The 71448-nt window shown below is 37.3% G+C and overlaps 6 protein-coding genes and 1 long non-coding RNA gene across 11 annotated transcripts; 3 read left to right on the forward strand and 4 right to left on the reverse strand.

Annotated features, from left to right (window-relative positions):
* Positions 1–6742: 6742 nt before the first annotated feature.
* LOC112193692 (NADPH-dependent thioredoxin reductase 3) lies at positions 6743–13160 on the forward strand. The gene is made up of 10 exons (XM_024333920.2): positions 6743–7036; positions 7118–7319; positions 7420–7525; positions 8267–8532; positions 10324–10603; positions 10766–10873; positions 11378–11464; positions 11632–11736; positions 12495–12625; positions 12898–13160. Exons 1-10 carry the CDS (start codon positions 6814–6816, stop codon positions 12956–12958), a joined length of 1569 nt encoding a protein of 522 aa, XP_024189688.1. The 5' UTR covers positions 6743–6813; the 3' UTR covers positions 12959–13160.
* A 794-nt stretch (positions 13161–13954) lies between these two features.
* LOC112194402 (ABC transporter G family member 15) lies at positions 13955–19097 on the reverse strand. The gene is made up of 8 exons (XM_040517027.1): positions 18896–19097; positions 16682–16761; positions 16121–16582; positions 15860–15985; positions 15624–15758; positions 15105–15389; positions 14728–15000; positions 13955–14317 (listed from the first exon to the last, which is right to left on the reverse strand). Exons 1-8 carry the CDS (start codon positions 19095–19097, stop codon positions 13955–13957), a joined length of 1926 nt encoding a protein of 641 aa, XP_040372961.1.
* A 9356-nt stretch (positions 19098–28453) lies between these two features.
* Positions 28454–32880, forward strand: LOC112195290 (NAC domain-containing protein JA2L). Of its 4 annotated transcripts, XM_040516372.1 has the most exons (5): positions 28454–28591; positions 29434–29591; positions 30963–31264; positions 31398–31666; positions 31757–32880. In XM_040516372.1, exons 3-5 carry the CDS (start codon positions 30965–30967, stop codon positions 32163–32165), a joined length of 978 nt encoding a protein of 325 aa, XP_040372306.1. In that variant the 5' UTR covers positions 28454–28591; positions 29434–29591; positions 30963–30964; the 3' UTR covers positions 32166–32880. The 4 variants fall into 4 exon arrangements, with proteins under 4 accessions (XP_040372306.1, XP_024191469.1, XP_040372305.1 ...); XM_024335701.2 differs by having other exon boundaries at positions 30963–31280; positions 31398–32880; XM_040516371.1 differs by having other exon boundaries at positions 29413–29591; positions 31398–32879.
* On the reverse strand, positions 32870–38309 carry LOC112195289 (short integuments 2, mitochondrial). The gene is made up of 7 exons (XM_024335699.2): positions 37871–38309; positions 37693–37770; positions 37474–37615; positions 37290–37360; positions 37103–37199; positions 34917–35131; positions 32870–33171 (listed from the first exon to the last, which is right to left on the reverse strand). Exons 1-7 carry the CDS (start codon positions 38141–38143, stop codon positions 32923–32925), a joined length of 1125 nt encoding a protein of 374 aa, XP_024191467.1. The 5' UTR covers positions 38144–38309; the 3' UTR covers positions 32870–32922.
* A 917-nt stretch (positions 38310–39226) lies between these two features.
* LOC121052365 lies at positions 39227–41205 on the forward strand. 2 transcript variants are annotated; one of them, XR_005808821.1, is made up of 2 exons: positions 39227–39996; positions 40777–41205. It is a non-coding gene; the product is annotated as an uncharacterized LOC121052365 (long non-coding RNA). The 2 variants fall into 2 exon arrangements; XR_005808822.1 differs by having other exon boundaries at positions 39228–39939.
* Positions 41206–41685: 480 nt separating this feature from the next.
* On the reverse strand, positions 41686–42949 carry LOC112194834 (flowering time control protein FY). Its single transcript, XM_024335074.2, has one exon. The coding sequence runs from the start codon at positions 42823–42825 to the stop codon at positions 41686–41688; it is 1140 nt and encodes a 379-aa protein (XP_024190842.1). The 5' UTR covers positions 42826–42949.
* A 4670-nt stretch (positions 42950–47619) lies between these two features.
* On the reverse strand, positions 47620–48048 carry LOC112194404. The gene has a single exon (XM_024334646.1). It carries the CDS (start codon positions 48046–48048, stop codon positions 47620–47622), a length of 429 nt encoding a protein of 142 aa, XP_024190414.1.
* Positions 48049–71448: the final 23400 nt, after the last annotated feature.

A 71448-nucleotide genomic window follows, 5' to 3' on the forward strand; every position in this document is an offset into this window, starting at 1 on the left:
TGCCGGAAGGAGGTCAGGGGTCGGACGGACCAGTCTGCAGTTGGTGGAGTAGCCGGCGACGTGGTTGCAGGGCTGCCCAGGAACCTGCAATTGCAGGTGAGGTCGTTGCCCAGAAACCTGCAACCTCGACCTCCTCCGACCTCTATCACTAACCAAAAGTTGTCTGGGATGCCTCCAGCCTCCGTTCGGCAAGCCCCGCCACCTCGTCACAGCCTGAAAGCTGCTGCAGCAGTACCGTCCATACTTTAGCGAAAGTGCAAACATCCTCTTTGGAACCCGCCTGTATATATATATATATATATATATATATATATATTTTTATCCTCGTCAAAACCACAAGGAGAGTCTGTTCTTAATTCTTGGACTTCAGATTCGAGGAGATTGAGTGCCTCCTCTCTCCTCCACGGTCGATGATGAGCTCTCCTAGTAAGACCCTCTCTCTAACATTCAAAAATTGGATCTGTCATCTCTCTTATATTCGATCTGGATGTAATTATTTATGGTTGAGATTTGAGATTGGAATTATTGATTGAGATGGTGGCGTGGTACGATGGTTTTGTGGGGAGTTTTTTTGGGTGGAGCTTGTGGAGGAAATATTGATTAAGTACTGGGTTGTGCTTCTTGCGAAGTGTAATGACAGCAGCAAACTAAAACCCAGTTGATGATATGACGATAAAGTAAAAAAAAAAAAAGATTTTGTTGTGTTCTTTGTTTTGATGAGCCAGTTTTGCACATGGTTTAGTTTTTCAAATGATCTTGGAAATGCACAAATAATTGTCTTCCAAATTTGGTACACAACGTAGTTAACTGATACTTGAATTGTATATGGAATTAGTGGAATTTTTTAAGAAATCTATGAAATTTAAAAATCTGGGTGTATTCAATATAGACTTTCAGCAGTCCATGAAAGTCTTGGGGTATTCGATTATGATTTTTAAAAACTTTATGAATTCCACCAAAATCTAGGGGTATTCAATTAAGACTTTTAAAAATGAATAAAAGTTTAGAGGTATTCAAAATTTCATTCATACTTATGGAATTAGAAAATCGAGGATAATCATGGACTTTATAGTGTAAACTATACATACCAAATTCCAATAATTTTCTAGCCACAAGACCAAAGATTTGAAAAAGTCTATCAAATGATTTTTTTGTTTTTTTTTAAAAATCTATCAAAGTTTTCTGTCTGCGCACAAAAAGACCTTTCATCTCTCTTTCTTGTTTCTTCTTATGTTTTCTCTAATCTTTCATGATATCAATATTTTTTGATACCCAACATGTTCATTGTAGTTGTTGAATGTGATTTTTTTTTTTCAATTGTTGTACTTGGAACCCTAATAGCAATAAGAAATGATTTATGAAAATCTATTGTAATAATCATTCATTTGAGTCAAGTTCGACTAGAAGATACTTGACCATTAAATAGGCAATGAGTAATTATCTTGTTTTGCATTTGGACTGCATTGGTTGTGTTTTTTATTTTTATTTACTAGAAAATCTATAGAAGTCATTCATAATAAAGTATATAGATATTTAAGAATCAATAAAAAGTCTGTTGCTAAAATCAATGGTTTTAAGAAAACAATAATAGTCTATTAACTTTTTAAAGAGCCTGTGGACTTTTCAAAAAGTCTGTTATTTAAAAAAAGTCTGCACAAATCCAAATACAATTAGTTACCATTTACCATGCTGCATACATAATGGATATGCAATTGGGGAATGGAATTAGTGTTGTTAGTTTGTTACTGACCTGCATATGAAATTATTGGTATTTATATAAGCATATGTTATAAAAATAAAAATAAAAAATAAAAAAATCGACTAGTCCCCGCCTAGGCCTCTGGGCTCTGGGCTCCGAGCCACGGCACGAATGACTCCTAGCGTTTTTTAGAACCTTGGTCACAATACTTTGCTTGTTTTTCTTATAGATCTAGATTTATCTTTATATTAACAGTTATTTACTCTACCAATAACTGCAGTGCTATCATAATGGATTAAAACAGAAGGTATATGTTTTTGCCAGAAATGAAATTTATGCAATTAATCTCAACCAATTTGATTCTTCACTTGGTAAAGTTAACGCAATAAGTTCAACTTTTATGTTTAAATTAAATATATTAATTTCTGTTGTAAATAATATATATATATATATATATATATATATATGTGGCGGTTCATTATAAATACTCATTATTATTTCCTTATGATGTAAACATTGCTTCTACATAAAGGGGTCTAATGAGAATGAAACACACATTTCTACCTCCTCCATATTATGTTTCTCTCTTCTATCTCTCTCTTATTCTCTAATTTATAACAATTTCAACCAAAATACAACCACCTAATGCAAAGAGAAAGAATCATTTGACAATGTATTTCAATCATTATCACAAAAGCCTTCAAGAATATGCCATAATTTTTAATCATCAAAGCCATAAGATTTCTAGGAAACTTTATCTCATAAACATCAAACAATTAACCGAGGCAACCAAGAATCAGGCAACAATAAAATGATATCTTTAAGCAACTATGGGTGTGTTTGGGGGGCTTTTTAGCTCCCCCGCTTATAAGCAATGACAGTTATAGTGCTTGGCAACTTGGCTACCCCCTTTTTTTTCCAGAATCCACCATTTTTTATGTCGAAAAGCAGAAGTCGGCTTATGCTTCCTTTTAGAAGCAGAAAACAGGACGAGCATTGTGGCGCCTTACTGTAGATTAATGAATCTTCCGTTATACCAGTCGGTACCCTCCCTTCCTTGAAGAAATTACGCACATACCATGAAACCTTTCTCTTCAATCTTCACGCAAATGTTGCACCTCTTCACATACACAGTCGAATCTCTCTGTCTCTTGATTGGCATCACCTCTCTTCTTAACTCTCTGGCCTATCTTTCCTCTGTCTTTGTTAATCAACATCACGACTCCTAGTTCAAAATCGAATCCTCAATCAAATAACCCGGCTTGACAATTTGATTCAAGGTTAGTCTTTTAACTATTTTAGTTTCAAATTTCTCTGATTTTGATGAATATTTGGGTTCAATTTTGTTTTGAGTTTTAGGGATATGAGTGGTAGAAATGTTTATGATTTGTAGCATATAGTCGGCAAGCATGTGTGTGAGCTTTCTGGTTGACTACTTGATTGTAATAGTCTCGGAAGGGTTTATACATGAATCCCGTCATAAGGTAAATTTGTGCATTCTGTAATATGTGAGAGACAATTAATTGTTGTGTACTCATTTTCTAGGACTGATAGTTTTATGCCTTGTTTTTCAATGTTTAGTTTGGTATTATCCTGGAGATCAGTGTGAGAGTGTTGAAGATCTAAGTAGAATGCAGCAAAATAGAGTTTGACACTTGTGGCTGTAAGCCAATAAAAATACCATCAATAATTGTTTTGGTCAGTTAAGAGTGCTGAACATGCTGTTTTTCATAGATTTATAATCCAAAAGAATGTTGGGATCACTTGCTAAGACCTTTTTGGAGGTGGCCAAAGCAAGTAGTAATATCATCATCCTCGTCATCATCATCATCATTAATCAAACCAACCTCATAGTCATGGCCATCAATGAGGGAATTAATTATGTTGCCTGACCTTTTAACTTTCCAATTTTTTCATTGATATGTTGGATATGTTGTATGGCTGAGAAAGGAAAGGTATATTATGAGTAATAAGACAAAGCAATATTCAGTATACCATCGACAAATTTTTTTTTTTTTTTTTCAAGCATCAACAAAAGCATCACATCCATATTAAATACTGAGTATAATTAAGAGGCAACATTTTTTTGAAAAATACCAAGCCACCGTCAATTTTTTTTTGAAGGAAATGTGGATTTAATTAACGCATGTCAAGATAACCAGTACATATCATTCTGCTGCCTTCAACTAGACAGATCAAGAAGTTGTAGTAAGAGAACTACTATGATACATAGAAACAGACCATCTATATTTGAACTAATTGCTCACTTATTTAAAGTGAGTCTATAAACTATGGTGAATAGTAAGACATAGTATACAGGCCCCTACCGCACCTATCTATATTTTTTGCTTGCCCTTCAAGCTAGGACTAGGAGGTTTGGATGTGTAACTCAACCTCAGAACATCTTCAACAGCAACTTTCGCCGGTCTAGGAGGCTTGTTTATTTTCACCCCCAATGGTCTTCCCTTGGAGTAGTTGGAAAACTCCACTTCACTAGGATCCAGTTTTTGCTTACTTCTGATCCGGAAGACCCAGAACTAATAGCAAAAATCCACCATGGTGTAAGGCTCCAAACTAACTGCCAAGAGCCTAAATACAAAACCCAAACTCTAATCGGAACATGGGCCCATAAACTAGTCCAGGGAACAATGAACACCCCAAATTCTAAGGGCACCCAAGCCGTTAGAAGTCTAACACAGAAGGCCCGTCTTGCAGCACCGATGGCCCGTCTCGCAACGCTAACACTTTCCATCCTTGCGGGCTGAGCCACGACTGCTCCACCATCTTCTATAACAATTCCTGGATTAAACCGATCAACCCCCAATGACCACAACACGCCAAATAGGTCATCAACCGGTTCGACTGCAGTGCCGCCACCCAGCCCAGCCACACTCTCCTTCAGCCTGACAGCAATACCGGCACCTCCATAGCCCGAGGCACCGCTTTCGCAACGAAATAATGCAAACTCGCCGCCATACACGTTCCCTAAGTAGGGTGCAAAATATTCTTCTTCAAAATCGAGTTCGGGACACCTGAACTGCATCTTCAGTTCAAAGGTCTGAAAATCAGATCTCCACCCAGATTTCGACCGCCACCGCCACCACCTGTAGGCCATCATTGAGCATATTCTCCCTGCCATTGATATTCAGTCGTGATAAACTACTCGAGTCACCATCCCAAGGGGGCGATCCAAACGAACCAGGCACACCATGATTAACGCCATCAAAGGCCGCGGCCCTGGATCAATGTGACGAGGTAGAAGAAGTTGATGAGAATGAGCGATAGGGGGAGACGAAGACTTCTCGAAGCCCAGAGGCCTAGGACACTATGATCGTTGCCGCCAAACCAAGGCGGCGTTAGAAGTAGTGCATCGAAGCACGCTGTTAGAGAGAGAATAGGGTAAACTTTTATTTCCTTTTGGTTCGTGAATCTCCCAAGCCACCATAAATTACTGCATGTATAATTGATGAAACAATTTTGTACAACTTTTTCACCTTGCACTATTTTTATTTATTTATCATAGAAATTTCCTTCATGAAAAAATAACAACGCCAGCCTCTCTTGGTTTCATTTGTGACCTATAAAGTTTTTGAAATTTTTTTTTAGTATACAAGTGAGAAGTTCATGATAATCATAAAATTATATGTGAGATAAGTCAAGAGTAAAATGATAACTTATACTCATATTTCTCAAATTGAAGTGGAATGGCTTTGAGATCTCCTACATTGTTAAATGACTTCTCTAATATAATTATCATATTCATTTCTCCTTAACATTGAGAGTGAATCTGCTTTAAATGATTTGTAAAATTACAAAAAAAATTATAATTTCAATTTGAGAAACTCGATATTAGGCCGAGGGGTAAGTATTTGGCTCTCTTTAAGGAGATTCAAACCCTTTGTAGAATAGTATACTCTTTGACTTGTTCACTTGAAGACACAACAGCTCAACACAAGTTATATGGTTCACACAATCTTCACAAATTGAAAGAACCCAAAACTCTTTTTCATTTGTCACAAAGAGATATAAAACACTTAAGGATATTTTAAAAAGAAAGTTGATAGAATATTTTTGTTGTAGTAGTTGTACGTAATAGTTCATAGTAGTTACACATGCATGCAACAAATGTGGTATATATAGGCTCATAGGACTCTTCCTAGTAGGATAGTAAATCAAAGCCATAGGTTACAAGAAATAAAATCATACAAAACCACCATGAGTTACACAAGCAAAAACCAAAACATTTCACTACTAAAAGCTGATCTAATTGCCGAACTAACTTAACCAAAAATAATTTCATAATAAATAAATATTAAAATGACAATATTTTGTATTTTTCTTACGATAGAGTGTGAAAAATGTGATAATCAAAACTTTGATTTGCAAGAAATGAACTTTTCTTTCAGGGAAGATCACATCACCTTTTGCATGTCAAGTTCAGTCTGCTATGCTTCTACGGTAAGTTGGCAACTTAGTACTTGGAGTTTAAATCCTTACATTATCAATCGAAGAAAGATTAGAAGTGATGGCATTAGATTAATAACATTTTGAGAAAGGGACTCACACAAGCTTTGATCAAAGGTTAAAGTTAGATACATGTGAAAGGAGAAGATTAAAGTTAGTTACAGGGGAAAGGAGATTCAAGACATGGTTAGCTAAGCACTTAACTGATAATAATAATAATAATTTTTTTTTTCGGGAATTATAAGATTATTTATTATTATTTTTTTGGAATTACATTAGCATTGATGAGGTAACTGAGCATTGACCAAGGTGGCATTTTGACGGACACTTCTACGGAATTATCGAGGTCAGTGTCGTTGGACCTACGGATACAAGTATACTGAAGTTTGTTACAGTAAGACATGTGCAGCCATCGTGACTAGTTTTCCTCACTTCCGGATCCCACTCCACTACTCCACTCGCCAGATAAAATACTATATTTTTACTCCCCCGTTGTAAAAAATAACCGGCGCGTGAAATACAGGCCGAGGCGAGCGAGTAAGGATAACCCTCACCCGCCCGTCCACAGCTCCCCAAAAAAACCAAAAATCATCATCGCCATTTGAAGCACCCATTCATTTCGGCAGCGGGTTTTGTATGGTCTGAAACAAATGGCTGCGGGCGTCAAGATAGGAACCGCCATCGGCAACGGCACCGGCACCGTTCCGACTCACCGAGTCACCATGTCCGCAGCTCTCCCTCTCCCTCACACTCTCTTCTTCCTCCGCACACTCCCCTCCCGCCCACGCGCCCTCCGCTCCACTCGCTCCCACTCTCTCCCCCTCAGAGCTTCCTCCTCCGACTCTCCTCCAGCTTCTTCTTCTTCTTCTCCAGGTGCCTCATCTCTCTCAGTCTTTTTTATTTGCTTTCTCCAGTAGAAATCAGAGTTGTGGTGAAATTGTGATGGTTTTGCAGGGCGAGAGGTGGAGAATGTGGTGATTATCGGTTCGGGGCCGGCGGGATTCACAGCGGCAATCTACGCAGCTCGAGCGAATTTGAAGCCTCTGGTGTTTGAGGGATACCAGGCGGGTCCGGGTGGACAGTTGATGACGACTACTGAAGTCGAGAACTTCCCTGGATTCCCTGAAGGAATCACTGGTCCTGATTTGATGGACAGGTCTCTTTCTTTCTTTCAGTTGTTGCGAATTTTGGATTTGTGTATGTAGGAACTAGGAATATGGTGAATAAGGAGCTCAACATTGTGGTTTTTTGTGTAGGATGCGGCGGCAGGCGGAGCGGTGGGGAGCAGAGTTGTACCAGGAAGATGTTGAGTCTATTGACGTCAGAACTAGGCCCTTTACTGTCCAAAGCAGTGACCGTAAGGTGATACATGTCATTTCCACCCGCCTTAGTTTTTTCCAACTCATTTCCTCTTCTTAAGCGTTTGACAGACGAATGTGAAAGTGAAACCAACACTTGCTTTGTAATCAGATTTTTAAGTGAACCTTTCCTGCAATACAAGTTATGAGAGTCGTTTGTATCGAAAAGGGGACGCGAGTGCAAAAATGATGTGTAAATGCTTGCTGCTGTATATTCCGAAAAAGTTTTGATAGATTTAAATAAATAAGATACCTCGTTATAAAACTGACACCATCCTGACCTTTGTATCGGGAGGTATACATCGATTGCAGAGGGCAGGATCCGATTGCACTTGACACGAGATGTCAATCCGCTCAATAGCACGTCAAGTGGCCGTTGTTATTTCTTTGTAACCTTTCCGTTCATTTCTTAAGATTTAGGGATTAATCCAGCCTTCGGACTGCTGCCTTGAACTGAGATACTACACCCTAAACACTTTGCTCTAATTTTTACGCCCTAAAGTAATCGACCCTATTTTGTCTAAAGGGTGTTTCCATTCTTATGCATTTTGGTCCCTGTTTTGTTTGTATAATCAACATATTCTTGTCCATTTTGGTTCTTGTATTCTTTTTTCCTTTTTCTTGCCACTTGTTGGTAATGGATGCATAAGTTCTGCATCCATCAGTGTGTTAATAGCCCACCCGTTACATACTTGTTTCGTTAATAATTCATATCTAGTTCTCATTTTTTGCATTTATATTTCAGGTTAAGTGCAACAGCCTAATTTTTGCCACAGGGGCTACTGCAAGACGTCTCAGGATACCCCGTGAAGATGAATTTTGGAGTAGGGGAATTAGTGCTTGTGCAATATGTGATGGAGCGTCACCACTGTTTAAAGGCCAAGTGCTTGCTGTTGTAGGAGGGGGTGATACAGCCACAGAGGAAGCTTTGTACCTTACCAAATATGCTCGACATGTTCACTTACTTGTACGTAGAGATCAAATGAGGGCTTCTAGAGCCATGCAAGATAGGTAAGTATTGATTAAAAGCTCCTTTATTTTTATCAATCTTCTCATAGTGTAGTGGCAGACCTTTTAGATTATACTTGTATGTTGGTCATCTATAAATTACTTAGATGTCTTTGCTCTATCTGAAACCTCATTACTCTATATATTAAGTGAAACATGAGTTTGATGCATTTGATTACATTACCTAGTCGCATATTTTTCTTGATGTCTCATGAGTCATGTCAGAAGGATACATGTTCTGAAGATTTCCTCTTTTCTTTTTTGTTTACCTGCATTCACCACCATCTGTTGTGTCCTATGTTTTTTTTCCCTTTCCTTATGTTTTCTTATTTGTTGTGGCAGCTATGTTTGTTTCCTTAGTGTATGCTACAATATATTTGTACTTTGATGCTTTTTGCCAAGAAAAATTAGACTTTAAATCAAGGTACTTCTTTTTACCAGCTGAAATCCCAATATGTGATATGAAAATGCCTGTCAGACACCTGATGTTTTGTACTAGTTAAGAGTCATTCTGGTAAAAAAATCTGAAGTTTTAAACTTCTTTAAATTAAATTGGAATTGTGTTTCTTCATTTGTTCTTGGTATCTTGTTTGAAGTTTCACTTTGTTATCTGAAAAAAAGAAAAGAAAAGGAGAAGTTTCTGTCTATTTCCGCAAAGCTTGGTGTAAGTTTTGTTGTCAGAATTGCTTTCTTTCTCCTAGAAATAGATAATTAAAAACAGAGTTTCTTATTAACACGAGTATTGTCTTGAAGAGAGGAAAAAAAAAAAAAATGCAATACCTCTCTCCCTCCACCTCCTCACTCACACTCACTCAAGGACTTCAATATATGCATACACTCAAACACACTGGATTGTAGCATTTGGTTGAAAGTTGTGTTCCCTTTTTTATGGTTAAACATTAAAATTGACTACGAGTGATTACTGTCATACTGTGTTATACAAGAAAATATGCACTGTGAAAATATTTACAGCAATATTGGGAGTACAAAAAGCTGAACTGGGATGGTTACTCTTGGTGTGTGATGAATTACAGTGGGAGGGTTTGGGTATATTGAAAATGAAAACGTGGAAGGAAAATTGTCATCATATCTTCTTTATTGAAGTCATACGTGCAATTTCCTTCCTATTGTAAAGGGAGGCAGGCACAGAAATATGTTTGGATGATTAAAGCTAACATTTAGAACAGAAAGTGTGCAATTTGTTCAATGGTGCATCTGGGGTCACATTCTTCTTGACTGCGGTCTTTTCCAGTATTCCTAGTTTAAGTACCCTTCTCATAAATGTGTTGGAAGTTGTATATTATGTATAGTTTATGAATCATTTGAAACAAACTCTTAGTTATTATTGAATTGTCAGATCAGAGGATGTCAATAAGTGTGGGTATAATCCGAGTTTTTTGTTTCTTCCTATCAAAAAAGCTTTCCTTGGCTTATTAGGTGATCTCAGTGGTCCTTCCATAATGACCCCCCAAAAACATTTGAACTGTTTCAGGTTGAAAGGGTCTATTAGAACTGTAATGTCTACATAAGGCCAATGTTTCATTGCTTGGCAGAAAGAGAATGTGTGGTGACCATCTGATTTGAGATTCAAATTTTTGTTAGACTTTGTCGTTGTTACTCAGTTGCTTAGCTGTAGATACAAGTTTGTCTCAGGAAAATTACTTTATCCTATATAGATTCTGATTGGCTGCCTTGATGGTGATTTATACTAAATTACTAATGAACACCTTGTATGTGTGAGTTTTCAACTCCCTGTATGTTTGTTTAACAGGTTGATTATCGCGAATGTTTCAGAGTGTACAACAACCCAAATATTACCGTGCACTTCAACACAGAGACTGTGGACATTGTTAGCAATACAAAGGGCCAGATGTCTGGAGTATTTATTCGGAACCTTGATACTAAGGAGGAATCTGTGATTGAAGCAAAGGGGTTATTTTATGGTATAGGCCATTCACCAAATAGCCAATTGTTGGAAGGTCAGGTTGAGCTTGACAGTTCTGGCTATGTCTTAGTAGAGGAGGGTACTTCAAAGACTTCAGTTGAAGGTGTATTTGCTGCTGGAGATGTACAGGTAATCCCATGAAAACTTAACATTTATGTATCTTCTTCAGCTTCTAAAATCGTTTAGGAGCTGGTGAGATTATTTTAGTCTTCTTGGTCATGCTTAGCAACATATTAGTCATATTTTTATGCAAATTTTAATCCGCGCACTGATTGGCACTTACCTTGACAGGATCATGAATGGAGGCAAGCTGTAACTGCTGCAGGTTCTGGATGCATTGCTGCATTATCAGTTGAGAGATATCTTGTGGGCAAAAATCTCATTATTGAGTTTCACCAGGTATTGAACTTCTTACTATGTCTTTAACTTTTCCTTTTCTAGATGTCCCTAGAAATGTATTGTATTCCTTCTGTTAGACGGTTCTACCTTGTTTAGAGGTTTATATCTATTAAACCCAGACTGTAGGACCTATCATTGTTCAATGTGGCTCTGGATGTGGAAGAAAATTTGGATATAGATGGTTTTGTTTTTCAAAAGCAAACTATACTTATAAAGACAAGTACTTCATCTTCATTTAATTCAACTTTTTTATACTGCACGATTTTTTGCCAACTCAGTTTTCTCCGCCATTGGTTTAGTAAATATTAACTATGCTGTCACTAAGAAAAAAGACTGAATTGTTCAAGAAAATACTATTTTGGGGTTAAATATTGAGGAATTAATATCTCAAGTTTACAATTTCCTAGTAAAAGAATTTGTGGAATTTCACTTGATCAGTAGTTCCATTAATACTATGCCATTCCATTGTTCTTCAACCTATCTCACTTATTTCTGTTTTGACAGCCCCAAACTGAAGAGGCGAAGAAGGAACTCACAGACAGGGATGTCCAAGAACATTTTGACATTACAATTACAAAGCATAAGGGCCAGGCATGTGTTCTTTTGCATATATGGAAGCATGATCTGATGATTTTTCTGTTTCCATATGTAGCAAGTTAATGATTATTTTGTTTTCTTTTTGGTATATCTAACTTCTGCAAGCTGTATTCTTTGTTCAAATTTTGTAATATTGTTGCGTTTCTGTCTTCTTTTTTCAGTATGCCCTGCGAAAATTGTACCATGAAAGTCCAAGGCTTATTTGTGTACTATATACAGCACCAACATGTGGTCCATGCAGGACATTGAAACCAATCCTTAGTAAGGTATGCAAGTCAACTACTGTAGTACCACATAATACTCACTTTCTGTGCTAGTTTTGCTTGTTATAACAACGTTGATCTTTCTTTCACACACGATGTGATTTTATACACTAGGTATGACTCGTAAGTGATTCTGTTGTGTTCAATTTTGTCATCACATATGGTGTGCATAATTTTCATTGGCGGTGGTATTTTGGTTCATCTGGATATAGAGGAATAAAAGAATCTATTAGAAGGTTAGGGTTGATGAATTTGAAATCCTGTAGGATAGCATATGCTTCATAAACTTTACGGGCATCAAATCTTCGGTGTCTAGGAAGAGCCCCCCTTTTGCAATTCACTTGGATTGCAAAGCAGAAGAAAGGAACAGCTTCTTGGATTTCAGCAGTTGTGAGATGGTTGCAGCTTATCATAACTGGATGCCCAAACCTGATTGTGGGAGATCATAATGTGCTATCATGTTTTGGAGTATAAGTATATATTGCAAACTGTTTAGATGTCTCAGAAATCTACTTGACAGTCTTAATAGGCTTTTAGTACTAGCTGACACTAAAAGATGTTTATTTATCGGTTACAAGGGAAATCGAACCTTGGATGTGCCATTTGTTCCATCATACTCTTGCCAACTGAGCAAAAGGCTGGTGGGCACAGTTAAAATTTTTTAGTGACAGTGCAGCATGCTTTATGGCATCTTGAAGTGAATGTGTCAAACAACTGGTACAGTATGTGGTAATCTTTACCTCGACTTACACTGATGGCAGGTGATAGATGACTTTGACAAAAATGTACATTTTGTTGAAATTGATATTGAGGAAGATCAAGAAATAGCTGAGGCTGCAGGAATTATGGGTACACCATGTGTTCAGTTTTTCAAAAACAAGGAGATGATCAGGTTGGTTATATATATTTTTTTCTTCCTGATTTTTGTCTCTTGTGCATTCAGGGAATTATATGCCTCTATTTCTCACGTTTTCATTGCTCCTTTGGTTTATAAAGTACTCCCACGAAATCTATATACTATATTTCAGTTCTAGAGATTCACCCTGCAACTTTACACAAAGTTTTGGGGAATTTCTAGTTTCTGTGATCCACCACACCACATATAACTTGCGTCTACATGATACTGGATCTTGATCTGGCTAATTGTTACATTCTTGTTTGTAGGACTCTATCGGGGGTCAAGATGAAGAGCGAGTATAGAGATTTCATTGAAGCAAATAAATGAGAAGATTCAAGATACTTGTTTGCCTGATGTCATTTTGTAATTCAATTTTGTTCCTCCCAAAAAGGCTAGTTCAATAACACTTCCATTTTCCACATTATATGTGGTAATTGTATTCTCATTACCTGTTGTAATTGTATTGATCAACCAACAATGTAGATTATTAATATACATGCAGAGTTGCCAGTGCATCGTTATTTGATGACCCCTCTTGTTGTGCCGTCAATTTCTAAAAATAACATATCATAGGTAAAGGTCACTTTTGGTGACCTTATTTTCATAGCCTCCATATATATCTTCTTTTTCTTCGTAAGACCATATTTTTTTTTGTTTTGGGGGGGGGGGGGGGTTCATATTTATGTTGATGCTACAGATAGCTGAAGTACTAGTATGAAGATCATGAGCTTTTGAGGCTTATACTGTTGTCATCGGATGGATGTAAATGAGCACGGAACACACATGCAGCTGTCGCCGTCAAAAAGAGATTTGTTCTGGTCAAGGCAATAGCTTTTCGCTCTGCCAATAGTAGCGTTTTGGTTTGAGGTAGTAATTTTTCTGTGCAGGACAGTAGATTTTTTGGAGAACGAAAGTAACCTAAAATGCAGCGACATTTTTTTATAAATAATGCAACCAAAATGCAGTTGCTTTTAATAAATATTTAAACTTACAATATTTTGCTCGCCTTTATTAAAAAAAGAAATATATACATATGGGTGCCATAAAAAAAAACAAGAATGTTAAAATTGACCTTATATGTAATGGACGTAGCTTTTGGTATAAACTCAACGAGAAACCCATCTTTCAATGTGAACTTGCTTCTTGATTACATATTGATAAACTAGTAAAACCTAGCTTGGAAAGTACGTGACATACATTAGGATACAAACTGATCAAATAGAAACATCAAGGCTAAAGCAAAGTTATGAGATTATTATAACTACATCAATGTATACCAGTGATATTTCCAATCCCTCCTCTCTTTAGGGTTTACTTTTCACACTATGGAAGTGGTGATCCGAGACCCTCTTGAGAAGATAACGGAGTAAGAGTCCGGTGTCTCTTCGAGGAGGAGATAAATTGATCCTTCCTGAATGAAGCTACCTTGACATGGTTTTGGAAGGTGGTTCTCTTGGCATAGAGTTTCTGGAAAAAAAATGATGATCTCTCCTTGTATTTTAGTGCCACATAAAAGATGAGTCTCAGACCAACTAAGAGGCAAGCAAGAGCAGCCAAATTCCACCACTTGGAACTTTCGGGATTTATCCCAAACATTTCTCGGAGGATGATCTCACCCTTCAACTTGGGTTCTCCTTGGACTGGGGAATCAAATTCAATCCCAATCATGTCATTCTTCAACTGACCCTGTGATACATCATCAGCTATTGGTAATTTGCTAGAAAATTGGTGATTAGTGGAGATATTAGTACTCGAATTTACTAAAGATTTAGTTTTTTACCTCTATTGCCCATCCAGCATAACTAAGGTATGACATTGGATATTGCCAAAAGATTTTTGGAAGCTCAAAGACCCTCCGAAAAAGAAGTGAAGGCATCATCATGAATACCTATATGCACAGGTACCAAATTGGATTAGACATCGGCGCGGACATGTTTGAATTCTTAATCACATTAGCTGACCACATTATGCAAGAGCTTAGTTCAATCAATTGTCACATATATAGTTAATAAAACGTATATCACTCTACTACCTAATGTGGTTAGCTAATTTGATTCTTAATAGATTTTTCGATTTAAGATAAACCGGCCACTTACGGTGAGAGCAGCAGCACATCCTATACCCATCAAGAGGTTTGGAACCAGAGCTGCAACAATCAAGGCGGTGCCTTCTGTGACCACAATGCAGCACAAGAGATTCATACAAAAATACAAGTAATGAGAGAACCCGGTATGAAATTTCACCATGTAGTAGAGTATTGTTCCAGCAGAGAAAGCCATGAGAACCACGAAAGGCAGTGCTGAAATGAAGTTGGAGAGCACAAACAAAGCTTCCCCATAGTGGCCACCAAGTCTTTCACGCCTAAACATCTAGGTTTATGGAGTGGGAATAACAAATTAAGGGCATAAACATTCAGCACACATAACGTACAGTTCCATTAGTTTAATATATGAATCTAGTAATGTGTACGTACCTTTATTTCTTCAATAACAAAGGGTATGCCTCCAATGGACAAGCAAATCATGAGGCCGTAAATGAAACCATCACATTTTCCTCTTGAAATAATTGCTTGACTACTTGTCCCAATATGATAGAAGAAGGAACCAGCACTCACTGCTATTAGAATGTAAAACACAGTCCTTAACCAATAGTACCCAATATCTCTAGACATGTTGAGCGAAGTTCGGCAGGTCAATGTCCACAGCTGCTTCCACCAGCTAATACTATTGCCCATGTTTGATTTCGTGGAAAGGTTTTCCTGCAATTTGATGAGTTACAATCAAGGATAAGGAGATGTACTAGTTACATTCAAACATATTCAGTACGTAATTATATGTTGGAAAATGGAAATCGAGAGGTTGTCAATTTAAACCTCACATTTCAACAAGATTAATTTCACCTGATTATTGATCTAACCATCTAGGTTATAATATTGTAACAATTTAAATTAATTAGCATGTTGGTTATTCTCTAATTTGAATTAACTACATACAGTGAGCAAGATTTCTTGAATCCTTTTTTTTGCATCTATTGAAAATGGGGAGGCCTTGTATTTGTTAATTATTTTTCCTTTGATCTCATCTGTTGTCAAGGTCATATGGGTATTTGATGAAGGTGGTGATGATCCCTGCAAGAAAATTCCAAAAGTAAATCAATGCAAGGAACGAACAATTAACAAAGCATGCAAAAACAAACTTATCACATGAAATGTTATGAAGGTAAGCTTACATAATTCATTCTTTGAGATAAGATAAGAGCTGTAATAACTTTATCAAAGTCTGAACTAATACATCGAATGTAGTGCTCGGGAGGATTTTTCCTTGTTGAACAAGGAAATCCGGCATCAGAGAAGAACTGAATTATAAGAATGAAAGAACAACATGAGCTAGCACACGTAGACGATCAAATTTATCTTTACTATTAATTTCAATGCAATTTCCCTGAATAGTTTTTTATGTAAAAGTTGGTATATATGAAAAGTAGTTTTACCTTTACAGCCTTAAGTGCCTCTCCAAAATAAACAGTTTCACCCCCTGCTATGAGGATCAAATCATTGAAGAGATTAAAGACATCACTACTTGGTTGGTGAATAGAGCAAATGACTATCCTTCCATGCTGAGCAATGTTTCTCAATGCCCATATCACAAAGAAAGATGAAGCACTATCTAGACCGCTAGTGGGTTCATCAAGCAACAACACATGAGGCTGTGTTAATATTTCAATACAAATGCTAAGTCTCCTCTTTTCTCCATTACTTATACCTCTCAAATGCCAGTTCCCAATATGAGTCTCAGCGCAATCTTGAAGACCCATTTTGGTGAGGTTCTCTTCCACGACCACATTTTTCTCTTGTTTTGTCATTTTGGAAGGAAGCCTCAAATGAGCTGAATATGTAAGAGTTTCTCTTACAGTGAGTGATCCCAGAAATATGTCTTCTTGAGTCACATAAGACTGAAATACATAGGGAAAAGAAAGAACTTAATATTTGTAACTGTGCAAATCATTAATTTCATAACAAATATTTTTGCAAATAATGTCTATTGCACTTACAATATCAGTGCTGTTTATGCTTCTTTTGTTCCCATTGAGTATAACATCCCCACACATTGTAACATTTGCAGGCAGCCTCCCTGTTGCAATTGATATATAAGGATAGAACTCTAAACACATATGGACATATCACAGAGAGAAATTAAAGCCATTAGTAAGATAAAAATGGCGGGAAGGATAACTAAACAGACATCTAAGATCGATAACATTGTCTTAGATATAATAAACACGTACTATATATTCGATCCTATTAATACAGAATAGATCCGCTGAAAAGCATATACTGGGATGGGTAATGAGTGAGGAGATTGGATCATAACTGCAATATATCTAGGGCAGGGTATGGTACCTTCATAAATCAAACCATTTACTAGTTACATTAATAACTAATTACTAGATGGCAGTCGGAATAAATATAGCATTAAATTTAAAGTTCCCCAACTGTCTCTGCTCTCTTTTCCTATCCAGCATGGCAGCATTGACTTAAACTCCAAAAATATATTACTAGCAGTAAACTTCAGAATAAAACATAAGAAAGAAAAAAAAATTCAGAAAGACTTGTTATTACCCGTGTTCACCTGGTTAGTATTGACAATTTTTTTTTCTTTATTAAACACCATTTGATAACCTACTGATCTAGATATAAGGTTAAAAATAAAAATAAAAACTCTTAACTTTTCTTTTCTAGATGAAATTTTACTTAATACACTACCCGCTTATCAAATTTGGCAATGACTCTTTCAACAATTATTATTATTATTATTATTTTCAAATAATGAAATCTTTTATTTATTTATTTATTTTTATTCTGGACGATAATGTAACTCCTCACCCCACCCTTGATGTCGGTGAGATTTGAACCCGTGACCTCTAAGATATTAGTTAGGCATAGGTCATGGCTCACCGACAAATGATGAAATCTTAATTGAAATGATAACTATTAACTCTAAAAGGGAGGATAATTCTTACTATCACCATGTTGTGATTAATGTACGTATTCACTTTTCTTATATATATATATATATAAAAGGTACGTATTCACTTTACAATTCAAACCGTTTGCGTTTTAAAACATGACACAAATTTCACTTTTTTAAGATTAATAAAATATTGGAGATCTTAAAATAAATGGATAGTTCCTTCTGATGATCCTAATTGTTGCCAAAACTTTTCATGTAATGAATGATTAAATGATTTTCGATCTATGAAGGAATTTATAAATTGAACATATCAAATTATAACATTTTAATGTCAAAATTTGTTAATTGCAACTTGCAAGTTAGTTAACCTAATAAATTCCATATATCACCATCTCAACACCTTTACGAGAGAAGGTGCAGAAGTGAATTAGGACTAGAATAAGTCAGAAGTTCGAGAATTTATATATAACCTAAAAGCTGAACGGTTGAGATGCCGAAATGTGATCGAAAGCTCTATCTCTAGAAAAATAAAAAAAAAGGATCCCTTAGTGGAAGGGCCCTATATATATATATATATATATATATATATATATATATATATAGCCGTTTGAGAGCGAACGTCCGCAAACTCAGAAAAAGTGCGGACGTCGCTCCTCCGGCCTCGATCAAGCTTCGACAGCGCGGCGGGGCTTGCCGGAGAGGGGCTAGGGGTCTGAGAAGCCGGTCTGCAGTCGGGTGGAGTCGCCGGCGATGAGGTTGCGGCGTTGCCCAGAAGCTTGCAGTTGCAGGTCCGGCCGCTACCTAAAACGTGCAACCTCGATCTCCTCCGACCTCGATCGCTACCCAAAACTGTCCGGGATGCCTCCGGCCTCCCTCCTGCAAGCCGCGGGCCGCCTGGAAACTGCTGCTGCGTCGACGTCCGCACTTTAGTGACAGTGCTGACGTCCGCCTGTGATCGGGCCTATATATATATATATATATATATATATATATATATATAATCCTAAGTCCTTGAGCACAGAATGATTTTTCCCAACAAAGTGATACCATAGAGCTGGCATCGCAACTTGATTGATCCTAGGAAGTAGGGTACGTAACTAGATTCAGCATGTACGTTCCATGAAGAGATTCGGTAACAAGCTCAGATTTCAGATGTATGTCCCATGCAAAAAACAATATATGTAAACAATCCAAGTGAAGTGAGACCAACTGTTCTTTTTTAAATACGTTTTTAATTACGTAAATGAATCACATAGTAAGAAGAATAAAACCAGAGAGAGAGAGAGAGAGTAACCAGCCAAGGCATCAAGTAAGGTGGATTTTCCAGAGCCAGAAGGACCCATGAGGGCCATAATCCGATTGGGTTGTGCATAACCAGTAACCCCATTTAACAGCAACTTTGATCTGCTTACACTACTTGTTGCTGCTGCTGGCGCAACCACCGTCAAGTCTTGCCAAACCAAGTACTTCCCAGCTGATGATCCAGTTGCATCCATCTCCTTCAGTATTCCCTCACGTTTCTAGCTGCCTTTACCCTAGCATGCCTGCAATTCCAGTTTAATTTACCGGCAAAGTCAGTCGTACTTATTCTTCTTATTTATAGGCGAGAAAATGTATATTATATAAATATAGCATATCTCTGAATCTAACTTAAGGAGTGGAGGACTCATATAGATCTTATCAGTTAAATTGAATGCCTGAGGATGGCTACAGAGAGTAAGAGACTACAGACTTCTCATAGATATAAATTTGCTAGCCAGAAGAAGTATGGGCGTCCCTCTTCTTTTTGTCGTTTAGTAGTATAGCCATTTAATTTCTTTGTGGGCGGAGATATAGATAAGGTAGAGCCAGGGAATAGCACAGATTGCAGTTGACCTATCACCTATATATGAATGCCGTAAATAGAGTTTGCCTACTGCCTCCATTTATGTTGCAGTAAGTTATCAGTCAAAGTAATGTTGCATGCAGAAGAGGTATTGTAGTTAAACACATATAGATCATGCGCATATCAAGAAACCCAGATTTTAGGTAACAGCATTTAGACTAGTAAGAACTGCATGGCAGAGAGGGGAAGGGATCAGTGCTAGTAAATGTGTCTTTTGTTGTAGTAGTGATGGGGATGATGGCATTAATGGTATTGGTAATTGATTGATACTGAAGATGGCGGAGGAGAGGAATGATACAGAAAGACGATGATAATATACTCACCATTCACATCCAACGCTTTGAGAGACGCATAAATACATCCAAGTCGGTGGTTATCATGATAGAAATAACAAGTTGGGGGAGGATAGCCGAACCTTTTTTATTCGGAACTATAATTCTAGCATCATTTTATACAATACTTACATTAAAGTTTATGTTTATATAGAGGAGTGAAGTGATCGAACTAAAATAAAAATCACGGTATAGCTAGCTATAACTAATTTAGACGTGGTGCTATTGGCCATACTGTGATGCTGTAATGGTCTACTCGCTTCACTCATTACGATCAATTCTAAATAGGATATCTATATTGGTTGAAACGATAATTGAGTATGTATATTCAGCTTGTATTCTATGTAGAAAAGGATGACTCTATCTATAGGACTATAGGGTTGATGATGGTGCTACAGTCAGTTTGAATTCGGATCTATAATCAATGACTTCGATTTTAGGTTTAGTGTTAAAGATCCCACAAACCCTAAGTCAATTAAGTCGCCATACACTAGGGTTCATTTGAAATTCAAATCGACCATTGTTTCTGTCGGTATCGGGAAGCCTCTACCTAGAGAATCACGGATTGAGCACCTTCCATCCCAGAACCTATTAAGATAGAGAAATAGCTCAAGGGTAGACCGGGATTGTCGACCTATAACCGTCCGATGCCTAAGTCAATATCGATATGAGATAAGGCAGAGTAATGATACAGAAATGTATAGTTTGGACTTATATCTGCCAGTATATATAGGAGATATTGGGGTTTTCACTGTCACGTCTCAATTTTTATCACAATCAATAAAACAATTTAAACAATCACAAATACTCCAGGTGTGATGGTTCATACATCAACACTAAATACCTGTAAAATTTTTCTTTTTAAAACAAGAATGCAAAGATGTCTTGAACCCAGAATGTCAATACAGACTCATGACATTCTTTAGAGTCACATATTAATTACAAAAAGCTTACAAATTAAACTGAACAACAATTCAACAAGAACACACCCACCACACTCACTACACAGCGGAAGACTAAAACCATAAGTACACTTCTATGTCCATGCTACAATAGCAACAAAGCCTCATCAGCTTCAACAATGGTTACTTTGACCTGCACAATTAATAATCCATATACCATGGAATAGTGCACCGGGTTGTAACAACAACCCAGTAAGCTTTTTAAGCTCGTGTGAGTAAACTCAAACAACCACAAAATCATCTTTTCGACTCAAGGAAAACAAGGCAACACAATGATTATTTCCAAAATTAAAATCCTTTTCTTTTTAAGGAAAACACAAGTCACCACTGTGACAAATCAAATCATTTGGCGTCTCAACAAAAATTCCAAGAAACCAAACTTCTTTCCTCTAGACAGGAAGGCATTTATCATCACTATGAAATTATAAAACATTTCTCAACTCATTATGAGTCTTGCAAAGCAGTATAAATCTCAAACCACAACTGTACTTACAATTTCACCAAGGTAAAAACAGTAATCCTTACGGAGAATTTAGTTCAGGAGATCACCTAAAGTCACACAATTCAGAACATAGTATCCTGCATATAGTTTAGTTCAGGAGATTACATTAAAACCAAACAATTCAAATAAAACAAGAAATCAAATAAGACAACCAAACAATTCACGCAGTCACACGTACTAAAGCCAAGAAATCACCTTTTCAACTCAAAGAAAACAACTCACACCTTGTTTTCCTTCAAAACTCAACCAAGGAAAACAACTCACACCTTGATTCCTTTCAAAACTCAACCAAGGAAAACAAACTCACACCTTGATTCTTTTCAAAAATCAACAAAGGAAAACAACTCACACATTGTTTCCTTTCAAAACTCAACAAAGGAAAATAACTCACATCTTGTTTCTTTTCAAAACTCAACATCCTTTTCTCACAAAGACAATTCACGTCACCACACTGACAAAATCATACTATTTGTTCACTCAATAAAATAAATATGAAACCAAGTTCCTCATGGACCACAAAAGAAAGAATAATCTCGAGACTCGATCTCTTTTAAAACATGTATTCATGAGTCAAGTAACCTCGATTGTTACCCCCATGAGATACAATGACAGACAGACTAGAGCTCTAACTGAATTGTCATCAATCAGCCGGCCAAAGGCTTGGTATCCCAATTTCTAACCTCGGTCACAACCTGCAATCCTCGACTTCCATAGACCAAAACATTTAAATAGATCCCACAAGACCCAAAATGTTACACAAATCTCAATAAAAGATTCCACACTCTTGATCACAACGGTGACCCCCAGCCTCCACAGACCAAAACATTTAAATAGATTGCACAAGACTGAAATATGTTATACACTACTCGAAACACTTTTTTGAAACAATATAAACCACCTTTTCACAATATATTGCATTTTTGAAAAGTCGAGTCACAAAACAATAAAATGAGCACAATCACAAATATTGTTTCCCACCACACAATAAATCCGATAGTTAGGAAATTCCATTCATAAATGAACCTCGTGAGATTTACTCACATCTATATAAATCTCGTTGCGTCTTCACACAGCACACAAGATAAAGCTCATAACCATCAACTCCCCTCATAACGACTTCATCAAGCACCTAATCACAACAATGCCACAACTCACAATTAGTCACGACACGAAGTATGAAGCGTGCAAATCCGAAACATGAACTTTGACAAAAATTGAGGATTTCGCCAATCGAGACGAAGCCTCATCCGAGACCATCCAAGGTCTCCGGAACACTTCTATGATAAATATGTCAAAACAACAGGTCGATCCAACGGTCGGATCCTCACAGATCAAAAATCGAATGAATCGAAACTACGAAAAACCTGGCATGTTTCAAACGATCAAAATATACAACAACCCATATATCAAAATGCACGTATAGACGATTAGATAATAACGGAGCAAGAAACAGCTCCAGACCATGGCCGAACACGTCGTCACGCGCCACTACAAGAGGAATCGAACCGTCCAGAATGTAGATCACGGTAAAGTAACTTTCATACTTGGCACCAAGGCCAATTTGGCCTGGATCGGCCTAGATAGCCATCGAAAGTTGGGTTTCACCGGGTTAAAGTTCAAGCCATGATTCCCAGCTCTGCCGGTTGAATCGATCATTAAGGTTGTGATCGATGGAATCAGCATGAGGACAAAACCTAACCGGTTTCAGGTCTTATCATTGCAGGGATCGGCTGGAGCAACACCAACCATCTGCCGTGGCATTGGGGCCTCCAATTTGCCCTACACGGTGGAAATCGATGGAGGTGAACACCATGGGTAGGAAGAGGAGGTAGAGACGAAGCCAATCGTCTATGGCACCGCCAGAGGACACCTAAGGAGCGAACCTCTAGAGCAAACCTCTCTAAGAGCAACTCCTCTCCTTCTCTTTCTCTTACCGGTGATCACACTCCTAGTCCTAGTCTTCTCAGAAGCTGACTTTCAGTGCCACTAAACCCTCTGTCAACATACTTCGGTCCTAGTCTCCTCGGGAGCCGATTGTAGTACCGCGACCACAACGGTTACGGAACCAGCCAAGCAAGGGTAACGCCCTCGCAAACCAACCAAGCTAAAGTCACGTTTTAGCAAGTTCTCTCTACTTCCCGGTGATTTCGCTCTGCTTAACCTACAATGTTGAGTATCGACTTGGTGACACAAGACAAAGTCCTCCTGCACGAGGCACAAAGAATCCTGCGACGAGGTTGGTGCTCTCCTCGTCTACAGTCGCTCAAAAGAAGTTAGGTCAAGGGACACCCCCAACGACCGCACCCGAACGGTGCTGGCACGCCCGCGCAGAAAAGAGACTGTTGACCAGCTGCAGCAAAATTGGAGCCAAACAGAGACCAAAAAAGCTCTATTTTAGATGTATCATTCAAAAAGCCCTAAACCCGATGGTATGTCTCCATTTTTCTATCAGAAATATTGGGATATTGTTAGTCATGATGTTTGCTTGGCAGTGAGAAACTTGCTGACTCATGGGGAAAAGTGGCCAGAATCCAACTATACGTATCTTTGCTTGATACCAAAGATAAAAGACCCCAAGGAGGCAATTCACTTTCGACCTATAGCTCTATGTAATGTCATTTGCAGGATTGGTTCTAAAGTTTTGGCTAATCAGTTGAAGACTTGGCTTCCTGAAATTGTGTCTCCATTACAAAGTGCGTATGTCCCGGGTAGGCTAATTTCAGACAATACCTTAGTGGCAAATGAGGCAGCACACTTTATTCATAAACTCAAGAATCAAGCGGCGGGTTTCTTCTCCCTCAAGCTTGATATTTCTAAAGCTTATGACAGACTTGACTGGTCGTTTATTTTTGCCATTCTCACAAAATTGGGTTTTACGTGCAAATTATCATGAAGTGCATTTGTTCTGTGACTTATTCAATTCTCCTTCATGGGGAGCCTTCTCCTCTAATTACTCCTACACGGGGTATCAGACAAGGTGATCCCTTATCACCCTATCTATTTATTTTATGCAGTGAAGGTTTGTCAGCATTAATATCTCACAGGCTGTGAGTCAACAAACCATTCAGGGACTTACTATGTGCCCTCAAGCCCCTACTTTGCCCCACCTCTTCTTTGCAAATGATAGTATACTCTTTGGTTCTGCCATAGATGAAGAATCCTTACAATACAAGTTAATTATGGATACTTATGAAAAGGCCTCAGGACAAAAAGTGAATTTCCAGAAGAGTAGTGTAGTCTTCAGTAATAATGTTCATGAAGATAGGCAACAACACATGGTAGCTATATTGGGGGTTCAATGTGTCAAGGAACATGACAAGTACTTGGGTTTACCTATGAGAGTGGGGAGATCCAAGTCTGCCATTTTTGCGCACATCAAAGAAAGGTTGACAAAGAAGTTAGTTAACTGGAAGGCAAAGATCCTACGCTCGGCAGGAAAAGAAATTCTCATCAAAGCAGTAGCCCAAACCATGCCACTGTATGCAATGAACTGCTACTTATTACCAAAAACCCTGTGTGATGACATTCGTCAGCTCTGTGCATCGTTCTTTTGGGTGGAATGGGATTTAAAAACATTTATGCGTACAACCTAGCCATGCTCGGTAAACAAGGGTGGAGGATACTATCCAACCCTCATTCTTTGATTGCAAGATTATACAAGGCCAAGTATTTTCCAAATTGCTCCTTCTGGGAGGCTGAAGTAGGAGACTCTCCATTATTTTCTTGGAGAAGTAAACTTCCCGCACTATATGATCCACAAACCTCTGGATTGTGTTTTTGAGTTTGTCTCGGATTTGATCGACTCACATACAAGACAATGGATTCCAGCGGCAGTCCATGCCATCTTTCCACCTGACATAGCTCAAAAGGTACTTTGTATTCCTCTCAGTCATCTGAATCGTTGTGATAAACTTTGTTGGAGTCTAGAGAAAAAAGGTTTCTATTCAGTTAAAACTACGTACTGGATTGCCAGAACTAGGGTTTTAGAGAATGTGCTGTTTGGACCCAAAATGAGCATTTTGGCCTGACAAGGCACGTCTTGGAGAAATTGAGCCAATGTCAGTGGCTCAAGCTATATATTGTCGACAAATTCAAAATATATATTTAGAGGCTAAATAAAGCCTACTATGGAAGCATAGAAGCATGAAAAGTCAACTATAGCACATTTTCCTACTTCGGCTAGGAGAAACCGAGCTAAACAGAAGGAGCGGCCGCCTGACCAAATGAACTCTAAATGAGCTGAAACTCTGCAGATCCATTCTAGACAGCCCAAAGATCATTTCTTATGAAGAGTGCCAGAGCTAGTTTTGAGTGGAAGGCCTTCAAACAATCAATCCAATTTTCTGCAGAAGCAAAACTGGAAAACTGGACCTGTAAGAGGTCCAGCAGCATTTCCGGCCCAACCACATGGAAATAAATTCTGAAATTTTACCATAATAATCTACATTCATGGTGGATCATTTCATATGAAGAAATCGAAGGTTGAATCTGAGTTCTTAGTGGAGATAAAAATTGAAGGATAAGGGAGCAGAAAATGACTTAAACCTAACAAATTCCATTAAGTGTTTAAGTATTCAAACCTAACATTCCATTAATGTTTAAGTGCTAAAACCTAACCCATTATGAGTTGTTTAAGGCCAAATAGTGTTGCTTGGTAGCCTATATATAGAGGCTACAACAAGTATAAAAACGACAACACGATTCATCAAAACATCTCTAAGATGATCTAAGTTCTCTCTAGAGCAATCTCTCTAAGAGCAACTCCTCTCCTTCTCTTTCTCTTACCGGTGATCACACTCCTAGTCTTAGTCTTCTCAGAAGCCGACTTTCAGTGCCACCAAACCCTCTGTCAATGTGCTTCGGTCCTAGTCTCCTCGGGAGCCGACGGTAGTGCCGCGACCACAACGGTTACAGAACCAGCCAAGCAAGGGTAACGCCCTAGCAACCCAGCCAAGCTAAAGTCACGCTTTAGCAAGATCTCGCTCTTCTCAATCTGCAATATTGAGTATCGACTTGTGAACAAGAAGAAACTTTAGCAAAGTCCTCACCACGAGGCACAAAGAATCCCACAACGAGGTTGGTGCTCTCCTCGTCTACAATCGCTTGATAGAAGTGAGGTCAAGGGACACCCCCGACGACCACACCCGAACGGTGCTGGCACGCCCGCGCAAGAAAAGAGACTGTTGACCAGCTGCAGCAAAATTGGAGCCAAACATGTGCTTGTCTCTACATCTCGTGGTGATCCATTTTAGGAACTGTGGAAGAGGCTTTGGAAAGCCAAAGTTCCGGGGAAGGTTCAGATTTGCGTGTGGAGAGCATGCTCCAACTTGCTTCCTACAAGAGCTAAACTTAGCACTAAAGGACATGAGGGAGATCTTCATTGTCTACTGTGTTCTCATCCTTACGAGGACACTTCTCATATCTTTTGTAGGTGCCCAACTGCAGCTGCTATTTTAGCTGCACCTCCATTCAAGTTTGAAAGCAATCTACTGCCTCGTATTGACTTTAAAAAATGGATGCTTGAAAAGGTGTTGCACTTGAAGAAAGAGATGTTTGCTAAACTCTTGATGATTCTGTTGGCATGTAGTATGGAAAAATAGAAATAACATGTTGTGGAATAATACGAAGCAATCAGCTGATGCTCTAGTCCTCAGTTCGTTAGCATGGTTGGATGTTTTTAACAAGGCACAACAAGTTGAAAGTTTAGCTCATTCAAAACTGAGGAAGACTTGGATGCCGGAGGAGGTGGGAGTTTGGAAGCTCAATGTTGATGGTAGCTTCATTCCAAACACTACTCTAGGCGGTGTGGGAGGTGTTTTACGAGATGATAGAGGTAACTTTAGGGCTGCCTTTGCGAAACCTATCTCAAATGTGGCCTCTGCAAAACAGGTGGAACTTAGGGCTCTAAAAGAGGGTTTAAACTTGGTGGCAGCTGTACAAGTTAGCAAGGTTGTCATCGAGACAGATTGCTTGGATGCTGTATCAAGCATTGCCGACATGCAGTATACGTATGTGCATGATGAAGGTCTAATAGATGACATCCGTCAAGAAATCCATCAGAGACTGTAGTGCAGCATAATCAAGGATTTGTAATAGAGTAGCTCACTGTCTAGCAAACTCGGTCTATGAAGCTAGAAATGCTTGTGTTTGGCAGACTCAACCTCCAGATTTCATTCTGGAGTTACTTGAGCATGACTGTAAGCAATTGGGGTAACCCATCTTATAAATGAATTTTTCCTTGGTTCAAAAAAAAAAAATTAAGATGAAAGACGTCGCTTTCAAACTATGTTCACTCATCAATAAAATAAATAGTAAGAGAGTTCACGTGTTAAATCCTAGTGGGCCAAGAATTCTTTCTTGTTTCGTGGATCAAAAACAAGAAAAAAATGTCGAACTTATGTTTGGTCTCTCATTCTCCAGAGCATTCCAAATCCTTGCGGGATCTCCCCACTTGAATTAGAAAATAGGGTTCCTGAACTTGTATAAATTAGGCCGCGCCGACCATCTTCCTCCCCTCTCCTCCTCTCTCTCGATCTCGATTAGGTCAAGACTAAGCATGCCTGTGGTGGAGCCTTACACGGGAATCCATGTGCGGCACTCGGCGGCAGTTTATGCCCCGCGGCCGGTCGGGAGGGAGAGGGAAGAAGAGTTTGCGATCTCAGTCAAGTTCTACAAGCCATGCTATATCCGACGTTCGCTGTCCGATCCACCCCATATTGAACGGAGCCTCATAACACATGTGGTTGTGTTGCTCCCTTTCTCCATGGTCAAGCAAAAACGTCATGAGTCATTTTATAGAGGGATGATGAAGCAGTATCTTTCGGATATAGGTGTCTCTGAAACTCTACATACAGAGATTCTCGATAAGTTGTTCCAGGTGATTGAAGCTGCCGAGACCTACGAGGTGCCTATTCTTTTGATCATATTCGAGAGTACTGACCGGAGGGATAGTGATGAGATCTTGAGTTTCACTCCTACAGCTGAATCTGCAATCGAGGGTTTGGAGAAAGTGAGACTTGATGCTGCCATTATTGGACAATCACCGATGTGTGCTATATGTTGGAAGGATTTTGCACCCGAAGATGTTGGTCAGCTGATGGTTACTCGCATGCCCTGCTCTCACTGTTATCATGGAGATTGCATTGTCCGCTGGCTGAGCGTTAATCATCTATGTCCCATGTGCCGATACCCGATGCCAGTGGAGACCCAGCCATTATTATCATCGAATCCCCTGAGTCCTCCTCCTAATTGAGGAGGGGAGGGGAGGGGAGGTTGCCTATATGTTATGCCGCTGCCTGTTTGTCAAGAGGTGCTCGCCTCTTGTTTCCTTTGTTTGTCTTTTCAATTACCAATTATCTAGATGCTACTTTTATTCTGTATGTGACATTGGGTTTCTCGGCTTATGGTTAAACTTAATTTGGTTCTTCAGACTTAAATTACTTGGTTGAGTTATTGTTTGATTGTTTTGGTTTGCTATTTTATCATCTTTTACTGGTGGTTCTGTTGGGAGCTATATGCATCTTTCTTGCATAGCATATGTCAACCCTTTTTCATATTACAGTACCTAACTCGCTATTGGATCCCCTCCTTGCTAAGGAGCAGCTGCTCGTTTTCTTTGTTGTTTTCTCTCTGCTTCTTACCTGTCTTCTCAATTACCATTCAGCTAGCTGCTACTGAAATAAATATCATCATCTTTTATTTTGTTTGTTGGAAGCTATATGTTAGCTTAATCTGTAACAAATCTGGCTTGCCTTTGGTTTTTCAGACTTGCTTGCTTGTTTGACTGCCTAACACATATGATACTTGTTAAATTCAACTAGATTTCGGTTTGCAATTTGCCCTCTTTTAGTGGTGGTTTTGTTGGGAGCTATGCATGTGACAGGGTTTCCTCCCCTCTATTATTGAGTGGAGTCCCAGAGTTTCCTTCCCCTCTATTATCGAGTGGAGTCCCTACTTTTGTTAGCTCAAACTCGTACATCAGTATGTGTATGCTATACAATTGCGCATTAGTTCTTCAGACTTTTTTGCAATTGCGCATTGGTTCTTCAGACTTGCTTGCTTCTTGTCTGATTTCCGAGCACAAACTTCTCGGATTTAGTTATCATCATTTGCTTGTTGGATTTAAACCAGATTGCATTGCTTCTTTGCAAGGCCCAAAGGAACAGCCACATACACTGTCCAACATGGCATCAGCTAAAGCATCACCAACATGTTGCACGCTTCCTGTAAATGTGGCTGAGCTCAACCTTTTCCCTAGAACAGTCCTGCAGATGTTTGCACCTGTTAAACATGGCTCCCAAAGGATGAAGGTAAAGTGACAGTACCTGCTCTTTGGAGGCACATCATGATATGCTGAGTGAAAAACTTTGCTTACTCCTGTATATTACATGTTCTCTAAACAAGAACATCACTTACTTTACGTTTACATGTTTATCACTTGGGGTTTGGTCCAAGTGGTTTTGGATTCGAATGAGACCAAATATCATCCTCCTTTAGCATATTGTAAAAAATTGAGTGAAGATGTGTTACTCCATGATCCATATTTTACATTACATGTTGCTTTATAATCAACGGTTTGGATAGGGTATGGACATATGAGTTTGGATTTACAGTAGACTTCTATGCATTACCACTCCTGAATCCCCGCTTCTATCAAGATCTATAAATAAGTTGCTTCTGTTCTTATGTCATTTTACTGTTCATATTTACCAAGTAAATGACTTGTCATAGATGGAACGTGTTCTAAGTTGTTTTCTCGAATGCCAACCCTGAATTAATCAATGGGTAGTTGGCAGGAGAACTTGCCATGAAAACGGCAAAACCATAAGCACGCTACTACTGAAGACTTGGCCTATGAATAAAAAATTTGCGCATATAGGACTTAAGGTTATAGAGCCTTGTCCTCCTTTTCGATACTTTGTGGTCACTCACCGATTTATTATATATTAAATACTGAGATTAATATAACTTCATTTATAAATTTGATCCAAGACTCATTTAAATAAGATACCATCAATCGGAGTAAGTAGGTTTAGATGCAAATTCTTAACTTTAAGTGGTACTATCTACCCTCTCAGTTGTCCAATAACTTCGTTCTTTCTCGATAATAAACAAGTAACAATATAATTAACTAAGAAAGTAATTTTAGGTTCAAGAAAATTATCTTTGTGATACATAATTATGGATCATTAGTCATGGACGACTGGTCAGTATATAATTTCAATTGTTGTTAAAGAGAAAGAGAAAGAGAGAGAATTATATGAATTACTAATCAGCTCAAGTTTCTATATTTTTCACATATCTGTCTCCATCTCTTTCTCAATTCGTTTTCTCTCTCGATAAAAAAAAAATTCTCTCTCACAAATATAATTTGTTTGTTGACACATAAACCATTGTACAATTTATATATCTGTACTAGTTTTAGCTACGGTTTATTATATATAGATGAATTAAAGACTTGCAGACACGCTTGGGGCCCAAGTCATTCACAAGTAACAACAATGACGACAAAAACGCATTTAGATTTCAAAATTTTGTATCATTCATCGGTTCATAGTTTCTATATCAGAACCAAGGAAAAAGAGGTTTCTATATATCACCTTTTACGTAAGTACTGTACTTTTAATTTTTTGTTTCTTGGGCGAGATTAATAAGTGCACTTGTTATTTTGTTGCCGACAGAGATGCACAAATTCCGGGAAGAGGAGGCAATGTACTTCAGCCCAAGGGATCGGAAGTATCCGAACGGTAAGCTTCCGAGCCGCATAACTGGTGAAGGTGATGGATTATGGAAGGCAAGTGGTAAAGACTTGGAAATTTTCAGTCAAAGGTGGAAGGTAATTGGAGCCAGGAAGACCCTGGTCTTTTATGATCTGAAATCAAAACATGGAGCAAAAAAGACCAATTGGATTATGCATGAATACACAATCGAGGAAAACATCTCACCATCCACAAGCACCACTAGAGCTCCTGGGGACAACAGGGTATGTATACAATAGGGTATGTATGCAACAGGGTATATATTGCACCATTAACTAATTTCAGTATCGTTAATTCATTATATGTCATGGATTTATTCGTGTGCATATGTTGATGGTCATTTGTTTTTTGGTGCAGTTGGATGATTGGGTTTTGTGCAAGGTGTATCTAAGTAAGATGTCTAAATCTAAACCAAATACTGCGGATGGAGGGAAAACAGAGATGACAGATTCAGAGCCATTAGAGCAGGATCTCCCAGTGCTCGAAAGCTCTGCGACTCCAAACCTAGGTGAACAAGTTAACGTGTGCAATGAAAGTGCGCAAGCATTATACAATGGAATCATGACAGTACCATATGGCTCTACTACTGGTTATGTGTCTCAAGAGGTGACAAATTTAGGTGCAAGGTCGCTTGCTCATCATCAACAAAACCTGTCATTGCTTCCAAGCTTTTCGCAGCTTCCAGTTATTAACAGTGTTACCTCTGCTATTTCCAGCATTGCTGGAGGAGACAACAACAATGGAACGATCACTACACCAAATGATGGTTCAAATGGATCTGAAAAGGTGATAAATTTGCATAAAAACTTGCATGCAGATCATCAGCAAGACCTTCCATCACTTCAAAACTCTTCGAAGCCCTCTGTTATTAACAGCGTTGGGTCTGCTATTGCCAGTCTTGCCGGCAGTCCAGTGTTTCCTGATTTCCAACAGGTTCCTCGTGGTTTTGGAGCTCAACATGGGACAAATATAGCTCCCATAAATGGAATCCAAGCACGTCAGTCCCCTCATGGAATTGGACCTCATCAATCTCGGCCAAGTTTGAACAATGGCTGCCTCCCTCCATTACGAACTTTTGTAGGTTTCCTAGTGCTTTTAGGATTTGGTAAGGTCAGTTCCACTTAAATTTTCCGAGAAAGTATCATTATTAGCTAGCTACACTTGCCAAAATTCGTGTCTGAGTACCGAGTTCAATCCTGGAGCCAACTCTGGAGTTTGAAACATTTCCCTGCTTAAGGGAGATGGACTAAATCAATTAAAAACTATAATTTCCGCCCCTATTTTAGCTTGTAATTCAACCTAAAATTGCAGCAACTTATCTGGGACACTGAAGAGTCACCTTCTGTAGCCAAACTGTCATTACTCATTCAAACTAAACTTGCAGCAACTAATCTCAAACACCAGAAAGTGTCCTCTGGTAGCCAAAGTGTTATTACTCCTTTGATGATAAGTAGAAGCTCCTTTTAACATGCTAGATGAGTCTGCATAACCACTCATTTTTGCTCCTGGAGACACTGAAACACAAAAGCCTCGAGCTGTCTGCTCTATTCAGTGTGCAGGAACATAACTTCTTGTTCTTACGGTTTGTTCTGCTTTGAACCAACAGGAAGACAACTCATCTACAATGCTATAGCTTTCGCAATAACTTTAAGATGTGCTAGTCACATGAACGCTAAGATTTACTAAGAAAACATGATCCTACCAACGTTTACCTAAGTTTATATTCAGTATTGGAGCCTGCTTCAGAGTGTTCGCAAACATGAACAACCGACTACCAAATAACAACTAATACAACAGAAAAGAAAAATTGAGAGACCACTAACACAACATTTAGATTGGAGCCAAGAGACTTTCATGAAAAAGTTCAAAATAATAGATCTCATTAAGGTAAATTAGAATCCGGGACATCATCAAGGATGAAAGGACCTAACTTCCCCGTTCTAAATAAGGTAAGAAATTTTTTCGATACCATCAACCGAGCTTCTGGCCCCTTGTTAGCTATCTTCAGTGCCTTCTGCAGTGCTTCAAACTGCTGATCTATAAGCACCTCCAAGTCAGCTTCATCATCTACACTGCCATCAAATTCTGACAGAGTCGAATAGAGTGCACACTGTACTTTCGTTACAAGATCCTGAAAAGTGAAGAAATATCAGCTAGTCAAGTCACCAAGAACTCTTGTCTAGCTACACTTGTAATTGCGGGAAAATACAAAAAATAAAAAAATTTCTTATCTAATTATCTAAATTTAAACTTGAAATTGTGTTTTTTTTTTTTTTTTGCTACATCGATGTAGAATCGAACATCTTACTCTCCCTAATCCTTAACTTAAATTACGTCTTTGCACTCACAAAATTATTATTAATCTATTTTCAGTTTTAGAATTAAATTAGTTACTTACTACTCACTGCATCGAATAATTCTTTTTCTCAATTGAAAGTTTACTTTTAATAAAATTTAGAAGTAAATCAGTAAAAGATAATTTGATAAAAACAAAAGGTAAAAGAATTTGAATTTTCTCCTATTTGAATTTTTTTTTTTTTGGTTTGAGTGAGCATGAGTTTAAAGTTAACATTTAACAGAAAACTGATTTTTCTTTTTTAATAAAAAATCAACTTCTATAGGTCAAAATTCTATCCAAAAAAAAAACCTTGAAACAATAATAGTAGAGACTGGAGAAGATGACCACAATAGAGAAAAAACAAAAGATAACTCATGAGATACAACACTAGCAACTAAGATTCAGTGACCGAAAAAAAAAAAAAACAGATCACAGCTGCCGTCCAACGCAGGGCAGTATATAAGAAAGAATGTAATATTAGAAAGCAATATAAACAGATGCCCAAAAACTCACCAGAATTTTCTCTCCCAAAGTTCCTCCATCCTTGCACTCATGTAATAATTTATTTACTATTTTATATTTACTTCTTACAATGAGCAAGACAATGAAGTTAAATAGCTGTACAGTCATTGCTCATTGTAACTCTGCTAATTCAGTCTAAGAAACCAAATATATTATTGACAACCCTGACAGACTTTCTTCTTCATTCGTTGTTATACATAACCCATATGTACCCCGTGTTCAGAGACCGTTAAGTAAAAGACTAACAATATTGAGTCCAAGAGGCTATTTATTTCACGAACACTCGGTGTTTTGATCAAACACCAAACCTAATATTGAATTCCATTTCCTTCTTTTTCTTTATTTCAAGCTACCATGGATATTGCATGAAGGGCCCAAACAGAATCATCTTTCTTTCAATTGGAAAAAGGATTCCCTAAAAACACAAAGATTATCGGTGACATACAGCTCCTAAACCAAACAAGAACTAAAGCAACATAGCCTATACATAAACTGATCTGAAAAAAAAATGAAAATGAAACCCATACTGATATCCAAAATCTCTCTATACAAAAGATTCCACCCTATAACTTCAAAATATTCAACATACAACAGCATCCTAAACCAAACAACAACTAAAAGCAACATAACCTGTTCCCCATAAAACAAACTTAAACTGAAACCCATACTGATGTCCCAAATCTATGCCACAAATTCCAGCCTACAATCTAAAAGAATCCCTTCGCTTCTTTCCATCCATACCACCCCACAATTCCCTTACAAACTTATTTGAAGACATTAATTCCTATTTACAAATTATACAAGTATATAACATGAACAGAAAAACCAACCGCAAGGCTAATTCACTTCTACAAGTATAGGATGAAAACTATATTTTATGTACGCTAGAATTTTGAAGTTTGAAGCTTGGGGCATTAGGCATCCTGTATACCTCAGAAGTTTGAATCAGTCCCACATTGCACTAAAGGCTGGGATACCATTGTGCATAAAAAGAAGAATACAAGAACATCAGTTACCTCAATGTACAGTACATCAGACTTATTTGGCAGCTTCCTCCTTGGTCGAAGATTTTTAAGACTATAGTCAACTTTTTCCTCAGCTTCATATTGAACGCCTTCCGTTCTGCTATTATGTGAGTTCCGCCAGTGAAGAGGAGTCCTTCTAGTATTTAGAACTGCAAGTAAGTATTGAGCAATACGATCCTCCCCCACCACTGAATCTTTAACAGATCCTGCAGGTTCATTTGATAAAACATATTAGATTCAGTGATTTTGTATGCTGACCAAACAAACAAACATCCACCCACACCAAAAGTAAATGCCAAGGACAAACTCTCAGATGCCAACCTATAGCTTAGCGGGATATGAAGAACAGAGGGTTCAGGTTTCTAACAGAAGCTTCAGTGAATTTCATCAATATTTCAAGATTTAATCATGTACATGATTATTTCAGTCTTCTTTTTACACATGGAATTTGGAAGTACTTCAAATTATGAATTTAGCTAATCAACACTCACACTCACATGGATTACACACTTTAAAGATAGGAAATTTGACAATAACCTTAAGATTTCCAAAGGATTGGAGCATCTTTCCATATAAGCCAGCAATGAAAAGCATGTTAATCCAGTGAATGCAGCTGACTGGAAAAGGAATACCTTTGTGGAAGCCCAAGACTAAGTTCATTACCCCAGCACCAGAGCTAAGGCCTTTTTTGTCCATTAGTCTCAACATGGTAGTTTAAGAGTTTCAGTGAGTAAGAGATAACATGTAAATAGAGGAAGAACCATCCTCAGACCCTTTTTTTTTTTTCCTTTGAAAAGAAACAGATTTTATTGAAAAGAAGATGAATACAGACAAAGTGGACAAAAAGTCCACAAAACATAGATGCGGAAAAAGCTCAAGAGAGAAGTACCATAATCTGAAAACCCCTAATGAAACTACCAAAAGAGAAACAGAAAATACTCCTAGACTACTGCTGCTCTCCAATCCCTTAAATTACAAGAGAAACTATCATTTTTAAAAGCCTCAGAAACCGAAGCCCAAAAAATTGCCAAAAATCTAACTCCTCCCAAAGGTCCTCAAGCCCTACCCCTTCATAGACTTCAAAACTTCTTCTATTTCTTTCCATCTACAACACCCAAAAGGACATCGCAACCCCACAACATTTTGGCTTTCTTCTCTTTTCCAAAACCAGGACGATTAAAGCAAACAGAGCAGAAATCTGCACTGCAAATTCCCAAGGCACCCCATCCTAAGAGTTAAGGCCAAGTTTAAGATACTTATAGGAGCCCAGTGCTATTGAGAGTGTGTTTGAGTCTTAGAGTGAGTCCAATGCATCTGAGTTTTCAAAGGGCGTCTTGTTATGCAATGTGTCTGAGAGTCCTCAGTTACCTTGTTCTCTGTCTTCTGCTCCCTTCATTCTCTATTTCCCTAAGTACTCTGAAACTACAGCAGCCTTAAGTCTTCTCTTTCTGCTAAAAACTATTCATCTTCTAACCTTCTAAGTCCACCATAAGCACTCAGAACCAGCCTTCCCTTGTTCTACATCAGAAGTAAACTATCTGAGTAATAATTCCATTTATATGTTTAATGCCACAAGACATAAAACTTGTTAAAATACCCTCACTTTCTCTAACACCTTATTTAAGGCTTCAATATTTGGTATATGTTTTCACAGGTCTCTACAGGTTACCATATATTTAATCGTACCATACATTTTCAAAACATCATTACATTTCAAGAGAAATTGACATGGAACATAATTCACAATTTACCACTTGCTAGCGAGCTGCAGTATCCATTTATTCTAGGAAAGTGAAATATTAAACATGTACACACACACATACACATATATATAATTCACAATGATTCAATGAAATAGTTTATATAATTGTCGATAAGCGTAGATCCAAGCCTATCGAGGATAAAATATAAACTTTCAGAAAGGCAAAAGAATAAAAAAAGAAAGAAATTGAAGAGAGAGAACCAAAAGATCAAAGGAAATAATTGAAAACATATTGAGTGCAATTGTACCACAACTTCCTAAATCATTTCTGTCTATATACCATGTAAGCCTAAGAAGGTCCAATAGATTCCCAATGCCACAGCCATACTAATAACTACTGGAGCAAATTGCTATGAGAAATTCCTTTGAGTTCAACTGAAAAAAAAGAACTGAAAAAAAAAGAGAAGGGACAGACCTGCAAGAGCTAGCTTTAACCCTGTCTCTATGTCCGGGATACTTGGAACCAATACACCTGGAGTGTCAAGAACATATATGCTAGGCTGATGAGCAATCTGTAGATAAACAATTGAACACGGTTAGAGCAACAATGAAATATAGATATAGAGAAGAGGAAAAGTTCAAGAACAAAAGTGGTGATTGACCTTGTATCCAGCAATGTCTTGAGTAACACCAGGCAACGGACCGACCGTAGCTCGCTTCATCTTCCCCTGCACTAAGAAAGAAACTCGAAAACTGTCATTCTTCAATGTGCGGTGCTACTATACACATTTCTATTTTCCAGCAAAATAACATTCATGAAAAATCAGCCACTAACATTGAACTCACCAGGAAAGCGAGACGACGCAATCTGATGAATAGAATTAATCAGAGCTGATTTGCCAACATTAGGAACGCCAACGACCATAACAAGCAGGGTGGGCTCCCTTGAAATCACCTCCTTCAGTTTATACTCCACCAGCTCAAGAAGCTTTGATTTACCCAGAACACAGGTCAGGATTCGAGAACCAAATCAAAACTACAAACTGCAAATTAACAGTTGAATACCTTGGAAACAGAACTCTTGCTATGTGCACTAATGGGTAGGCAATCTTTCCCGGACGATTCGAAAAACCGAGTCCATCTCTGCAGAAATTGAAGCACTAAGTATCGAATTCATCAAGAACATGATAACAACAACAACAAGAACAAGAAGAATAGGAGAGATGAGGAATATGTATATTACGTGCATGATATTGGGGTTGGCAAGGTCCTTCTTGTTGAGGGCAACAAGGGAGCGTTTGGAGCGGAGTTGGGGCTGAAGGTCCTGATTGGCAGAGGACAAAGGAATGCGAGCGTCGCGGACCTCAATGACGAGGTCGGCGAGCTTGAGGCGCTCGCGGATGGCGGTGGTGGCAGCAGCCATGTGGCCTGGGAACCAGTTGATGGCTCCGCCGCCGCTGATGAACTCCATCTCTGCCAACTTCTTCACCACTTCCTTCAATCCTCCTGGGCCCATTTCTCTATCCGGGAAACCTTCAAATGTTGACCGTCTCTGGGTTTTAGTGACCGTCTCTGTAGGTTTTAGGTTTCAGTTCGGGTTTGTGTCCTTTCTCTGTGTTTGACTGTTGTTTGTGCTGCACACAAGTGTTCGATGAAATGCCTGTATAAATTCTTCATATTGAAATTCAAGTGTTCCTAGGCTAACTGATTCTTTTGTAGTACTATTTCAACTAGTATAGGTTTTCTCAATTTTATCTATATTTTTAATTTTTAGTTATACACACAGCTAAAATGGTATATCTAGTGGATGCTCCCAAGTGTGTTTGGATGAAAAAATATATGCTGGAATTTAACCGAAAATGAGGATTTCATAATTCCTAAAAGTCAATTATCTCGTTTGGTATTATCATATTAGAAATTTTAAATTTCTCTGTGGAAAAAAAAGAAGGAATTTGAATTCCTCATTTCAATTTCCACCAAAATATGTGTCATTTAGGAATTTGACTGCTGAGGTTAGGGATTCGGATTTGATGAATTTGATTGATGGAGTCAGTGATTCGGTTCGGACGAAGTTGACTGGTGGAGTCAGGGATTTGATTTTGCTTGGACTTGTGGTTGCATCTAGTGGGTCGCTAGATTGCCTACATATCTTTGAAAAAATATCAAACCATTGTAGTTCACAAGAATTGGTATTTCTGGTGTTGGAAGAATTTGACTGGAGTCAGTGATCCAATTTAGGACTGGTTGAATTTGACCGGTAGAGTCAAAGATTCTGTTTGAATTTGTGGTTGTATCTAGTGCGTCACTAGATTGCCTACGTACCCATTGTGGGATCAAACCGACCGTAGTTCATATGAATTTGTATTTCTGGTTTTGTACCAACATTGGTGTTTGACAGATGTGTGTGTGTGTGTATATATATTATTTTGAATCTGTTAAATGTATTTCTTTTAGACAATCAATTTAATAGCGTCCGCTGATTTGAGCAGTTGTCGTGCTGAGCTTTGCGGTTGGGCCCTGTGACTTGAGATGGGCTTCGCATTGCGAGGAAGTTCAAATGGGCCCAAATTTCTGTAGTGAAAGGGCTCAAGTAAACAAAAGGTGATCCGGAGAGCCGGGCTTTCTCCTTCGTGCTTAAATCAAGCCCAGTTGTATTTCTTGCCTCTAGCTCATCAGAAACATTATCACCTGTTCTTGATCTCCAGCGCAGAGTTAGAAGGGACTCTTCATTTCTTGTTTTATCAATCGCGACCAAATCAGAAACTGACAGAGGCTTCTCAATTTCTTTGCTGCTGCAGATTGAGCATCCAGTACGACGAGCGACTGGTGGTGTGCAAAGTTAGCGTGATCCATTTTGATCTCGAGTACGGTTCGAGTCCCTTTGTGTATCGGCTAATTCAATTAATCTCTATCTTGTATGTAGCTTAATTGTTGTCCTGTTTGCGATCACACCACTGCTTCAATTAAAAGTAATTGCCACCATTCTTTGCCTTCTTCTTTCTTTTGATTCAATATTGGTACTTGTATGGTTTGCTTTGGAAGTGGTGGATGGTAGACAGAAGGCTCTTTAGTTGTGGCTGGTATTTCTGATTGGTCGACCATAGTTGTTTTCAAAAGGATATATGGGTTGTTCAAAGCAAGCTTTTTAGTTCTCTGTCAAAGAAGACAAGAATAGCATGACGTCCTGAGCTTCTCCCCTGCAGCTTAGCTTGTCTCTTTATCTCGGCTGAACTTCAACAATTGATTGCTGCTTGCTGATTTTTGAATTGAAATGACATTTGCAGCAACCAACTTCCACGTTTGAAGCCTCTGGTGGGTTTTGTCAATTCAAACCTCATTTGCCTTGTCCAGATCTTTCGTCTGTAGGAGGTGAAGAGTATCTAAAACTTTTGTTTTGAAATTTGAATTCCACGTGAAGCATGAGAAATCTGGTTGCCTGAAGTAACTAGGGAACTAATATCACTCTTTTGCATGTATTTGAAACTGCATATTAATTCCCGTAGGGCTTGATTACCTTATAGATAATCCAAGGTTTTTTTTTTGAAACTTTTAAATGACTTGATCACTTTTGAATTGCATGGTCAGTAAGTCCCCAAGCAAGAGGAAGTCTATCCAAGCTTGGGGTCTTTTTTTCTAACAACGCAGCAATCTTTTTGTTGTTTTCTTTGGGACTTCTGTACTTCCTTTTGGATAAACACCATGCCTTCTAGATGAAATACATTCAAGGAGAAAAAAAAAGTCTGAATATTTATGCTTCAACACTGCTTGAATTACAAATGAAGCAGATGTGAATGTGAATCATGTGATAGCACTATCCCAAATTCTGAAACATATAGGAATAACAAAACTATAAATGCTTTAGTTGTCAGGACCAGAAGAACATAAAAGAATGAATTATTATCGTAGCGTGACTGGACTAAAAGAATACAGAAAGTAACATCGTTTTTTTTTTTTTGTGTGTGAAGAATGGTAGTACACAAAAAAATTGAACTAAGGAATGCAACGAACTTGTCCACTTTTTCACATGATGTACAATTGTCAGAAGCTATATATGCACAAGAAATGCAGTTTTCTCTTTCATTGAATTCATTTAGAGTCATCAATAGAACTTCTGGATCTGTCATAAGTGATGTTGAACTGTGAATGCAGGTACATAGCAGCCATCCTCTATCCCGAATGGATATAAAACTGCGAGATTGAGCTGCTAGTAATGGTAATTGGAATAATAGGAAGAAATTGCTTCTAGTAATGGTAACAGGAATGCACCTCTTAGTCATATGTAGAAACCGAATCCTTTATAGAAATTACTGGTATGCTTGAAGTATGCCTCTTATTGAACAAGCGGTTAAGTAGCTGATCCAATCCTATAATTTCCTGGACGCAGCATTGCTTGGTTGCCCCATGCTTGGAGGGGAAACTTGGCCTTGGTCTCTTTTGGCTGGAAAGTGTTCATTTGTATTGAATATTTGGTCTCCTTTCTTTGTTCATCTAACTATTCTTTGTTCATCCAATCCTATAATTTCCTGGACGCAGCATTACTTACTTTTGATCAGACATTGTTGGTCTGTTTTTTGGTTTTGTTTTGTTCCTTTTTTTTTTTGTTCTTTTCTTGTTTAAACTTTGAAGTAAGCAATGTTGATTAATTTTTGGGTATATTTTTGATTTTTTTTGTTTTTGGCTAAGACTAACTAAAAGCATATGGGGCCTTGGAAAATTTGATGTTTGAGACGGTAGATTCACAGCCAGTTTTTGTGGGGTGGGAAAATTGAACTTGGTCTCTTCTGGCTGGAAACTGTTCTTTTGTGTTGAATATTTGGTCTCATTTGTTTGTTCAACTAATTATTCCAGATTAAAAGGCTCAACTTTTTCTTAGTTTTTCTATATTCTTTTTCTCTCTCTCTCTCTTTTGATCAGACATTGTTGGTCTGTTTTTTGGTTTTGTTTTGTTTTGTTTTGTTTTGTTTGTCATTTCTTTTTCTTTTTCATTTACTTGTTTGAAGTAGCCATTGTTGATTAATTTGGGTTTTTTAGTTTTTGGCCAAGATTAATTTGGTTTGTTTAAACCGCAATTCCAACACCAGGTATAATGGTTCCAACACCTCCTGAACCAATGGTTCCTTCGTCTCGAGTAGTAGCAATAGTTGGTGGTCCGTGACATGGAAAAGGAAAATTACTGTTCATGTGACAAGCAAAAGCAGAATTACTTTGATTCTGAGTGATTTGAGATTTATCTCCTGTTCTGCACCAAAACTTGGTAGTGCGATCATTGCTACCACTACAAATCATATGACCAATAGGATGCCACTGGAGATCCCACACACTATTATTATTGTAACTGCTAGTGTGTGCATTAGGAATTTCAACCTGGGGAGTATGATGCCCAACAAGCCAATGGAAAATGGATCCATCACTACTCCCACTGACAAAATAATCTTCAGTAAGAGGATGCCAAGCTAGAGCAGTCACTTTGTTCTGATGGCCGCGGAAAGATCTAAGTTCCTTCATAGCCCTCAAGTCGTAAAGCTTAATGACTTGATCCTTGGAAGCAGTCAGCAGCCAGTTACCATTTCGGTTCCACTTGACAGAATGCACCCAATTTTTGTGATCATAAAAAGAACAGAGTTCTCTCCCTGACCTAGCATCCCACAGTTTGACAACACTGTCCCACCCACCCGAAGCTATTAAAGAGTTTGTGGGGTGCCAGTCAACGCTCGTCACATTCCAACCATGGCCGGTCAATGTCTTCTCCTGTTGGCACCGTTCAAAATCCCAGATTTTAACACTAGTATCATCGGAACATGAACAAAACTTCAAATTAGTCCGACAGAAGCTCAGGTCCCGAACCGATTCATGGTGAGCAGATTCATTGACTAGCACATTAATCATGTTACTCTTCCAATACCTGATTGTGCCTCCATCATCACCAGAGATCCAATCTTGATCATCAAAACTCCACGCCATGGACCTGATTGCATGATCATGAGCCTGAATCCTCAATTCATGTTTGAATGACTCACCATTCCAGAGAGTGAACTCCCCGTTTTGAGAGCCTGTAATAAGACGCCTCCCAGAAGGTGTCCATAAAACTCGATTGATCGAAGAAGGGGCTCTGTAATTTGTGCAAGAGCGCACAAACTGGGCAGCAAATGGGTTGTTGTTAATCGAAGAACAGGCGTAGGGGTGGTGGTGATGGGCCATCGGAAATCGGAAATCGAGTAAAAACAAAGGGAATTCTAGAGTAGAGTTAGGGTTTAGGTAATGCGGAATTACCAATTTATAGTGGGTAGGTCGGTGCGTCTGGGCCGCGTCTGGGCAACGCGACTAGGTCGGTCGAGTATAGTGTATAGATATATTATATTATACAATAATATTATGATATATTATATTATTATTTTTATATATAGAATAACTAACCTTATCTATATATAAAAATAATAATATAATATATCTATACTATTATGAAGACTTGGCCATAAAAGTCTGCTTATTGAGATCTTCTGCTATTCACCAACTGGAGCTTCTAAATGGGCAGAACACAATGCTTGTCTTACGGTGGTGATATCAGGGACCCTAACCCCTTATATATACTAGTTCAAGTCCTAGGAATCATCCCATAAAGGTTTTCATTGAGAAACAAGAACTGTACAATTGTAATCATAATGCATCACAGTTTAGGACTTTCTTTGTAGTCCAAATAATGGATTCCTAATCTAACGATAAATACACTATCACATTAGATATCTAGGTTGATTCTTTTCCATATCCATGTTGTATTTGATTTAATGTATTTGATGGTTTCCTAGTTACTCTAGGATAGCATGTGATGAGTCCACTTTTGATCTAACAATCTCCCACTTGGACTATCACTGGTTATCAAAGGCAACCAAAACTGAATAACATCAACTCGTTTACAACCAACTGAAGTGTGCACCAGAATAAGGAAAAGTCTCAAAATCCATTCAACATGGTCAAAACACAGTAGCTTATGCAGAGCAAGGAAAAGCATACACTTTAGCAAAATGCAGCACTTCCAGACCATTAACACAAGCTCCTGCATTCCACATATGCTATTAAAACAAATGATGCAGTATATGAACATCGTGTATTACCAGAAGATCATATACTTAAATGGTCCAGCTGAATGTTTCAAAATGAAACTCAAGCAAAACTGAAAACACTAATGGTCTTAATGCTTGTACTTTAAACTGAAAGAACATGTTCACTGAAATTACAAGACCATCTGACATTTAGGTAAATCAAGAACACAAAATAAAAGTTGCAAAGAATTTTAATAAAATTACAGTAACACAACTTGAATGAAATACCTCGAGAAATTTTATTGATGATCAAAATTCAATAATACATAAAGTTGTGATGATGAATAAACTGAAAATCACAACTATCAAAATTACAAGAATTCAGAAAATTACAAAACTCACAAAAATTTGCTCTTACTAAACAAGCTCCCACTGAACTCAAGATCCTAAACTAGGCAAAACACCAATGTTCTCAATATGCTTCTTGAAGGCTGCGACTGACAATGCCTTGGTGAAGGGATCTGCAAGCTGAGAGTCTGTGCTAATGCTTAATATTGAAATTTCACCATGATTGACTCTCTCTCTAACACTGTAGTACTTAAGGTCAATATGCTTTGAGTTATTTGACCTTTTACTATTTTTACTGAAGAACACAGCCGCCTCATTGTCACAATGAATTATAAGAGCATCAGAAACTATGACTTAAAATCTTAGTCTGCATCAGAAAATTTCTAATCTATAGCCCTTCACACATTCCTTCATACACTGCAATAAACTCTGCCTGCATTGTAGATGTAGTCACTAAGGTTTGTTTCATAGTTTTCCAAGCAACAGCCCTTCCTGCAAGCATAAAAACATATCCACAAGTCGATTTCTTAGAATCAGGATAATTTCCTTCAAAGTCAGAGTCTATGTATCCTACAAGCTTCAATTTTTCGACCTGTCTATACACAAGCATGTGGTTTTTGGTCCTCTGCAAGTACCTAAGTGCTTTCTTTCTAGCTACCTAGTGTTCATGACCTGGATTAGATTGAAACCTGGAAAGAATACCAACTGCAAAGGATAAATCAGGTCTAGTGTAGACCTGAGCATACATTAGGCTGCCAACAAGCCTTGCATAAGGCTTGGACTCCATATCCACCTTTTCTACTTCATTCTTTGGACTTTGTTTCTTAGTGAGTTTATCTCCTTTAGACATTGGAACCTCCCCTGATGCACAAGTCTCCATGCCAAATCTTTTCAGTATTTTGGTAATATAGCTTTGCTGGGATAAACCTAGCAGTCCTTGTGCTTTATCTCTCTTAATTTCTATTCCTAGTACATATGATGCCTCACCTAAATCTTTCATGTCAAAGTTCTTTCTGTGAATCCAGTACATAAATTCTCAGTGAATCCAAAAGAAGAAATCACAGAGTCAAACTTTTTATACCACTGTCTAGAGGCCTGTTTTAAACCATAAATGGATTTCCTTAACTTGCAGACTAAGTCTTCTGTACCTGGTTCTATAAACCCTTCAGGTTGCTTCATGTAAATAACCCCATCGAGTTCTCCATTCAAGAAAGCTGTCTTGACGTCCATCTGGTGTAGCTTCATGTCAAAATGGGCTACAAGTGTCATAATGATCCTAAAAGAGTCTTTGGTTGAAACTGGAGAAAAAGTTTCAGTAAAATCAACGCCCTCCTTCTGTGTGAAACCCTTGGCAACTAACCTAGCTTTATGTCTCTCAATATTCCCATTTGCATCTCTCTTGGTTTTAAATACCCACTTGCAGCCTATAGCCCTTTGTTTGGGGTCAGGTTTCACTAAATCCCAAACTGCATTGTGGTTCATGGACTCAATCTCATCTTCCATAGCTTGTTTCCACTCACTTGACTGATTGCTTTCAATAGCTTGATTGAAAGTAACTAGATCATTGTCATCTGCAAGATCAATTTCAACTTCACGTTCTTGTAAATAAACAATGTAGTCAAAATCCTCCCCCCCCCCCTAAGTTGGTTTCCTTGCTCTATTAGACCTTCTTAATTGGGGATTTTGATTTTGGTGTGGTTCTGTAGGCTGATCTTGAGGTTCTACAGGCTGTGGTTGATCAGGTAAGGGCTCAGGATTAGCTTGATCATCTGCAAAATGCATTTCTTGATCAACAAGTTGATCTTGTGCATTTTGAGTTTCTGGAACACTAATGGCTGCTTGTGTATCATGAATTATAGACAATATACTTTCAGTATGCTCATTATCCACAATTTCTTCAAATTCTGAAGATAAATCCCCAAGACTTGTATTGTGAATTTTCTCGTCCAAGAATTTGACTTGATGTGTTTCAAAAATTCTTGGTGAGTGATGAGCTGCATAAAGCCTATACCCTTTAGATTTTTCAGGATATCCTATAAAATAACAGCTTACAGTTTTAGGATCAAGCTTGTTAATGTTTGGATTATAGATTCTAGCTTCTGCAGGGCATCCCCATACATGACAATGGTGAATGCTAGGCTTTTTGCCACACCATAATTCAAAAGCAATTTTCTTTATAGCTTTACTAGGTGTTCTATTGCAAACATAGTTTGCAGTCCTTAAAGCCTCACCCCATAAAAACCTAGGTAGACCTGTTGTGCACATCATGCTCCTGACCATATTCAAAAGTGTCCTATTCTTTCTCTCAGCCACACCATTTTGTTGAGGATTATATGGTGTGGTATATTGAGCCTTAATGCCTTGTTCTTGCAGAAACAAAGCAAAAGGACCTTTTTGTTGTCCATTCTCTGTGTATTTTCCATAAAATTCACCACCTCTATCTGACCTAACAGTTTTGATTTTCTTTTCTAGTTGTTTTTCTACTTCAGCCTTAAATATTTGAAAAGCTTTAAGTGCTTGAGATTTTTCTGAAAGTAGATAAACATAACAATATCTAGAAAAGTCATCGATAAAGGTTATGAAATACACATTTCCACAGATTGTTTGAGTTCTGAATGGACCACAAATGTCAGTATGTATGAGCTCTAAAAGTGTTTGGCTTCTGTATGCAGTCTTTTTCCTTGAGTTAGTTATCTTTCCCTTAAAACATTCAACACAATCTTGTAAATCAGAAAAGTCAAGTTCATTCAAGATATTGTTTTTAACCAAAATTTTCAGTCTCTCTTTTGATATATGGCCAAGTCTTCTATGCCACAAATATGCAGACTTTTCATTGCATTTAGTTCTTTTAACACTAGTTAAAGTGTTGCTCGATGTGTTATTATTTTCAACAAGAGAAATTTCTTGTTGACTGTGTGAACAATTTAACTGTAGGTAATCGTTCAATATAACACCAGAACCAATTTGAACTGAATCTTTAGAAATAATAATTCCATTATTGTCAATAAGAAGTCTACATCCAGATTTAACCAAAAGAGAAACTGAAACTAAACTCCTTCTCATGGAAGGTACATAATAAACATTATCCAAAACTAACAACTTTCCTAAACCAAGATCTAATTTTAAGGTTCCAATAGCTTTGACTGCCACTCTCATGCCATTGCCTACACACAGGTTCACTTCATCACTTCTTGGGACTCTCTTCCTTATGAATCCCTACAGAGAATTAGTAATATGTAAGGGACTTCCTAAATCAATCCACCAAGTTTTTGGTTCAACATTAACTAAGTTAATTTTTAAAGAAAATAGTGAGTTATAAAAACTACCCTTTTTGATCAACCAATTCTTAAATCTTTCTTCATGTGCCCTACTTTCTTACAGAAATAGCATTTGAACCTAAATGGTTTGTTGGCTTTAGCTGCTCCCGAGGTAGACCCTTTGAAGATGGATTTGGTAGGCTTGAGCTTAGACTGGTTCTGGTATTTCTTCTTAGGCTTCTCAACAAGGTTAACTGAGGTGCTCGGATCTTTTTTCTTCCTAATTCTGTCCTCCTCATTACACAAATGGCAATCAGCTCCTTGAGACTCCATTTTTCCTTCTGAGCATTTTAGCTGGTCCTCAGTTGGCTAAAACTATTAGGCAGGGAATGCAGTGCAGTGTGCACTACATAATCATCAGTGACCCCCATGTTGAGGTCTCTTAGCTGAGCATTAATCTCAATAAGCTTCATGATATGCTCTCTTACTTTTCCTGTTCCAGTATACTTAAGGTCGTTAAACTCCATTGCCAGCCTAGCTGCCTCAGCCTTGTCACTCTCCCCATACATGTCATGAATGGCATACAGAAAATCCATGGCTAGATCAGGTTCCTCTATGCTACCTCTAACTGTGTCTGACATGGTAGTCCTAATAACATTCTTTGCCATCTTATTAGCCTTATGCCACTCCTTAAAATATTTCTTTTCTTCATCTGAACTTTCACTAGTAAGCTTCTCAGGTTCATCCTCAGTTAAGCAAAGGTCCATGTTCTGGTTCATGGCTAGGTAGAATTCTACTTGGTTTCTCCACTTTTTGTAGTTATAGGAGCTGAATGGTGTTCAAGGTCACAGTAGGGATTCCTAAAGAGCAAAACAAAAGAAAATTTTGTAAGTTTTCAATCCAAAAGTTCTTATTATCTTTAGCTTAATGTTTTCTGTGACTTGAACAACCATATAAAGCAAACAGAAAACTAAAACACAAGCAATGTCACATATCATTCAATAGCCCTTTAACCAAAATTAATAGCATGCAACACTTTTGAGCAGAAGACATGATATTCTGAAGGTTCCAAATCAATAAGCCACATCTATTGAAAACAAGTTATTCAAAGAAAACAAATCACATCTTTAGACAGAAATTTGTGTTCTAAGTATCCATATTTGAAAACAACAGTTATGCATATTGCTATTTGCATTCTAAAATCATACTGTACTACTTCTTTGGAAGCAAAATTATATGCATGATTTTAAAATACAAGATACAATTTTCTGGTTTGTTAACTTAAGGTTTTCTACAAGAATTATTGAAGAGTGCTTTGTGCCATATGTTCACTCAAACCTACAGAAAACACAAATCCATATTTAGCTTGAAAACTTGATTCTCTATCCGGATTAATAATCCTTGTAAGAAACTAAGCTCTTTGTACCTGTCAAAATTTTAACAATGCCTAAAATTTTTGGGAGTTTTATGTATGCATTGCCATATCATGATTCACAGATGCAAAATTCAATAATTCATATTGAACATGCATATCAAATCACAAAAACAAACAACACAAATTTGCAAGCACAATATCAATTTCACAAGAACGCAAAAACATCCAAGAAATTTAAATTTCATCTTGTCACCATCTACTCTAGCCTATGCGCACGCCGAGAATGCTACTAGGGTTCTTGTGCTCATCAACAAACAAAACAAATTGAATCGAAACTGAATTTTTCTGTAAAAAACCAACCTTTGCAAATTTCCCAATTTTGCTGCATAAATTTTCGCGGAAGCATGAATTTAAAACCAGAGTGCAGCAAAACATCCTTCTTGGCATCTTGATTCGACAGCATAAGGGGTTTTGAATCCCCTTAATCCAGATGAATCATCCTTTGTTCTTCCGATTCCAAAACCCAGAAAACCCACTTAATCCAGATGACCGTTGTGAAATAATGGTCATCTTCTTTAATTTTGTTTATGAAGGAATAGGTTTTCGGGCCGGATATGGGCTTGGATCAGCACATGCTACGACTTGGGCCTTGAAGGTTTTTTTTTTTTTTTTTTTTTGAAAACTTAAAACGATTTTCACATCAAAAATAAATTTGAAGAACAATTTGTGAGCCTAAGCTCTGATACCAATTGTAAAACTAGATTACAAACAAGCTCATACAATTACATGTTCTTTATTAACTTCTGGAAGATCAAGTACATACCATTGATGTCCAAAGCAGAAGCCATTGCTACAGTTGCAAAAACAAGGATGAAGACGAGGTTGAGATCTTCTGCTATTCACCAACTGGAGCTTCTGAATGGGCAGAACACAATGCATATCTTACGGTGGTGATAACAGGGACCCTAACCCCTTATATATACTAGTTCAAGTCCTAGGAATCCTCCCATAAAGGTTTTCCTTGAGAAACAAGAACTGTACAATTATAATCCTAATGCATCACTGTTTAGGACTTTCTTTCTAGTCCAAATAATGGATTCCTAATCCAACGATAAATACACTATCACATTAGATATCTAGGTTGATTCTTTTCCAGATCTATGTTGTATTCGATTTAATGTATTTGATGGTTTCCTAGTTACTCTAGGATAGCATGTGATGAGTCCACTTTTGATCTAACAGGGTCCTCATTCCTTAATCCCAGAAGATGATTTTGGCCTTCTTATTGATTTTTAATTTGTTTTTCTTTATCTGAGAAGGTTCTTTTGGAACTAAAAACAAGCACTGCATGTGAGAATCACTTCTTCTCGTTCCACTGAGTTCATATTTCTTTTGTTTCTTGTTTAGCTATAACTGGTATATACCGTATATGATTTGTGGTGGTGTGTTGCAGCTTTCTTTTAGAAAGACATTTATTGATTTTTGTATACCTTCACTGACCAACTTTGTTTGCCTACTTCCTAGTAAAAATAAATCAAGGAGTCCAAGTGTGATCAGTTCGACCATACGTTTAGGAGCATACGATTGGGAGGTAAGAGTACTTCACTTGGACTGTTCAATCATGAATGCTGTGGGTAAACGATGATGTATGAAATGTTATGTATGGACTATGGACTGAATGATGAATGCTATTAGTAATACATTGCTACATGAAATTTGATGTATACTTGTATAAATGGTAATGATAATGAAGATGAAATTGAGTTTTGATTGAATTGTGAATGACAAATGATTATACATGGCTGCTAATGATAAAATGATAAATGATAATGGTTAATGAATAAGACTATCTTGATAAATGAAGGCTATGTTGCTGGAAATGTATGGACTGTTGTTTTCGTGTTCAATCATGAAATTGACAAATTTGTTTTTTTTTCATGTTTGTGTAGATGACATCTTCTTCTAGTAGCTTGAGTACCCCCTCAATATGCAGTAACCTTAATCCCACCTCAACTTCAGCCGCAGCTCAGCCTTCAAACCCAAACCCTGACACCGGGTTTCGATGTGGCCGTTTGGTGGAAAGTTAATGCAAATGTATAACCGATACTTTCAAAGCTCGCAAAGGATGTATTTGCCATCCCTTGCAGCACCGTCGCAAGTGAAAATGCATTCAATTTGGGGAAAATGGTGGTAGATCCTTATAGGAGCTCCCTAACACCTAAAATGGTGGAGTGTTTGGTCTGCTCAAGTGATTGGCTGAGGGCTACAACACCTAACTTCTACAAGGAATCGACTGAGGCTGAGCTGGAGTAGTATCGCGAGCTAGAAGCAATTGAGAGAGGTATAATTATGCAAATATTTGATTAAATTTACTCGTTTATGTGTTTTCTGCAATTTTTTTAAAACTTGTACTCACTGTCAATTTTTTGTTTTAATTTGTAGAAACCGCTGGACTTAGATTGGATGAACCAAGCTCTTCTACAAACACTGCTGCAACATAAAGAACGTGTCAAGGTGATAAGTTCCATGAGTTCTGGGCTGCTGCATTCATTTTGGTCTGATATCTATTTAATTCCATAGTTGATTCTTTTAAGTTCATGAATTTTGGGCTGCTAACTTGTGAATTTGGTTTGGGCTGCTGCATCAAGTTGCTGCAATCATTTTAGTCCAATATTAATTAACTTAAACTGTGCAGCTGCAGCAACATAATGGAGAAGTCAAGAAGATGAGGTCATGCTGATCAGAAGATTAAAACAACCTCATTGTGCTTAACTGCTGCTTTTGATTTTCACTTGTAATGGGACTTAGTGTATTTTGCTCTCCAAAATGCTTTGGTACAATTTACGTTATGATTTGTGCTGGTAATGTAATATTCTTTTCAATTATTGTAATATTTAAGTTATATGTAAATTAGTAGTAGTTGAATCCCTTCAATGTGTTATTGTGTTTCAATGTTTTTTGTGTTAACAGTTTCCAAATGGAGAGTTAGAATCCCTTTTAAGATGAGTTTGAAACTTTGAATGGTTAGAATTCTGAATTCCTGTAAGATTTTCAGTTTCCAGATTTTATGTTTCAATGTGTTATTGTGTTAGTACTTAGTACTTGGTACCAGATTTTCTGATTTTGTTAGAAGAGAATGAATAGCTGGGCTTTGGAAACACATATTGGGTCAAGGCTAAAATCAATTCTGAGAACACAGATATTTGGCTTCAAAACAAATACTAAAAAAAGAAAGGGAATGAAGGACCAATACAATTCGGCATCAGCCCATTACCGAATCAAACCAACCGACTATTCGGTAATTGATTTTTCGGTTTGGGCCTAGTATGGTTCGGTTTCGGCCCAAGAAATGGGCCTTCCGACCTACTTCGGTTCAGTAACGGTTGGGCCTTATTTTGGTCTGTTTTGGGCCGAATCCAGCCCTAGTCGGTGCGTGTGGGCTACGCGTGGGAGTAATACACATATCGAGCAGACCAATCAACCCCCAGCATGGGGTATTTTGGGTATTGCATTTTTAAAAAGTAGGGACAGTTTTTGAATAAGAAAAAAAAATTCTGATGTCTGATTGGCTTGCCTTATATCAGATGAATGTGGCGTAGCAAAATTTTATTTTGTTATGTACTTGTTGTGTGCTTTTGAAAAAGTAGCATTTTAATTGATGTTCTAAGCGATCATGGTTTGGCTGGGGTAACGCTATAAAATTTCGCTTATCATATGATTGTGCATGTGTATCCTTCACTCAACTTCACTTGTTGCATATGCCTTTTTTTTTTATTGGATATATGAGGCTACAAAATTCTACTTAGCTTACAATGTACAAAACCTATAAGCAATAGGCATATAATTTTGAAGTTTTGATTTTCATGTTACAACATTACGATCTAAAATGTCTTTTACTCTATTTATAGATCTTGTACTTCATTGGATTTTGCATTTTCTATCTTAAATAAGTTCTTAACATCTGGGTTATTCAAGTCTCGTTCTCCTTGTCAATTTATTATAAAAGGACATGCAATATCTCGGGTTCTGTTGCAGTACTATATCTTGGTTTCTTTTTTAACACCTTTTTCTCTTTACATGTACAGTAAGTATACATGTATTTCCGAAGAAGTGTAAAGTTGCTGAAGTGAGGCGTTAGGGAGCAAGGCAAGTTGTGAGGGCAGCAATATAAGGGAGAAACATGTATTTAGAAGAATAGATGGTGACTCTGTATTGATTTAGGTTGTATATTGTAAGAATTATTGTATGGACTAATCATTATTTATATAAAGTAATTACAATAACAAGTTAATGACTTAAGAATGAAGTGATTTAGAGCATCTTTAGCAATGCTAACCATATTTTAGTCATTTTTTTAGCTAAAATAGCTAAAAAGTTATTTTGGCTAGCCAGTTTTAAAACATGTCTGCACCAATGCTCTCTATTATAGCTAACCTTGAATATTTAATTTTGAATTTTGAATTATAAATTACATAACCCTAATTTTTCAACGGCTATTTTTTATTAGGATTAAATACTGCTTACTTCCTATACTTATAGGGTTTCATCATTTCAGTTCCTGACCTTCGAATTTCACCTAAAAAGTCTCTGAACTCTCAATTTCCTCCAAATTCGTCCCTGCCGTCAATCCTTCGTCCAAGATTCCATTATCTCGCTGATGTGGCGGTCATTTCCATGCTAAAAGTCTATTATACCCTCACTTACTCTCTTTTTTTTTAATTAATTTTTTTCTCTCTCTCTTTTCTGTTTGTTTTTTTTTTTACCTCTTCTTCTTCCACATCTCTCCTCTCCTCTGTTTATCTCAGTCTATTATCTGGAAGCTCTCATCCTCCGGCATCTTTCTCGCTGGACCGAGAATGTGCATACCCATGACCAGAATCATCTGAAAATTACCATCAACTGACCTTCAAATTTAACCTAAAAAGTCCATGAACTCTCAATTTCCTCCAAATTCGTCCCTGCCGTCAATCCTCCGTCCAAGACTCCGTTATCTCACTGATGTGGAGGTCATTTCCATGCTAAAAGTCTATTATACCCTCACTTATTCTTTTTTTTTTTATTAATTTTTTTCTCTCTCTTTTCTGTTTGTTTTTTTTGTTTTTACCTCTTCTTCTTCCACATCTCTCCTCTCCTCTGTTTATCTCAGTCTATTATCTGGAAGCTCTCGTCCTCCGGCATCTTTCTCGCTGGACAGAGAATGTGCATACCCATGACCAGAATCATCTGAAAATTACCATCAACTTACCTTCGAATTTCACCTAAAAAGTCCCTGAACTCTCAATTTCCTCCAAATTCGTCCCTGCCGTCAATCCTCCGTCCAAGACTCCGTTATCTCGCTGATGTGGCGGTCATTTCCATGCTAAAAGTCTATTATACCCTCACTTACTCTTTTTTTTTTAATTAATTTTTTTCTCTCTCTCTTTTCTGTTTGTTTTTTTTTTTTTACTTCTTCTTCTTCCACATCTCTCCTCTCCTCTGTTTATCTCAGTCTATTATCTGGAAGCTCTCATCCTCCGGCATCTTTCTCGCTAGACCGAGAATGTGCATACCCATGACCAGAATCATCTGAAAATTACCATAATAACAAACAAACCACTTATATATCAACTCCAATCAACACCATTGGGATCAGAGATAATACCATAAATCCAACCTAATCACATATTCACTACTCAGTTCAATTATTGATTAAACCCAAATAGATCATAATCTCAACGAATCAAGAATCAGTTAAACTTGATAATTCAACAATTCATATACAATTCCACATTCACGCACAGCAAAATTCACAACCAGAACCCTTTTTTTGGCAACAACAAAAAAAAAAAACGAGATCTAACCCAATTAGACGGGGAATTGAGCAACACCAAGCCTCAAAATTCACAACCAGAACCCTTTTTTTGGCAAATCCAGTTACCAAAAAAAAAAAAACCGAGATCTAACCCAATCAGACGGGGAACTGAACAACACCAAGCCTCAATTACTACCGAACCCATCTTCTTCAAAGAAGATTTAAACATCAATTGCATTATTTCATACAAAACACATCAACCCCTCTCAAGCAGATTTGAACTTCTAAAACATGAACATAGAATAGAGAACTCTAAGTAAAAGAGATACCATCATAGGTAGTGCCACACTGCAAGCAAACTTTGCCCCCCTCCTTGACATCATCATCAAAACAAGCCCTGCAGAAATTTAAAGGGACCCAAGTGAGCGATGTCTCTGAATTTAGAGACCCAGAAACACCAAAATGGCCAAGTGAACAAAATCCGTAGCAAATGGAGCTCAAAGCATCAATCTTTTACCCAATGTCTCCAAATCAGTGGTTAATCCGTACTCAGAACCGTACCAGACTAGTCGTCGAGCTGCAGACCCGATGCTCAAAGACCACCACGACGTCTTCTCCTGTCGTCGTTCCTCTATGCAGACCACCGGCGCTCAGACCATCGATGTTAGACCCAAATTCCCACGGTACCAGATCGGACCCTATTTTTCCTGCGCCTGTGCTGACCCGCCAAATCGAATCTTCTGACGTCGACAACTGCTGAAGTCGTTGCACACCGGAAAACCAAGAGCCGGCGAAAACTGAAGAAGTAGAAGATGGAGAATAAGACAGCGAAGGATTCATTTTAAAGTTGCCGATTGAATCCCATCGACGACCTTGTTGTCGTCTTCGAGAAGCTGAAGCTGAGACTCCAAAGCCTTCTTCTTGAACTCGATGTCGCCGATTTGCAGCAGAGTGAAGAGGTCCCTGATAAAGAGGCTGAGATTCTCTTTATCCGACCAGGAACCCAGAGGTGACAAAACGATGGAGGGACGCGGCGGATCTGAGCAGCCGTTGACCTTGGAGGGATTGGTGTTGTCTTTGACCTTGAAGAGGACGATGTGCTCAACGACAGGGAATGACGACATGGTGATGGCGGCGAATGTGGGGATGCGGGTTTTGGAGAAAGAGAGGTGGTGGTGTTTGGGAGGTGAGAGAGAGCAAGAGAATGGAAGAAGGAGTGGCCTTGTGACACAAAGTCGCCGTCATGTCTAGAGAGAGAAATGAAATCGGAGGTTTTGAGTAGGTGAGGAAGAAGTGTAATGAAATCTGGGTGATGGAGGGCAGCTCCGATACTAGATTGGGGCTTTGTCAGAAGAGGATGTAAAGAGAAAAAAGAAAAAATAAATAAATAAAAAAAGAGAATTTAAAAAAAAATAATAATAATAACTGAGGGTAAAATAGACATTTTGGCATAAAATGGGTGCCACATCAGCAAATTAATGGATAATTTGGATAGAGCTTGACGGCAGGGACGAATTGGGAGGAAATTGAGAGTTCAGGGAATTTTAGGTAAAATTCGAAGGTCAGGGACTGAAACGATGAAGCCCTATAAGTATAGGGAATAAGCAGTAATTAACTCTTTTTATTATGTGAAAAATTGATCTCAACGGCCACTTTTTCTTGGTGGTCAAATTGATCAATTCTTTGCTTGCTGAGAGCAAAGATAGATATCTATTTTCATATCAGATATGATTTGCTCTAACTTAAAGTGAAACAAAATCTTTTGTGCAAGAAAATCATATCAAAGAGATATATATTAGGCTAACCGACATCATATTTAAAAAGATACATATTTTGCTAGCAAATCATATCAAAAAGATACACATTCATTTGTGAGATATGTATATTTACGAAAAACTTGGCAAAGCAACAAACAATGGAAGTTGATCATTCTCATTTACTTGGAAGTTGATCATTCTTATTTAAACCCAGGGAAAAAACCCAAGCACCTCATCAAGACAAGCACTGAAAGAACACATAAATAAGGACACACAACCAAATTAGCAGAGATAGTCCATAGCCCTAAGCAAATCCCATTATAACCTAAAACATGACTCCAAGAAAAACCCACAATGAAAAGGTCAAATTATATAATAACAATCGTCCACCACTAGAAGAGATGAAGAACAAAACCAGACACCATGTGATAAAATAACCAAGTTAGACCATCTTGCTACGGCATACTTCTTTTTTTATGGTTTGCATTATCAAATCAAGTATAGACTGGCCAAGAAAAGATCTATATACATATAGGCATCAGCTCTCAATTCATTCCCACTTATCTTTTAATTCCACAACATATACATATAGGCATGATATGTTATAAAAAAAACCATCGTCCAAAGCATACACATAGATAGACAAGCCTCTAGAAGCAACAGATTAAAGACATAAAAGCATATCACTGAGTAAAACATCAATTAATCTCATTCAAATCTGATTTACACCCATAATCTGATTCCCACCAACGTACTCAAGTTCCAAGAAATTATAGTGATTCTAGATATATGATTAATCAAACAAGTTTCATGCTTACCGAACAAAAAACGAGAATAGCCCCAAATCCCTTTTTCAGGGTTTATGAATTGGGAATTTCACCACAAATTTCCGTCGGCCAAACCAAAAAGCTTTGAAATCGAAGAACACCAAGGAGAAAGAAAGGCAAGAGAAGAGGAAGACGATTACCTAGAGGTTTGAATTTGAACGAATTTGCCCGTTTGAGGAGATAGCCAGTGTCTCGAATTTCTCTCTCCTCTCTAGATTTGGCGAGCGCAGTAGTGAAAACCATTTTGGCGAACGATATAGCGAGTCTGCTGGTGGAGGCCTGATTTTTCTATTTTCTGCTTCTCACGCTAGCTAAAATAGCGTAGAATCAATTTTGGCGAGCTTGGTAAAGTTGCTCTTAGGGGGGTGTATTCAATTGAGATTTGTAGACTCAAGATTGTTTTGTATTTTAAAAGTGAATATCAGGATTTTAATAAATCCTTAAAAATTTTGTGGTATTCAATTAAGATTTTAAAATGTTCATCCAAATGTGGTGGTATTCAAAAGTTGATTGATTTTCTAGGGTTTCATTAAATGACTGATTGTGTAGGATTTTAGATACCCTAATATAAATACCAAAACTCATAAGAAATCCACTCGTCTCTCAATAGATTTTACCGCACTACGCTCTTAGAAAACCTCCATAGACCGATGAACAAACCTGGGTCTATTCTTTGACCAACCTAAGGTAGTTTCTCATCTTTCTTTGTTAAATTTATTGCTATTCATGTTGTTGTTGTTCGTTCAAACCCATGAGCTTTGTTACTGTAATTCAAACTCCTATAGAATTAGGGTTTTAGGGTTCTTGACCAGCGATTAAATCCTTCAATTTCTACCTTTATGGGCAGTTTTTTATGATTGTGAATGTTGAAAAATTGAAGTAGCTAGATGAGATGCTAATTCCTATATTCTCTATTTCTCATATTTTGCTATCATACATTCTTGTTTCTCCTTTTTAACAGAACTTTGGGCATGAAAAAGATTCAAATATCATGCTTCTACTTTCTTTATGGTATGTGATTGGTACAATTTAAGCGAGGTCATCGATCATCAGTGTTATTTTCATTCTTATTGGCCTTCAATGTCTTCAATAGCTACCTCAAGAACAAAAAGCAAGTTAGTTCTCTTTCCTACCATCAAGGTAACAACAAAGAATTGGAGTTATCTTTCCTAGCGATTGGTATGAACAGCAAAGAATTGGAATCAGTTATTAAAAGGTTTGAATACAATTTAGACGGGATCATCGATTATTAGTGTTATTTTCATTCTTATTGGCCTTGAATGTCTTCAACAGTTACCTCAAGAACAAAGAGCAAGTTAGCTATCTTTCCTAGCATCAAGGTAACAGTGCATGCACATCATAAACTTTCACTTGGTCCTAAAAATAAAGTAGGTATTATAGTTCTTGAGATCTAATTATTTACTCTATATCTAACTTTTCTTGTTGTTGTTGCTTTGGTTCATGAGTGATGATGATGATTTGGTTGCTGCAAAGATGTACACAGAAGAAAGCTATTGGGATCTTGCTGCAGTCTTGTGCACACTCTAGTTCTTTTTATCTCTTTTGTAAAGATTGATGGGGTTCATTGAGATAACGGTAGTAACTATAGTAGTGGATAGCTAAATACGACATACGGTAGATTATGTACAGGAAACTTCTTTGAAGCCTGTATATAGATTATGTTGGAGTTGTAACCATATTGTATAGAAATTGACTTATTGGTTCACTATTTTATACATGAATACTATATTATGCAAATTCTGCAAGTGTTATCATACAATAACATCGATCCAAACAGCTAGATTGAATCATAATAATGAATGTATGTGAAAGTTGAAAATACTTTAGCCAATACACCCATTAGAGAAATGAGAAAAAAAATAGAGATAATAAACTGATAAATTATTTATAAAATACATTCAAAAATATATTATGGACTTATCAAAATCCAAACAAATACTGAGAAATCAATCTATTAATCTCGGTTAGAGTCCATATGGAATTCGTATAATCCATGGATTTAGCATAATCTAGCTATAAAATTCCATGGATTATAAAGATTCTGTTATCTGAATTGAATTTCATAGATTGTATAAAGATTCTAATCCTATTACAATATGGATATTGTATCTGTATCTATATTATTTAGGGAAACTTAATATTCAAGTATATTGAGTAATGAATATTGATACATAATATAGAGGAGTACTTGCTTTAATATTAGAATTACTTTCATGGGAAGTTGATATCTATATAAGTCAAGATCCCTGCATTTTCTAGACAACGAGTTCTATAGTCATTTGCTCGATTGAGAGGTTACTCGGACTTAGAGACCTGCAGAAGACTTAGACTTGCACTAATAACGTTCAACTCCTTCTCCACATCAGGTATGTGCCTTGTCTTATGTTAATATAATCTAACTAGCATGCTTTTTTTTTTTTAAGAAAATTAGATATAAACCCAAAAATATAAGCTTCTATTGAGAAAAACCCATAGATATTTTTCTTTCAATTTACACCCACTCTACATAAGCAAACCTTCCATATAGAGTATATGTCTATAATTAATGGTTTTTCTCATTCTTTTGATATATCTAAAATGCCCTCCTGATTATGGAGGGTTGAATTAAGTAACTTGCTTAATCTTATCATCCATTTAAATTTGAAATATTAAGCTAAAAAATCAATCATAATCGATTACGTCCTTAATTTCTTCCTTACTTTATATTTTGATTACTGACTTGAGTATATATTTCTATATATGCTCATTACAATAGTAGTTCATTTCTAGCACAAATTTCAATTATTGTTTACCTTATATGTAGGTATTTTGTTTTCGAAAGATGAAAAGAGATTTTGATTCAATCACTGGGAGAAAATGTTTTTCTTGCTTGAAAGAAAGGGCGGGGGGTAAGCAGGTATGATATTTCTCTCTTGTGTCTATAAAGAACGACTAAAGAAATGTTCTTAAAGAAAAGAAAAGGATTCGAGATGGGGTCAAGAAATGGGAAAAAAGATTTTGTTATTGTGTTCTCACTTCTAGACTCACACTTGGTGGCTCTCTATATTCTCGAAAGATTTCTAATTATAAGGTATGTATCTTGTTCTCAGATTACTTTCTTCTTCTTTTTAGGTATATTGTCATATTAATCCCATGATAGCTTTCTACTCACAACAACTACATTTCTAATTTACCTACTGAGTAATTAGATATAAGTGAGGCTTGAATACCATAAACCTTCAATCTAAAAAAAGGTCGTATCTTCTACGATCATAGGTATAATATAATAGAAAACCTAATAAAGAGGTATGATACAAAAAAAAAATGATCATAATATAGAGGTGTCCGTGTCATACAAAAAGAAACCTCTTATATATTAGATACATATTTGAAATCAAATTAACTAGAAAAAGTGTTCTGATGATCAAGTACTTTATTATATAGGTATACGTATATATTATAGAGACTTTCAACCTAATAAACATGGTCAACTCGCAATGATAGAATACCTAAAAAAGAGGCTGATATTGAAAATGATTATAATAAATAGGTTGATATGAAAATTTCTAGAAATAAAATTAGCTAAACAAACCTATCTAATATTTAGGTTGTAATTAAAAAAAAAAAAGACAATCTATTAGTTGGGTTAAAAACTTTAAACCTCTACCTTTCGGTTAGGTTGTAAGTAAAACATAAAGTTACTTTTAAAATAGAAAGTTTAAATTACCAAAAAGTAAATATCACATTCACTTAAATCTATATAACCTTTGAATTCAGAAAATTATGTAAAAAAGATCCATAATTCTAGCAATCATGATGAATTTAATGAAAATTGCGATAATAATGGGACCAATAAAAATGATCTACAATTAAGGTATTTAAAGATGACGTTAATTTTGCTAGTTGACTTATGTTTGCCAGATTTAAATTGTGGCAATTTGTGTAATTCTTTAAAAAATGAAATCTAATATTTTATCCTAGTTGGCAATAATAGGGTGTAAATTGAAAAGAAATAATAGGTGGGTTTTTTCTATTAGATGTTTTAGAAATTGGGTGTATAATGAAATGCCCCTTTTTTTTTTTTATGAAAATAAAACACTTAAAGAAGGAAGGCTCTTGGGCAACCAATGTTTACAATGTCAAACATTAAGGCTCTAAAAGCGTCACTTGGAACCCTATCACTCCAGAACATAGGAGAAGTAGCATCATGTCCTAAATTTGCAATGGCATCAGCTACAAAGTTTGCTTCCCTATAGATATGCTTAAAGAAAATTTGAGCGAGAAAAGGAAGTTGCAATAGTTCTAATGTCTTCAATTAATTTGAGCAGCCTCCAAGGTGGGATCACTACTCCATTGATTGCATCAATAACCAGCTTCAAGTCTCCTTCAACTTCAACTCTTGTAAAACCTTGTCTTTGGCCACGATCAGGCTATCCTCAGTGCAGTAGCTTCTGCAACAGGGTTAGTAGAGTTACCAATACACTTGGTGGCAGCAATTACTGGTCTTCTATCATGGTCTCTAATAACGAACCACAGTGGTTGAATCCCAACTAACTGAGCCATCAAAATTTGTTTAACAAAAGAACTAGGAGGAGTAGACCACTTAATTGTGGTTGAAATATTTGAAGTTTTTGCTCCACCAATACTAGTGTTCAAATCAGCAAAACTTTTTATTATTACTTCAATTGAATAACTAGCATGCATTTGGTTCTTGTATTTATATACTTGTGATTGTGTAATATATATGATCATTAAGAACCAGTGTTCTAAAACTTGGCTGCCCAGGTCGATTAGGCAGCGCCTAGGCGCTGGGCGGTGGCTCTCCGAGTCGAGGAATGCCAAGTTGGCAGAGTTGGGCGGATTGTAGTTGGGCGGCCGCCTGGGCACCCAAGGAGGGCCACTAGGCGCCTGGGCGACCGAGTAGTTAGACGCTAGGCGGGATGTTTAGGCTGTTTGCAAAGAACGACAAACATCAGAAATTGATCTTCAAGATCCTTGCCATTCACTCACAGATCCAAATTCCCACTGTAAACTGAAGTCATCGTCGCAAAATCCAAATTGAACGATCAAACCAATTCTGATCGTGAAACTGAGGTAGCGGTGGAGATAGCTATGGCTTTTCATGCTTGACAAAAAGTGTGAAAGGGGAAGTGAAAGAGAGGATTAGAGCTCACCTTGGTTAAATTATTGTGCACGATGGTCGATCGGAGCGAGCAGACGAGAATAGGAGAGAAGTGGTTAGGGAACAAGATTAATCTATCGAGTTTGACCGTGTAATTTGTTGGGTTCTCCAGGTTTTTTTTTTTTATGGGTATCCAAGTTGTCTGTTGAGTACTTGAGTTTGTGTTCAACTTGAATATTTCCTGTCATGTGTTTGACCGACATTGGAAATGGGAATAAATTATATTCTTATAAAAATTCTTATTATTCCTATCTATAAATTATAGTAAGTCTTTATATATCTTCCTAAAAAAATCCTTCAAGTCTATATATAGTTATATACACTTTTTTATATTTTTATATGCTATAAAAATAAATTAAAAAATTAAAACTGCCTAGGCGCATCATAGGCACCCGCCTAGGCGTCTGGGCGCTAGTCCCCTGGCCACCGCCTGACTAGCGCCTAGCGATTTTTAGAACCTTGTTAAGAACTAGATCATATGTGATAGCAGAGCCACTTTCACATTTATAAACCACTTTGAAAATTTTTGCATGCTAGAATTTTTGTACAAATTGAAAATGTTTTCATAACCTGAACAAAAAAAATATTTATTTGTCCTCTTTTTTTTTCAGTTCTTGAAAGAGGAAAGAAAGTTCTCCATATCGGGAGTTTATGGTCATGGTGACTAATAATGAACATGCAGATCTAATTTGGATAAGAGGTATGAATATGTAAGACCCCGGAAATTCGTTATTAATGTCTTGGAATTTCCTTGAATTAATAAAGTGTTCGTTAGTACGATTTCGTGGTTCGAGGGTGGAGCGGAAGTGTTTCGGACGAATTTTTATTCGGAAAGTATGACTTTAGGGGGGGCGCAAAGGTTGACTTTTTATATGTTGGGTTTCTCCGAAAACTTCCTTCACGAAAGTTGTAGAGCGCGTCGATACGAGTTCGTGGATATACGGAACACAAGAATTGGAGTTCGTATGAAGAAGTTATTGCGTTTGGAAAAGTTTCCATTCTGGGTATATATACCTAGCTATTTTTGGAAATTTCCAAAAATAGTAGGGTTTCTATTTTTGGTGCAGTCGGCCTCTCTTTCTCTCTCCCGAGCCCGAGTCGCCGCCTCCCCTTGGCCGGCCGATTTCTCCACCGTCCGGCCACCTTTTGCTTCGATTCCAAAAGGAATCCTGCTCTCCTCAGTCCCCTCTACACGTCTGTGGTGGTGATTCGTTGTGGGAAGCACCGTAGACGACGCTACAAGGCCGAGAAGTTGCACGGTGGAGCTGCAAATCGCCTCAAATCGCCGGCCTTGGTTCTCCCAGCTTTGGCCACTATAGCTCGAGTTCTTTGAGGTCTTTTCTAGCCCAGAGGAAGTAGAAGCTACATCCAAGACGGCTTGCTGCGATTTGATCTGTGGAGCTCGAATTTTGAAGATTGGGAATCTAGGGTTCTTTGAATTTCTGAACTTTCGAGGTAAATTCCGGCCAAATGGCTTTGATTCTGACTTTGTGCTAGTTATGAATATTTCAATTGGATTCGAGATGAAGAACTTTCATGTTGGAAGTTTTGTCAAATTTTGACTTTGGTTTGGTGGCGGTGCGGCCACTGTGGTGGTGGTTTCCGGCGGCTTCCAGCCACCTCTGGAACAGTTTCTGCTCCTTAGTGCAATCTACTCGTCGATACGAGCATTTCGATATATAGTTTGTAATTTTTGGTGATCGTATGATTAAGTTATGAATTTTACGATTTCGATCGATTCCGATCGTTCGATTTGTGATTTGTGAAGATCAGACCGTCTGATGGACTTGTAGTTTTATTATGTTGATCGTATGACTGTCCCGATGACTTGTGTAGTCACGGGCGAAGATCCGACCGTTGGATCTTCGTATAATTGTGAAATAGTGTTTTGGAAGGAGAGTCATGAGAATCCGACCGTCGGATTTTCATATAAATTTGTGGAGATGTTAGTAAAGGTGATTCAGGAAGATCCGACCGTTGGATCTTTGTGATTATTTAGGAGGATGATCCTAAGGGCGATCTGTGAGGATCCGACCGTTGGATCATCGTTTAATTTTTGTTATGAGTTGTTGGCTAAATTCAAGTCACATTTGATTAGGTGTTTGACGGTTTGTTTTTGCGGACGATTTGTGATTCATATTTCGAGCTGTTAAGAAGACGCAGCGGGATTAGAGGTGAGTAAATCTCACGGTGTTTCGGTTGATAAATTAGTTATGTTTAATTTAGTAGATTTAATTGTTAGCATGCAAAATCATATTTATCAAAATAAATTATTTGTTTTTAAATATATGAACTTGATCGACAACGGTTCATGGGTAAGTGAAAACAATGTTTTGATATAAAATGATTTTCGAGAGTAATAACTTATAAAACTATAGTTGGTATTAGTGGTCATTCTTGCGTGAATGACTACGTATATATATATATATATATATATATATATATATATTTACGTGGAATCTATATATTGGATGGCGTGACATTGTGATATGAGTGAATTGTGATTTATTCAGAATATCGTTTTGAACTGTTGCTTATTGTGTTGAATGAGTAGTTGAGTTTAGTGAGGTGTTGAGTCACAAGGTGATAGGTTTGTTATTCAGTTAGAGCTCTAGTCTGTCTGCCAATGTACTTCTTGGGGAATAACTTTGAGTTATTGTGTGCCCTTGAGTACAATGTACTTCTTGGGGAATAACTTTGACTTATTGTGTGCCCTTGAGTACAATATACTTCTTGGGGAATAACCTTAAGTTATTGTGTGCCCTTGGGTATATTTGTTTAAAAGAGAGTGTGGGTGTCCTTTCTTTTGTCGTCCATGTGGGACTTGGTTTCGAATGAATTGTGGAGGTGATATTATTTGTGAGATTGTGTATTCAGAATCGAAGGGTGAATTCTTAGTTTTAGCATGAATGTTTGATTTATTTATATATGCATATATTTTCTTTTGCATTTCTATCGTGTGATTTCTTTATCTACTTTCTTCTTCATTTCAATTGTTTGATTTTAATGTAATCTCCTGAACTAAGTTTCTATGTAGGGATTACTATGATTTCTTTTGTTTGATTTATTATTGCAAGCATTTACTCTTTTCGGGAATACAATTCTTCATGTGAGTGATTGATGTAATTGTATGAGTGAGCGGTTTATAATTCATCATGTGAGCGATTGATGGAATTGTATTAAAATAGTATTTGAAGTTAATTGTGTAATTGGAGTTGTGGGAAAAGAGATCAAATGAATTGAAAGGCAGAGCGTGTGGGTGTTAGTTGGGTTGAAATGATTGAGCATGATATTGATTATTATGAACTTGACGTTTGTGTTATGATGATTGCTTATTGATTTTGTTAGACAGAGATAGTGAAAGCATGTTTTTGTGGAATTAAATGTTAATGCTTTAATTGTCTCACGAATTGAGAAATTATAAGCATGAGTGACGTGAGTCACTTTATTTGAGTTTACTCATACGGGCTGAAAAGCTTACCGGGTTTGTTTTGTTCATTCCCGGTGCACTATTTCTATGGTGTAGGGGTTTTTGTGCAGGTTAGAATTTCGAGTGATCGTCGTCGAAGCTGAGGTGATGTTGCTACTGTAGCATGGACGTAGTATGGTGCTTTGGTTTTAGTCTTCCGCTGTGTACTTAGTTGTGGTAGGTGTGTTTACTTATTGAATTGTCATTCAGTTTAATTTGTAAGCTTAGTTATTTAGTTGCTTATTTTAAATGAAACTTTTTCTATGTGTTTCCTTGTGTGTTTTCGCGTTTCGGATTTGAATTACTATATTCAAAATTCGGGGGGTGACAGAATATATTTTCAATGTTATGTCAAGTCTAGCATGAAAAATGTTACGTTTGATTTCAGGTTATTGAAAATGTGAAAGTGAGCATTGTAGTTGATATGTATTTAACCTTTACATATGAGAGAATTTCTCCTCTTTTCTTTAGTTCTTAAAAGGGGGAAAGAAAATTTATCCTTTTTTCTTTAGTTTCAAAAGAGGGGAATAATTTTGTTCTCTTTTCTTTAGTTCTCAAAAGTGGGAAGAAAATTCATTACTTCAGTTCTTAGAAAGGGGGAGAGTATTATTTGTTTGCTTCCGCTAGCATTTCATGCAAAAAGTATCAAAGTTTGCTAAGGTACACACAAACCTGACTTTGAATTTATAATTTCAGTGTTAATTCTGCATACAGTTGCATGATTAGATAATTAAGATTAATCGTAGAACTTATTTTATGATATATGGCGAACATTGTCTATATATGCAAATATAATCTCTATGCAAGTTTAGCAACTAATTGTTGCTTATGCTAGTAAAAAACAACTCAAGGCTCTCCCAGTAATTTTATTGTTTACAATAAATACACAATCAGTTGATGCTTTTAACAAATTGATTGAAAAGCCGTAAGATATCAACTATTTTTGGTTTGTGACTTATTGGGAAGGTTAAGGAATATAGTATCATAGCACTTCTTCTTTAGCATTTTTCATAAGTCATCAAGTTTATATCTTGTGTTTTAGGAATATGGTTGTAGCTTCCATAGAAGGTATTTTCTTTACATAATTGCAAGACACAAGGATAGCATATCACAGGTTAAATAAAACACATTCAGATACTTGAGTCTCTTCTCCTGCCATGTAGGTGATGATTGACTCTCGTATATCATGTTTTATTTAAATTGGTCTTGTGATTAAGTTATGCCATGTCTTTTGCTCATATGTGATGCTTGGCATGTTTACGGAAAATCTCCATTTTTGAGGCTTAATGCAATTTTCAGTTTATTATATTGCATTGTTGTTATTGTTGAATATTTTTGCTTGAACTTGGTTATTGGTTGTTTTGTTGTTGAGAAATTTTATATGCACATCCCTATGTACTTAATACACACTCCCTAAATTTTTTTGTTCAATTTTTGTCTTAAGGTTCCTCTATACCCCTCTTTACTAATTAAATATATATATATGGGTAGTAATTTTCTCTTAAACTTTGTCTCCAAACTCTTCTTCTTGTTGCCATTCACCTCTCTAAGAAATTCGAGTGGTTCATGGATATTAGCTTTTATGCCTCTGACATTCAAGGTTCTTCGCATCACAATTCTTGGTACATGGAGAGTTTCAAGGCTTATTAATTATTTTGGTTTCCTATGGATATTTGGAAGAATGAGACTATTTGCAATTATTCAAGTATCAATAAAAAAAAAAATTCATGAGAAATTAACAAGGATGGTGGTGGCTGGAGAATAAGAATGCAAGTCTTATTGGATTATGACTTATGAGGTTTAGCCTCTCTCTCCCACTTCAGCCTCGTCGTCCCATCATCCTCATATATGCAGGGGCGGAACTAATATTTTTGGGTTTTTGTCCATTTACCCCATTAAGTTTTTTTAATTCTCTCTTACCCAAAACACTCTAAGGAGGTCTTCCCTAATACCCCATTAAGATTTTTTTTGTTTTTAATTTTTTTTAATACCATTTTACCGTCACCCCTTTGAAACTTAGAGAGAGAGAGAGAGAGAATGGAGGAGAGAGAAACCATAGGAGATTTCGCCGGAGAGCGGTCACCAGCCGCAGGAAGGTCACCGGCTGTCGGAATCCTGTCACCGGCCGCCGGAATCCGGCCAACTTTTGCCGGATTCCGGTCACTGGCCGTCCCCACTGGATTTTGCTTAAAATCTCACCGGAAATATTTTTTTGCCCCCCAATAGACGTATATTGCCTCGATAGTCTATTGTCCCCCAATAGACGACTATCAGCCATGTATTGCCCCCCAATAGATGCCTATTCCCCCTAATAGAAGTCTATTGGGGGGCAATAGATGTTTATGAAACCACGCCGGAAGTCTGCAAAGAGGTTGTTGTAGATCTCATATGGGGTCGGAGATGTTTATTGCCCTTTGAATAAACATGTATTGCCCCCCAATAGACGTCTATTGCCCCCCAATATAACTTTCGATCGCCGGAATTCTGTCCCAATAGACGTCTCTCTCTATTTCCTTCTTGGATTTATGCCCAAAGTTTACAAAAAAAAAAAAAATGAAGTTCATTTCAGCACCCAGAGAAATGCTCTGGGCATCCATGCAGCAGCTGGACCAAATCACGGAGGTGGAAGCTGGCCACGAACACCTTCTCCTGGTCGCCGACGATGAGATCTCCCACCACATGAAGGCAAGTGCATCTGGACAGGTTGGTGTCGCCGAAGCCTTCAAGATCTGGTGCGACCGTCTGTAGCCGAGTGTACCTACATGTACGTTTGCAAGCATAATTAGCTATAATGAGCCACGCTCATTGTACCGCCAGAGGTACCGAATCTCACCAAGTGGGTGACCTGCCGAGACACAGCTAGGTAAGCTACCGCCCGAGCCCGGGATAGCCCCCAGATCACAGCTAACGCGCCGCCACGCGCCGCGCCAAGGTAGCATCAGAAGCTCCAGATGCTGGGTATCGAAGCACATCAGTCCCACATCGAAAACAAGAAGAAGATCAACCTTATCCTCACCTATAAAAGGTTCTCTCCTCTCTCCTCATTAATTGCACATTTACTACTCATTTATTGTTATGTCGCCTACATGCATTGACTGACTTAGGCATCGGAGAAGTGAAGACCGCCCAACGCGGTCTCCCTCTGACTCCCTGTCTCTCGTTTGACAGCTAGCGGAGGCCATCAAATCCTCAGAGTAGCGGTCCGCCCACCGGACCCGCGTTAAACGAAAGATCGGGTACCGCCGGACTTTGGGCATTAACACCGAGTGAGGCCACAGTTTGGTTTTGGTGCCTCCATGCCATATCTGCGGGAAGCCGTGCCGATGAATACGTCGTCGATGAAGGGCGATGGGGGGAGAGAGAGAAAGTCGAGAGAGAGAGAGAGAGAGAGAGAATATCTGCAGAGACCGCTGGTGACAACGTCGTCGATGAAGGGCGACCGGGGGAGAGAGAGAGAGAGAGAGAGAGAGAGAGAGAGAGAGAGAGAGAGAGAGAGAGAGAGAGAGAGAGTATCGTGCCTGAGAGGAGAGACAGTGTGGCATGTCAGTAATTTATTAATTAGGCTGAGGGAAATTTTGTCTTTTCATTTTAAATTGGGTAAGTGGGATTTAAAATCTGTTGCTGGGGTAAGTGGGATCATTTTTGTTCATTTTAGTGCTTTTGGTCAAGGACCCAATATTTTTACTGTGGAGGGGTCGAGTGTGGTACGAGATGATTAGATTTAGGATTTTCAATTCTTTGTTCATATGAGTATTTTTGTTTGAGTATTGTTTCAGTGTTCTTTTGGATATTGCATAACCATTAAAAATTATTTGCTCAAACAAAAAAATTAAAAATTAAAAACCCTAAGATTTATGGCTTACTATGTTATTTCTTTTTATTTTTCTGAACAATTGTTAATTATATATAGTTAACCAATTAATTCAATAAAATCTTGTATAAAAAACAGTCAGGTGGACAATGCCTTTCAATTGATTTCTTGTACCTCTCAAGTGGCACCTGGTAGTGTGTAATTGGATGGGGGTGGTCCATGTATTAAATAAAGTGATTTTCTCTGACTTTTTTTACTGTATCATAGTAGTGTATAAGATCTGTCAAAAACTTGAGGAGGGGGGTCTAGACCCCTTTGGACCGTATCATAGTTCCGCTACTGTATATATGTGTAAGTGTTCATCAAATTCATAGAAAAGAGATGGGAAAAGAAATCTCATTAGAAGATAAATTTAAGTTGTTTAAGTTTTATTTTAGTTTTTATTTTGGATTAATTTCAGTTTACCCCCCTGAGGTTTAGGAGTGTCATCATTTCACCCCCTCTACTTTCAATTTTAAATTTTTACCCCCTAAACTTTCCAATTTCAATCAGCCGTGTCCAATTTCTACTATTCCGTCCAAATTGGACGTTAAGTTTGACTTTTGAGGGCTAAAATGGTCATTTCAACATAAACAAATTTAAAAAAAAATTAAAAAATAAATGTTTTTTTTCTTTCTGTTTTTTAGTTTTTTTTTTTTAATTTTGTCTTCAACCTATACATCACAAGTTATAATAGGTTTATAAAAACAAAAAAATACTCTACGTGGTTGAAACCCGCTCGCTGGTCTACGATATTTGTGATATATCTCTAATAAAGTGAAGAATTTTAGGATATATCCCCAATAAAGTGAAGAAATATTTGTAAAAAATAATTTTACACTTTATCTGTAAATAAATATATGTATATCCCTAATAAAGTGAAGAAATATCTGTGTAAAATCATTTTTTGTCTACGATATTTGTGATATATCTCCAATAAATTGAAGAATTTTATGATATATCTCCAATAAATTGAAGAATTTTATGATATATCCCCAATAAAGTGAAAAAATATCTGTAAAAAATGATTATACTTTATCTGTAAATATCTGTATATCCCCAATAAAGTGAAGAAATATATGTGTAAAATAATTTTTTACAAATATTTATTTACAGATAAAGTGTAAAATTATTCTTTACAGATATTTATTCACTTTATTAGGGATATATCCTAAATTCTTCACTTTATCGGAGATATGTCACAAATATCGTAGACTAGCGAGCGGCTTTCAACTACCTAGAATATTTTTTTTGTTTTTATAAACCTATTATAACTTGTGGTGTATAGGTTGAAGACAAAATAATAAAAAATAAAAAAAATGAAGAAACAAAAAAAATTAAAAAAACGAAGAAACCAAAAAAAGAAGAAAAAAAAACTAAAAAACAGGCAAAAAAAAATTTATTTTTTTATTTTTTTAAATTTTTTTATGTTGAAATGACCATTTTAGCCCTCAAAAGTCAAACTTAACGTCCAATTTGGACGGAATAGTAGAAATTGGACACAGCTGATTGAAATTGGAAAGTTTATGGGGTAAAAATTCAAAATTGAAAGTAGAGGGGGTGAAATGATGACACCCCCAAACCTCAGGGAGGTAAACTGAAATTAATCCTTTTATTTAATTCATAAGATAAAATGACATTTTAGGATTATGAAAAGTTTAAACAAGTTGAGAGAAAAGTGTGATGTGTATTAAGAATATTGGGGTATGTATAAGCTTTCCCATAAAATTTAACAGAAAACATTTACTTTTTAGCAAATAAATTGAGTCAACAATTTCTAATGCTTTTTAGACCATCTCCAATGGATGGTTCTAAACTAAATTATATAAATTTTTGGTCAAAACTCATCTCAAATTGATAGAATAAAATATAGCAGTTCCGTTTTGGAGTTTTAAAATACTAATAAAGTTCCAAATTTGGCAAAGTGG

Source organism: Rosa chinensis, chromosome 3, assembly GCF_002994745.2.
Source record: "Rosa chinensis cultivar Old Blush chromosome 3, RchiOBHm-V2, whole genome shotgun sequence".
Classification (NCBI taxonomy): domain Eukaryota; kingdom Viridiplantae; phylum Streptophyta; class Magnoliopsida; order Rosales; family Rosaceae; genus Rosa; species Rosa chinensis.

Excerpts from the sequence above, each read along its gene's own strand:
- LOC112194404 (XM_024334646.1), bottom strand. The coding sequence starts at position 48,048 with ATGAACCAGAACATGGACCTTTGCTTAACTGAGGATGAACCTGAGAAG.
- LOC112195290 (XM_040516371.1), top strand. The coding sequence starts at position 30,965 with ATGCACAAATTCCGGGAAGAGGAGGCAATGTACTTCAGCCCAAGGGAT. Across the intron at positions 31,265-31,397 it reads GAGCTCCTGGGGACAACAGG|TTGGATGATTGGGTTTTGTG; the intron begins GTATGTATACAA and ends TTTTTGGTGCAG.
- LOC112193692 (XM_024333920.2), top strand. The coding sequence starts at position 6,814 with ATGGCTGCGGGCGTCAAGATAGGAACCGCCATCGGCAACGGCACCGGC. Across the intron at positions 8,533-10,323 it reads TCTAGAGCCATGCAAGATAG|AGTGTACAACAACCCAAATA; the intron begins GTAAGTATTGAT and ends CGAATGTTTCAG. Across the intron at positions 11,465-11,631 it reads TTACAAAGCATAAGGGCCAG|TATGCCCTGCGAAAATTGTA; the intron begins GCATGTGTTCTT and ends TTCTTTTTTCAG.
- LOC112194834 (XM_024335074.2), bottom strand. The coding sequence starts at position 42,825 with ATGGCCCATCACCACCACCCCTACGCCTGTTCTTCGATTAACAACAAC.
- LOC112195289 (XM_024335699.2), bottom strand. The coding sequence starts at position 38,143 with ATGGGCCCAGGAGGATTGAAGGAAGTGGTGAAGAAGTTGGCAGAGATG. Across the intron at positions 37,361-37,473 it reads TGCGTCGTCTCGCTTTCCTG|TGCAGGGGAAGATGAAGCGA; the intron begins GTGAGTTCAATG and ends TTTCTTTCTTAG. Across the intron at positions 35,132-37,102 it reads GTTAAAGCTAGCTCTTGCAG|GATCTGTTAAAGATTCAGTG; the intron begins GTCTGTCCCTTC and ends ATGAACCTGCAG.
- LOC112194402 (XM_040517027.1), bottom strand. The coding sequence starts at position 19,097 with ATGGATGCAACTGGATCATCAGCTGGGAAGTACTTGGTTTGGCAAGAC. Across the intron at positions 16,583-16,681 it reads GCATAAACAGCACTGATATT|TCTTATGTGACTCAAGAAGA; the intron begins GTAAGTGCAATA and ends TATGTATTTCAG. Across the intron at positions 15,390-15,623 it reads TTCAAGAAATCTTGCTCACT|GAAAACCTTTCCACGAAATC; the intron begins GTATGTAGTTAA and ends ATCAAATTGCAG.